Source organism: Odocoileus virginianus, chromosome 17, assembly GCF_023699985.2.
Source record: "Odocoileus virginianus isolate 20LAN1187 ecotype Illinois chromosome 17, Ovbor_1.2, whole genome shotgun sequence".
NCBI lineage: Eukaryota > Metazoa > Chordata > Mammalia > Artiodactyla > Cervidae > Odocoileus > Odocoileus virginianus.
Window position 1 is genome coordinate 14,079,777 of NC_069690.1, and position 71,697 is coordinate 14,151,473.

At 41.4% G+C, this 71,697-nt stretch overlaps 2 protein-coding genes across 5 annotated transcripts; one reads left to right on the forward strand and one right to left on the reverse strand.

Moving 5' to 3' along the window:
• Positions 1-2,457: 2,457 nt before the first annotated feature.
• Positions 2,458-5,646, reverse strand: ZNF830 (zinc finger protein 830). The gene has a single exon (XM_020894715.2). The coding sequence runs from the start codon at positions 5,606-5,608 to the stop codon at positions 4,484-4,486; it is 1,125 nt and encodes a 374-aa protein (XP_020750374.1). The 5' UTR covers positions 5,609-5,646; the 3' UTR covers positions 2,458-4,483.
• Positions 5,647-5,671: 25 nt separating this feature from the next.
• CCT6B (chaperonin containing TCP1 subunit 6B) lies at positions 5,672-40,970 on the forward strand. Of its 4 annotated transcripts, XM_070478691.1 has the most exons (14): positions 5,672-5,925; positions 7,722-7,785; positions 8,342-8,476; positions 11,707-11,880; positions 17,276-17,379; positions 21,526-21,636; positions 21,799-21,958; positions 28,651-28,733; positions 29,257-29,353; positions 29,783-29,930; positions 36,282-36,415; positions 38,172-38,274; positions 40,195-40,267; positions 40,771-40,970. In XM_070478691.1, the coding sequence occupies exons 1-14, from the start codon at positions 5,789-5,791 to the stop codon at positions 40,841-40,843; spliced, it is 1,596 nt and encodes a 531-aa protein (XP_070334792.1). In that variant the 5' UTR covers positions 5,672-5,788; the 3' UTR covers positions 40,844-40,970. The 4 variants fall into 4 exon arrangements, with proteins under 4 accessions (XP_070334792.1, XP_070334795.1, XP_070334796.1 ...); XM_070478694.1 differs by lacking the exon at positions 21,526-21,636; XM_070478695.1 differs by lacking the exon at positions 8,342-8,476.
• Positions 40,971-71,697: the final 30,727 nt, after the last annotated feature.

Genomic DNA, 71,697 nt, shown 5'->3' on the forward strand with positions numbered 1-71,697 from the left:
AGGCCTAAATTATACTTTTTCATGCAGTTTTAATTCCATAGCATCTAATTTTGTTATCTGGTGTGTAAAAAGCAGTCATTACTTATCATTAAATGAGATATATGTGAAAGTATTTTATAAATTGTAAGGCACTGGACAAATAAACATTTGAAGCCTAGTTTGGAGATTGGCATTTTTTTTCTTTCCCTCCAAGTTAGGGGAAATATATTCAGTTGATAAGTGAAATGGGTGAGAGGTGTACAAAGTAGTATTTACAATCATTCTAACACAGGCATACCTCACAGCATTTGCTCACTGTGTCCCTGTGTCACATTTTGATAATTCCCACAATATTTCAAACTTTTCCCATGTTGTATTTGTTCAGTTCAGTTCAGTTACATAGTCATGTCAGACTCTTTGTGACCCCATGAACGCACGCCAGGCCTCCCTGTCCATCACCAACTCCAAGAGTCCACCCAAACCCATGTCCATTGAGTCAGTGATGCCATCCAACCATCACCCTCTGTTGTCCCCTTCTCCTGCCCTCAATCTTTCCCAGCATCAGGGTCTTTTCAAATGAGTCAGCTCTTTGCATTAGGTGGCCAAAGTATTGGAGTTTCAGCTTCAGCATCAGTCTGTCCAATGAACACCCAGGACTGATCTCCTTTAGGATGGACGGGTTGGATCTCCTTGCAGTCCAAGGGACTCTCAAGAGTCTTCTTCAACACCACAGTTCAAAAGCATCAACTCTTCGGCACTCAGCTTTCTTTATAGTCCAACTCTCACATCCATACATGACCATTGTTATGGTCATCTATAATCAGTGATCTTTGAGGTTACTATTGTGGTCACTGAAGGCCAGGTGATGGTTAGCGTATTCTACAAGAATTTTTAAATTAAGATATGTATCAATACTTTTTTTCAAGACATAATGCTATTACACACTTGATAGACTACAATAACTTTTTTATGTATTGGGAAGTCAAAAAATTTGTGTGACTGGATTTATTGTTTATTATGGTGGTCTGGAATGGAACTTGCAACATTTTTGAGGTATGTCTGTAAATGTTGGATGCATTAGTGTGTGTGCCCCCGTGTGCATGCTCAGTCGTGTCCAACTCTTTTGTGATCCCATGGCCTATAGTCTTCCAGGCTCCTCTCTCCATAGGATTTTCCAGGCAGGAATACTGGAGTGGGTTGCCATATCCTCCTCCAGGGAAACTTCCTGACCTAGGGATTGAAGTGTCTCTTGTATCTCTTGCATTGACAGGTGGATTCTTTACCACTGCACCAACTGGGAAGCCCTGGCTGCATTAGGGGAAAAGTGAAAGTGAAGTTGCTCAGTCGTGTCCAGCTCTTTGCAACCCCATGGACTGTAGCCCACCAGGCTCCTCCATCCATGGGATTCTCCAGGCAAGAGTACTGGAGAGGGTTGCCATTTCCATCTCCAGGGGATCTTCCTGACCCAGGGATCGAACCCAGGTCTCCTGCATTGTAGGCAGACGCTTTACCATCTGAGCCACCAGGGAAGTCTTTAGGGGGTAGTTTCTAAAAAGACGTGACAAGAAGACATCTTTGGGACCAATTCTTAGAATTTGGGAACATGGCTGGTATTCACAGTCTAATGCAAAACCTGTTTCACATAGCTCTAAGAGGTATAAAGAAGCTCTCCAAGGCATGGAGGATCAAGGAGGATTCAACAACTCCTGTTGCTGTCTATATCAATCTCAGATTCAACAAGAATTCACTGGCTTTTGATCAAGGACCCATTACTCATGCTCTGAGTTTTGAGAGCTTTTGGGTCCTCCTAAAAACCCAGTGGGGGGCTTATATGCTTGGTACTCCTTAAGCTCTTCTTTAACTGTTACAGTAAAGGACTCAATAACCTTAAGGCTACTCAACTGTTAACTTAGTGAAAGTGCCAACTCCTTAGAGCATGGCATTCAAGGCCCTCCTTGGCTTGTAACCTACCTTTCCAGTTGCCACTCCCACTGTTCTCAGGGATAAACACTGCTCCAGTTAAATTAGGCGGCTCCCTGCCTCCTGAGAATGTTGTAGTTTTCCATTTGGATACCTTTATTTTTTGGCTGTTTGGTGCAACGTGTGGGATTTTAGTTCCCTGACCAGCGATCCAGCCCATGCTCCATGTGAAAACTAATTTCACATTCTTTTTACTTTTTCATGTGGGTTTCTAGAAAATTTAATATATGTATGTGGCTTGCATTTTATATGTATGTGTATATGCTTAGACACTGTTGTGTATGACTTTTAAGACCCCAGGACTGCCGCCCGCCGGGCTCCTCAGTCTGTGGAATTCTCCAGGCAAGAATGCTGGAGTGAGTTGCCATTTCCTACTCCAGATTTACCTGACCCAGGGATCAAACCCATGTATCCTGCACTGCATATGGATTCTTTACTGCTGAGCCACTTATTTTTAATTAAGAATACTTTTTTTTAAAGACTTTTTTTGACGTGGGCCATTTTTAAAGTGTTTATTGAATTTGTTACAAGATTGCTTGTTTTATGTTTTGGTTTATTGTCTGCAAGGCATGTGGGGTCTTAGCTCCCTGAGCAGGGATCAAACATGCACCCCCTGTATTGGAAGGCCAAATCTTAACCTCTGGACCACCAGGGAAGTCCCTTGAATTATAGTTTTAATATACAGTGCTCCTCTACATCATTAGCCTACTCTCTTAGGCCCGTGTAGAAGTGAGCCCACCCTTCAAGCCCCACCTTGTACTTTCTCACATCCTGAAATAATATGATAAATGATAAAAAAAATTCTAAGTCTGGGTTCATATATTTGATGCAGACATACCCTTTACATTATCAAACTGAAGTTACTCAGATCAGCTGGACAGATCAGGAAAGCAAAGCCTTTCTGCCAAAGGCCATAGGACAATTAATATGCTCTGGAAGTGTTAGATAACTTCTTACAGGCACCCATACTAGAAAAACTCCAAACCCCTAATTCCATCTATATTTCTCCTATTGTTCATCACTTCTATTCCCTAAGATGTTAGCTCTTCCTGTGAAATTCTTTCAATTCTGTTACCTTTCTTTCAGTACATACCTAATTAGTCTTAGTTGCTTTGCTTTTAAAGTCTAGTCTCCAAGTAGTTTCCCAGCTTCCTGCCCCCTACCTATGTTCATTCCATTCTATATACTGCAACTAAAATAATCTTCCCTATTTTTTGCAGATATAACTCTTGGCTCAAAAACTTTCTTTTTGCCCAGTGTCTGTAAGAAGAATTCTTTTGTTCAACATTCAAGGCTTTTTTTATACCTTAACCCTGGACCTAAAACCTGGGCTTCAGGGAAATCAGATTGAGCTTATGCAAATCACTTAGAACTCTGCCTGGCTTATATGTAAGTCTTAGCTATTACCTCCTTCCTACAACTGATAGAACCTGTTAATTCTGAACCCTAATTTACCACAATATTTAACAATAAAATCTAAGATTAGGTGGGATATAAATAAAAGATAGTATTTCTTTTATGCGACAGACAGTAAACTTGTGGGATGTGACATTTCAAGAAGAAATAAAGCCTGGGAAAATGTAAATGTGTTCTAGATTTAGCACAGTGGTGCCCAAATTTTAGCCTTATTAGAATAATGGGAAGTTTGCTTTTTTTTGGCCAAGCCTCACAGCTTTCTGGGATCTTAGTTTCCTGACCAGGGTACCAGAGATTGAACCCGTGCCCACTGCAGTGGAAGTGCTGAGCCCTGACCACTGGACCCTCTGGGAATTGTCACAGAAGAACCTGGGAAGCTTTCAAAACTAACATAGGTGTCTGAGCCCCACTCTAGCTTTACTGAATCTCTTCAATGGTAGGGGCACATGAATTTTAGAAAAAGCTTCACACATGATTCACGTACACTTTTTAAAAAACTGCATGAAATTTTCATGTGCACCTACAACCAAGAATCACTAGTTTAATACAGAAACTCTGGATTAAGGAAGTTGGTCATACTTGGCATGTATTTTTCACTATGTTCCCCTGGAACATGGTTTTATAAAAGAGAGAACTAATTAGCACTGAATAACTTATGTGTTCATGAGCAGTGTTCTTAAAAACAAAAACAACAAAATAACCTTGAATTTGATTTAGTGAGTTGGAAAAGAACAAGTCATATATACCACAAATGCCACACTTGGTGTTCATTTAAAAGCTTGTCTGTTAGTCTGGCTTCTATTAATTTACAAATCTCAAACCAGAATTCTTAGGTAAATATATATTTTAAATGTACAACATTTACAGTTTTTACAACCCAAACTTTAACTATATAAATGTATGAAAAAACTGGCATTTAAGTATGTAATACTTCAAAAACACCTCTACCTCAAAAATATTTTACACTAATCTTCCAAAGTGGTCACTTCGAAGGCTCACTGTATCTCAACAATCCAGTTAGGTTACCAAATCTCTAGGCATGGAGTAAACGGTACTGTACTGAGAGCACTTTCTACACAACAGTACAAAATCGTGGGTCTCTGATACCCTATAACAAAGCTCCCTTCACTCTCCAATCCTGAGACAACAAATCCTGTAGTTCCCCCTCGTCATCGCTGTCAACATTCTCCTCTTCCTTTTTTTGCAGTTCTTTTATGGTCAGAACCTCTTTAAGCTTATTTTTTATTTCATCCTGGCGATTCCGCAGCTTTTCCACTCGACGGTAACACTCAATCTGCTCATCGATCTCCCCAATCTGCCGGTCCAACCGTCCCTCCTCATCCTCTTCGGCAACTATGGCTTCGGAAATAGTGTTGACCTGTCTCATAGCTTTTTGAAATTCGTCCCATTCTTTGTCCATCTGGTCCTTTGGGGCATCAACCTTTCGTACCCTCGCGTCTATCTCAGGGTCGTCAAAAAACCCTTCTGGTAATGCTTCCGCAGTGTTTTCTCTCCTTTCCACTACTTTTTCATGTATTTCTGCTTTCTCAATTGACCCGGAATGAGGGATTAAAGGGGCCTTGGGAGGATTTGTATCCGAGAAATTGCTTGGCAGTCTATTACCAGTTGCCTCCCGCGAGGAGGAAAGTGAGTGTTCTTTGCTCTGTGAATTGGACGGCTGCTTACAGGCATCCCCCTTCTTCCCTTCTGCTCCTCCTCCTCCTCCCTTCTCCTCCTCCTCGTCCTCCTCGTCATCATAATCAGGGAGTAAACCGAGTCCCGAAGCCTTACCGACGGTGGTCCTAGTGGACTCCTTTCCGGCTTTGTCAAAGTTGGTGGGCAAAGCGGACGTGGAGGGCTGTACCTGAGGAACCAGGGAGGCCTTCGCTCTTTTGGCATCTTGGCTCTCAGAGTCCGGCGCCCTCCTCTTGGTGGACTGAGGCACTGCGCTGGTGGACGGGCCCTGGGCTGCTTCCTTCGCGCCTTTCAGCTCGGCCACTTTCTCTCGGTGCTGCTTTCCCAGGACGTGAGTCTGCCACAGGAGCTCGCTCTTAACCGGAGTGTTACACAAGGCACAACTCAGCTGCCCCAAGCGGTTGTACTTCGCGAATGGAGATTCTATGCGTTTCCGGTTGGTGCTCAGACGCTGCTTTTCCTTCATCAACCGCCGCAGTTCGTCCTGATTCACCACTCGCTTCCCCGCGGCAGGCCGGGCTGAGGCGGACGACGCCATCTTTGCTACCCGAACGGAGGCGAGCCTGGCTTCCGTCCCGGCGACGCATGATGACGTCACTTCCTGTCCAGACGCGGATTGGTTGAGGCTCCGGGACGTGAGCGGTGGCGCCCAGATTTCTTTCCGTAAAGTACCGTAGGCGATTTTTGCCTGCAGGGTCGCTTCTCCGACATTCTGTTCATGGCTGCGATAAAGGCCATAAACTCCAAGGCTGAGGTGGCACGGGCGCAGGCGGCCTTGGCCGTCAATATATGCGCCGCCCGAGGGCTGCAGGATGTGTTGCGGACCAACTTGGGTCCCAAGGGCACCATGAAAATGTGAGACGGCCGTTGGAGCGGCGGTTAGGGCGTCGGGTTTGTTGGGCATCTAGGCGCCGTGTGAGGCAGAGGTTCCGCCGAGTTTGGAGCGATGTGGACGCATTTGCGGGCCTGCTTTCCCTCTTTTTCATTCCTGCCCTGAGTTCATCTCCTGCCTGGTCGAGGAGGAGAAATGCTCCCCGAGGAAAGGGCTCACGAGTGAAGCGGTGACCATCCCCCTTCCCCCTCCCTTCTTGTTTAGGTTCATATGCAATTAAAAGTTCATTAAGTGTCTCGTATGAAACATAAGCTATATAGCTCTCTTGCCTTTAAAGAGTTTGGGTTTTGTTTGGCAGTGTGCTGTAGTGGAGAGGGCTCGGGCTCTGGAGCCTGGCCGGAGTGGGTTCAAATCCCAAGTTCTCCTTTAGATTTTAAGTCCTTAGGCAAGTTGAACGCTCTATGCATACGGTTCATCATATGTATTTATCCTTTAGCATGTATTTATTTAGGACCATTATTTGCTTTAGAAGAGAGTGGGGATGGGACAGAGACTTCCCTGGCTGTCTACTGGTTGACTCCCGGCTTCCACTGCAGGGGAAGTGGTTAGATCCCCGGTGGGTGAACTAAAAGATCCCGCATGCCGTGTGGTGTGACCAAGAAAAAAAGAGTGAGGGAAAGAGACGAGTGAGGGCAATGATGAAGTGTAAGAGGAGAGATAGTCTCAGAAGAATGAGCAGAGTAATTAGTATTAACAGTAAAAGAGGGCACTGATTATGTCTAGTTGGGATGCTGGGAATACAGAGATGACCAAGATACAGTTTCTGTTCTTAAGGAGTTCTGGTAGAGATGAATGTGCTAATGGGTATATGTATATGTATATACAGCATATATTGTACTGAAGAAAGGGATTATAACTGATGACAGAAGGGAGAAAGGAAAGCTTCTCAAATAATAGAATTGTTCCTCAATCTTGAAAGAGGATTAGAGTTCACCAGAGAAGGGAGTAAAGGCCTTCTATGTAGAATAACTTCAGGACCAAGAAAGCCCAACGGTATAAATACAACAGAAACGAAACCAAACATGATTTATTAAGGGAACCACAATATTTTCCCTCAAGATCTCACTTGGTAGAAGTAGAAAAGAATAGACATTCCCCAAGTTGGGAAAGGTAAACTATGTCATTGTTAAATAGCCTGGATTTTACTTTGAAGGTGATGGAGAATATGAAAATCATGGAATTTTTTGATCAGGGAACTTACTGAATCACATTGTCTTTTAGAAAGATAAATGAGGTGTGGAGGGTAGATTCCAATTCAGAAATATCAGGATGCTAAGTAGTCCAGATTAGAGATGATGATGACATGGAAATGACAGGAGAGGGTAGATTCAAGAGACCTTTACATTGTAGGGTTGACAGAACTTGATCTTATAAACCTGAAAGATGAAGGAAAAAATAGTTCAATGAATGAATGTAACAGTTCACAAAAATAAGAAACCTGCAGAAAATTCACAAATAATGTGGTTTGTAGACTTCCAAGTACTCTTCCAAGTACCAAACCACTGTTCATAACTCATCGACTGCTTCTATCCCTAGACTTGCAAATCCTCCTTTGGAAATGAAATCATCATTGCAGTCCATCTGGGGAGAAGTGATAGTGTGGGTTGCAAATGGTGGTAATTACTGTGGTGTCCCCCATGATATAATGGAAGTTTTCCACACCCAGTTACTTATATTAAAGATAGTGGAGTGGCAAGTACTGGAAGTGTCTTGTTTGGCTCTTGCCATATGAGGTTAATAACCACTGTTTTCTGAACAGGCTTGTTTCTGGGGCAGGAGATGTCAAACTCACCAAAGATGGCAATGTGCTTCTCCATGAGATGGTGAGCTGATGATGCTGACTTAATAAACCTTAATATATCATAACTGAGGACATAGTACAATTTGTGTATCTTTAAACCAAGGCCGTCAGCTAAATACTGCTGTCGTGAGATATGTTTGTTGGATTAAACCTTAGGGGAGAAAAAAAGTCTATTGACTATTTTCAAATCTTACAAATAATGGCTTAGGGATACTTCCAAATTAGTTACATTTTTTAAAGGCACTGCAGTATGTTCTTTGTAATCATGAGGAAAAAAATTGCTTGCAATTTTAGTAAATATATTCATCTTCAAGATTGAAGGATTTAATCTTATTTTGGAAATGTCATTGCATTCTGAAGCAGAGATGCTTTTATAAAATGTTCAGACCTCATTAGTTCTCAGTTTTTAACTTTTGGTTTTGACATTTATTATGTATGATAATACAGAACTTGTGAACTAATAGAATGAAGCTTATTTAATTTCTTAATTTTACTTTTGACCCTTAGATTGTCTTGCTTGTGGTGGACTCTTTCTTTCTCTCATTCTCTCTCTCTTGTAATCTGCTTACTTTTTTCAGCAAATTCAACACCCAACAGCTTCCTTGATAGCAAAAGTAGCAACAGCCCAGGATGACATTACAGGAGATGGTACTACTTCAAATGTTCTAATCATTGCAGAGTTACTAAAACAAGCTGATCTTTACATTTCTGAGGTATTAGAATTTCATAGAATGCACATTCATGTGGCATTTTATTTTGAATAGGAAGTTATTTATGTTTGTTAGTAAAATGGTTTAATTTTAGACTGCAATAATTAATTTTTATCAAGATATTTTTGGACAGTTATAAATGGAAATAGCAATGAACCTTTTTGCCAAAATAATGCCTTTTTATTGAAATTATATACCTAACCTTAACCCTAAAAAATAAAGTATTTGAGATACATAAAAGTTAAAAAAATACCCATGTACCCATGACTAATGGCCTAAGAAAGAAAATATCTCTGATAAAGCTGAAACCAAATTATGGACCTTTTAAAAAAATAACTAGAGGAAAATTATTGAAGTTATCCACAGTGTGACTTTACCTACCTTTCTAATTGTAGTTCTCTTTGTAAACAGTCTACTGTAGCCCGACTCCTTCGTTCACTGGCCTGTGAAATAATTACATACATTTCTACCTCCATGCCTTTGTTCAATTTGTATTGTTTTCTTTGCATTATTTATCTGTCTTTTCTAATTAAGTAGTTGAATTTCTGCTGTTTCAAGGACCATTTTAGCAAAGCATAATCTGGTCAAAGTGCTCAAAGGATCACTTCTTTGTGTTTCATTTAATATTGGGAATTGTCTATTAATTCAGTGCATGCAACTTATCTTAGGATGCTTTTGGCTGTAAGCAGTAGAAACTTGACTAAAAGTCACTTAAACAATAAAAAATTTTCTCCTATAGCAAAAAATAGAGCAATAAAGCAGGCTTCTAGGGCTCATTGATTAAAAATTTACCAAGTCATCAATTGCCCAGGTCCTTTCTGTCTCTTAGCTCTTGCACTTATGATGCTGTTTCATCATGGGCTTATTTTCATCCTGAATGACTGTCAGAAGAGATCAGCCTCCCTGCTTCCTTTACTAATCCTCAGCAGGAGAGGACAAGAGAAAACAATTCAGTCAGTCATGGACTAAAAGTCCTTCTTTTATATGGTTGGGCCAACACTGGTCTTATGTCCATCCTAAACCAATGACAGTTTTTGGTAAATTGACTTAATCTAAAGGTAATCAGGAAGAACTCTCTGCAGGAAATAGGCCTGGGCTGAATCTTTAGGATGAGAAGGAGTGAGCCTGGTGAAAGAGTGGCAGGTGAGGAGAGTGACATTCCAGGCAGAAGGGACAGCATGAGCAGAGGCACAGAGAAGAGACACAGCCGGTGTGTGCACACAGCTGCGAGCAGTTTGGCCTTGGTGGGGTTAAAGTGATGCAGACAGTAGTGAATAGGCACGAGATATTAACCAAGAAGAATATTCATGTTAACATACTAATGAGTTAATTAATGGTCAGATGGGCATTTCAGATATTTAGGGGACAGTTTAAGAGAGTCAAGACTGATGTTTTTCCTAGTAGTCCAGGTGAGAAGTTGTGAGGTCCTAGGCTGAAGAAACGTTTTGAAGATGGTTAGTAACACAGGCTCTGGCATCAGGTTTTGTGGGTTTAAATCCTGACTCTGGCTGTTACTCAGTTCAGTTCAGTTCAGTCGCTCAGTCGTGTCTGACTCTTTGCGACCCCATGAATCGCAGCACGCCAGGCCTCCCTGTCCATCACAAACTCCCGGAGTTTACTCAAACTCATGCCCATCGAGTCAGTGATGCCATCCAGCCATCTCATCCTCTGTCGTCCCCTTCTCCTCCTGCCCCCAATCCCTCCCAGCATCAGGGTCTTTTCCAGTGAGTCAGCTCTTCACGTGAGGTGTCCAAAGTATTGGAGTTTCAGCTTCAGCATCAGTCCTTCCAATGAACATACAGGACTTAATCTCCTTTAGGATGGACTGGTTGGATCTCCTTGCTGTCCAAGGGACTCTCAAGAGTCTTCTCCAGCACCACAGTTCAAAAGCATCAATTTTTCGGCACTCAGCTTTCTTTACAGTCCAACTCTCACACCCAAACGTGACCACTGGAAAAACCTAGGCTGGTGATCTAAGCCTTTAAGCCTAAATTTCCTCATCTGTGAAACAGGAATAATATCAGCACCCACTTCATAGTGTTGAGGGGACTGAAATAATACATGTAAAGTCCTTAGAACAGTGCCTGGTACAAATACTCAATAAATGTCAACTTTTGAAGTTACTGTAGGACTGATGAAATGAATGGAGGATGGGAATAAATTAGAACTAGTTCAGTAAGTTTATGTATTATTTTCCAGAATAAGCAAAAGTGTTGTTTCAAAAATATTTTTGTTATAATGTCAGACCTATAGAAAATTTGCAAGAATACTCCAAAGGGTAACATTTCTCTCTTGTTCATAAATATATGTATATGTACCACATATACCATATATTTATATAGTAATATACATATTTTTTCTAATGGTATAAGAATAAGTTCCAGACATGGTGATCTAAATATTTCAGTGTATCTTTCTTAAAACCATGGAATTCTCATATATAGCCACAATATAGTGATCAAAACAGGACATTAATATAAACACACTTGATACAGTACTATTATCTAATCTGCAGGTTTTGTTCAAATTTCATCACTTACCCAATACTGTCCTTTATAGCAGAAGAAAATTTAGGCTCATGCGTCATATTCAGTTGTCATATCCCTTTAGTTTTCTTTAAGCTGGAATAGTTCCTAAGCCATCTGTTGTGTTTCATGACATTGCTGACATAGCTACTTTTAGAGTATAGGCTGTGTTTTTTTTTTTTTTAAAGAAAGTCCCTCAGTTTGAATTTGTGTATTTCCTCATGATCAGATTCAGTTTATGAACTTTCGGCAGGAATGCCATGGAAGTGCTGTTGAGGTCTTAATGCAGTTTATCAGGAGGCACATAGTGTGTGTGTGTTCCATTCTATGATGTTAACTTTGAACATTTCATGAAGGTGCTGCCTATCTGTCATTTTTCTCCAAACTGTGCTGGTTCTTTTCCTCTGCATTGCAAGGAGTCTGTTGTGCTCATTTGGAAGAGTACTACACAACAATGTATTATAGTTTTCAGAAATAAGAATAACTTTTGTAGTTTTTTGTACTGTCATAAAATGTAAACAGTTTTTCTGTAAGTTTGAGATTGTTTTAAATATGAAGCACTGAAAGAGTACTTTTATAAATTACATACCTACACTATATTTAGTGGCATTGATGTGGGTAATTACTTGTTTTGGACAATCCTATTAATAGGACAGGATCATTACTTTTACTTTGTATAACTTACTTTATAGTTTTATGTTGTATTAGGGCCTGCACCCTAGAATAATAGCTGAAGGCTTTGAAATTGCAAAAATAAAGGCACTTGAAGTTTTGGAACAAGTTAAAATTAAAAAAGAGATGAAAAGAGAAATCCTTTTAGATGTGGCTAGAACATCTCTACAAACTAAGGTTCATCCTCAACTGGCTGATGTGTTAACAGAGGTATGTAGTTAAACTTTTGCAGAATGAGTACAGACTAACACATGGTGACATTTTTCTTATAAGATAATCAACTATTTGTGTGTGCTTGTGTGCATCTGTGTGTGTGTGTGTGTGTGTGTGTGTGTGTATGCACGTGTGTGTTCGTGCTTGCATGTGTGCATGCTCAGTTATGTCCTACTCTTTGGGACACCATGGACTCTTTGCTTCTCTGCCCATGGAGTTTTCCATGCAAGAATGTTGGAGTGGGTTGCCATTTCCTTCTCCAGGGGATCTTCCCAACCCGGGGATGGAATCTGCATCTCTTATGTCTCCTGCATTGGTAGGTAGATTCTTTACCACCGTGCCACCTGGGACGCCCCCAATCAACTATGACATGTGGTTCTTTTGAACATACAATAAAATATAGAAGACAGACATTTATTTATAGGCTTATTTATAGAATAGATTTGATTAGTCAGAACAGTATGTATAATTTTTCAAAAGTGTCATATTAAACCTTTTGTTAAAAAAGTTGGGAGGGGCTTGGCTGCTTGTGGCTCACCCCCTCTGGACACCATTGGAGTTATATACTGGTCTCCTAAAGCTAAAGGTCCATATTTATTATTCAAGCTTGGGGACATGGTTTTGACAGTGTACCTTGTAATTGAGATTACCACTTTAATGAACATGATAGAGTTGATAGATAATATTCAAATCTGGGAAATGTATACTTGTTTACTTATAAAGGTAGAATATATAAATATAATATCAGGACAAGGTTGGGGATTTTGGAAAGGTTTTTTATTATCAGATACCTATAGTTTGATGATGTTGTTAGTGTCCCTCCGCATTACAGTTTTTAAAACTTGAGTGTGTTAGTGTATCAGGAATGAAGAGTTCATAACAAAAAAATTCACAAGACATTGACATATAAATCAGAATTGTATCTTACTAATTTACTTTGAGAAATACAAATACCAAATGGACTGAAACACCTGAGTTCTTTCTAGTCAGTTCTTCCATTCACTTTAGTCGCTTAGTTGTGTCTGACTCTTTGCAAACCCATGCACTGCAGCATGCCAGGCTTCCCTGTCCATCACCAACTCCCAGAGCTTACTCAAACTCATGTGCATCAAGTGAGTGATGCTGTCCAACCATCTCATGCTGTCATCCCCTTCTCCTCCCACCTCCAGTCTTTCCCAGCATCAGGGTCTTTTCCAATGAGGCAGTTCTTCGCATCAGGTCCCCAAAGTATTGGAGTTTCAACTTCACAATCAGTCCTTCCAATGCATATTCAGGACTGATTTCCTTTAGAATGGACTAGTTGGATCTCCTTGCAGTCCCAGGGACTCTCAAGAGTCTTCTCCAACTCCACAGTTCAAAAGCATCAATATTTGGCACTCAGCTTTCCTTTATAGTCCAACTCTCACATCCATACACGACTACTGGAAAAACCATAGCTTTGACTAGACGGACCTTTGTTGGCAAAGTAGTGTCTCTGCTTTTTAATATGCTGTCTAGGTTGGTCATAGCTTTTCTTCCAAGGAGGAGTGTCTTAATTTCATGGCTGTAGTCACCATCCACAGTGATTTTGGAGCCCCCCAAAATAAAGTCTGTCACTGTTTCCCCATCTATTTGCCATGAAGTGATGGGACCAGATGCCATGATCTTAGTTTTCTGAATGTTCAGTTTTAAGCCAACTTTTTCACTCTCCTCATTGACTTTCATCAAGAGGCTCTTTAGTTCTTCTTCACTTTTCTGCCATAAGGGTGGTGTCATCTGCATATCTGAGGTTATTGATATTCCTCCCGGCAGTCTTGATTCCAGCTTGTGCTTCATTCAGCCTGGCATTTCGCATGATGTACTCGGCATGTAAGTTAAATAAGCAGCGTAAGAATATATAGTCCCGTGTACTCCTTTTCTGATTTGGAACCAGTCTATTGTTCCATGTCCAGTTCTAACTTGCTTCTTGACCTGCATAACAGATTTCTCAGGCAACAGATCAGGTGGTCTGGTATTCCCATCTCTTTCAGAATTTTCCAGTTTGTTGTGATCCACACAAAGGCTTTAGCATAGTCCATAAAACAGAAGTAGATGTTTTTCTGGAGCTCTCTTGCTTTTTCTATGGTCCAGGGGGTGTTGGCAATTTGATCTCTGGTTCCTCTGCCCTTTCTAAATCCAGCTTGAACATCTGGAAGTTCATGGTTCACGTACTGTTGAAGCCTGGCTTGGAGAATTTTGACCATTACTTTGCTAGCATGTGAGATGAGTGCAACTGTGTGGTAGTTTGAACATTCTTTGGCATTGCCTTTCTTTGGGATTGGAATGAAAACTGACCTTTTCCAGTCCTGTGGCCACTGCTGAGCTTTCCACTTTCACAGCATCATCTTTCAGGATTTGAAATAGCTCCACTGGAATTCCATCCCCTCCACTAGCTTTGTTGGTAGTGATACTTCGTAGGGCCCACTTGACTTTGCATTCCAGGATGTCTGGCTCTAGGTGAGTGATCACACCATCATCGTTATCTGGGTCATGAAGATCTTTTTTGTATAGTTCTTCTGTGTATTCTTGCCACCTCTTCTTAATATCTTCTGCTTCTGTTAGGTCCATATCATTTCTGTTCTTTATTGTGCCCGTCTTTGCATGAAATGTTCCCTTGGTATCTCTGATTTTCTCTAAGAGATCTCTAGTCTTTCCCATTCTATTGTTTTCCTCTATTTCTTTGCATTGATCACTGAGGAAGGCTTTCTTATCTCTCCTTGCTATTCCTTGGAACTCTGCATTCAAATGGGTATATCTTTCCTTTTCTCTTTTGCCTTTTGCTTCTCTTCATTTCTCAACTATTTGTAAGACCTCCTCAGACAACTATTTTGCCTTATTGCATTTGTTTTTCTTGGGGATGGTCTTTATCACTGCGTCCTGTACAGTGTCACAAACCTCTGTCCATAGTTCTTCAGGCACTCTTGTCTATCAGATCTAATTCCTTGAATCTGTCTGTCACTTCCACTGTGTAATTGTAAGGGATTTGATTTAGGCCATACCTGAATGGTCTAGTGGTTTTCCCTACTTTCTTCAATTTCTGTCTGAATTTGGCAATAAGAAGTTTACCTGAGCAACAGTCAGTTCCCGATCTTGTTTTTCCTGACTGTATAGAGCTTCTTCATCTTTGGCTGCAAAGAATATAATCAATCTGATTTCAGCATTGACCCCTGGTGATGTCCATGTGTAGAGTCTTGTGTTGTTGGAAGAGGGTGTTTGCTATGACCTGTGCGTTCTCTTGGCAAAACCCTGTCAGCCTTTGCCCTGCTTCAGTTTGTACTCCAACGACAAATTTGCCTGTTATTCCAGGTAGTTCTTGACTTCCTACTTTTGCATTCCAGTCACCTATAATGAAAAGGACATCTTTTTTATGGGCTAGTTCTAGAAGGTCTTGTAGGTCTTCATAGAACCATTCAAGTTCATATTCTTCAGCATTACTGGTCAGGGCATAGGCTTGGATTACCGTGATGTTCAGTGGTTTGCCTTGGAAACGAAGAGAGATCATCCTCTTGTTTTTGAGATTGCATCCAAGTACTGCATTTCGGACACTTCTGTTGACTGTGTGGGCTACTCCATTTCTTCTAAGGGTTTCTTGCCCACAGTAGTAGATATAATGGTCATCTAAGTTAAATTCACTCATTCCAGTCCATTTTAGTTCACTGATTCCTAAAATGTCGATGTTCCCTCTTGCCATCTTCTGTTTGACCACTTCCCATTTGCCTTGATTCATGGACCTAACATTCCAGGTTCGTATGCAATATTGTTCTTTACAGCATCAGAGTTTACTTCCATCACCAATCACATCCACAATTGGGTATTACTTTCGCTTTGGCTCTGCCTCTTCATTCTTTCTGGAGTTATTTCTCCACTGATCTCCAGTAGCATATTGGGCACCTGCTGACCTGGGGAGTTCATCTTTCAGTGTCATACCTTTTTGCCTTTTCATACTGTTCATGGTGTTCTCAAGGCAAGAATACTGAAGTGGTTTGCCATTCCCATCTCCAGTGGACCACGTTTTTTCAGAACTCTCCACCATGACCCATCCATCTTGGGTGGCCCTACATGGCATGGTTGATAGTTTCATTGAGTTAGACAAGGCTGTGGTCCATGTGATCAGTTTGATTAGTTTTCTGTGATTGTGGTTTTCATTCTGTCTGCCCTCTGATGGAGATGGATAACAGGCTTATGGAAGCTTCCTGATGGGAGAGACAGGCTGAGCGGGGAAACTAGGACTTGTTTTGATGGACGGGGCCGTGCTCAATAAATGTTTAATCCAGTTTTCTTTTGATGGGCAGGGCTGTGTTCCCTCCCCGTTGCTTACCAATAAGAAAACCGACTGAGGAAATCAAACTAAGAAATTAAAACATTTTCTTGCTGAGCAGAGTCTAAATAAAGACTGCTATATTTTCTGCTTTTAGAGTATATATATCACATGACCCAGAATCTTCCAGCTCTCTAATTAGGACCCCCATTCTCTTTTGGAGCTATAGAAACACTGTATACTCTCACTTTCCAATGGTTTATCATTATTCTCCATTAGTCATCAAACCCTTAAATCATATTCCTTCAGTAAACTTTTCCAAGATAACAGATTTTTTTTCCTTTGTTTGTATTTTAGGATGGTTATGCTACAGCACTTAAATTTCTGTAGTCAGTTATTTTCATATTACTTTTTGAGTTAAGCTATAGGCTGTGTTGTGTTGTGCTTCTCAAATTACATATCCCTGGGGATATTTGCCAGAATAAATTAGACATATCTTTCTGGAGTGTCAATTTTACTTTACAATTTTTAGGGAAAGCATTATTTTCACATTAAAACAAATGGGCAAAACAATGCTATAAATAAACTTTACTCCAGTAAAATGAAAAACAAAAAACAAATGTATATATTGTGGCGTGACATGGAAAAGTTTCATGGGAAGACAGAAGACTTAAAAATTTCATGTTGTTAGAGTGAGCAAATTTGAACTCTTTCCTGAGATTACATTTCCTTCTTTTCCATTAAGGTGTCCTCTGGTGGAAAAGTCTGAGTTGTGTTGGTATAGTAGGCTTGGCAGTTAAAGACACCTCTGATTTTTAGTCCTGACTACTACTGTTAGAGTACCTGTTACACTTTGTTTTAAGACCATAATTCTTAAAGTCTTCTCTGTTAAATGAAGGGTTTGGACCTGATAATCTCTGAAGTTCATGTAGGCTCTAAAGTATCCATTGGCATTGGTTATCATTAGTGACCCTGAGAAAGTGGTATTTTTTTGTCTTGCCCTGTGTTTTGGAGCATGAAACACTTTATCTGCTTAGTCTAGTGATCAATTACTAGGGCCAGTGGTTTCTTTCAGTAGACCAAATAGTTTAACGTTCTAACCCATTTCTCTTTCAGGCTGTGGTGGATTCTGTTTTGGCAATTAGAAGACCGAATTATCCTATTGATCTCTTCATGGTAGAAATCATGGAGATGAAGCATAAATCGGAAACAGATACAAAGTAAGTGACATAAACTTTGACAGTGCATAGAGTCTAGAATACTTGATTATCTGCAGATATTCTGTCGTTAATTTTATTAGTTACTTTTATTCAACATCTTTCTATTTGTTTAGCATATATTAATTGGATACTTAGCTGCAACCATTCACTTGTTTTAAGTGCTAGGAATGAAGAGTAAACAAAACAGTTTCTTTAAGAATCTTACATTTCCAATTGGAAGAGATAGTGAGCACATTATGCTAATAAGTGCTGTAAAGAGGCTAGAGCAGTTGTGTGTGTGAGCATGTGTGTGATTTTAGGATAGTCAAGGAAGAACATTGTGATGAGAAAGTGAATAGCTAAAGCAGTCTTTGAAGAAATTAGGGTGATAGCCATGTGAACATCTGGAAGAAGAGTGCTCTAAACAGAGGGAATAACAGTGGAAAATGTCCCCAGGCAGGTGTGTTTTGAGGTGTTCTAGCATGCCTGGGTCATAGGAAGAGAAAAAAAGGAGAAGATGAGGTCAGAGAGGTAAGACAGTTAACATTGTCTGAGTATGTATGTAGTATGTACTCAGAGTGAATAGCACCTTGTTGATTTTGGACTTAACTCATTTTAAACATTCTATTATACGGAGAAGGCAATGGCAACCCACTCCAGTACTCTTGCCTGGAGAATTCCATGGACGGAGGAGCCTGGTAGGCTACAGTCCATGGGGCCGCTAAGAGTTGGACATGACTGAGCGACTTCACTTTCACTTTTCACTTTCAGGCATTGGAGAAGGCAATGGCAACCCACTCCAGTATTCTTGCCTTGAGAATCCCAGGGACGGGGGAGCCTGGTGGGCTGCTGTCTATGGGATCGCACAGAGTTGGACATGACTGACGTGATTTTGCAGCATCAAGGACAAACTTACTGGGAATTCTCTGGTAGTCCAGTGGTTCCAACTCTGCACTTCTACTGCAGGGGACCTGTATTGGAACCCTGGTGAGGGAACTAAGATCTGCATGGCATGGCCAAAAATAAATAATAAGAACTTTGTCCATTTAAAAAAAGCATTCTATTATGGAATATTCTAAACACATACAAAAGTAGAATAGAATAGTGAATGAACTCCCACATATCTGTCACTCATCTTTATCAATTTTCAATATATGGTTCGTCTTATTTTTACCTTATATGCCCCCTTCTCTTTCTTTCTATACTTCTCTTTCCTTTCTTTTGCCCCAAATCTGGATTATTTTAAAGCCAATTCAGATGTTGTATTTTATCTGTAAATACTTTATTTTTAATATATGTGTGGGTGTCTTTACATATTTATAGAAGCCTGTTTGGTTTGTCCTTTAATCTGCCTTGTCATTTTGTATGGTTTCCTGTTTCCTGCAGATCTTTTCAAACTTACCTTTCATTTCTTTAAACATATAGTTCATGTTTAATATTACAATATTTAAAGTTTTGTCTTTTCTATTTCTGTTGTTTACTGTATTTTGTTGGTCCTCACTCATTGTGCTTTGTTTTCAATGTGTGCCACTGATTGTGTTGCAAAAAGTATTTGTAGAAATAATTCGAGACTTAGGCTGAAGCTGCCTTTGTACAAAGAGGATTTGAATTTGCTGCTGCAAGAAGCCCAGAGACTGCTTTAAACTAAAGCCACAGCTTGAGGTTTTTATTGAATATCCAGTTGTTGCGAATTCTAACTACAAGTCCATAGGAGGGCTTCTGGGTTATACCCTGAGTATGTAGCCTTTGAAGTTCACTTAATGTGAAAAGAGTCTTCTATGATACTCTCTACTTTGGATAAACCTTGAGCTTTTAATTATTTCTCCCTCTCATTATAAGATCGAAGTTCAGATATGCTTGAATTGTGAGATGACTTTAGGGTGAGTGCCTGCAGTTTTCTAGTTACCCTCTGGAGTTTCTATTTTGTTTTCAGTTTTGAAAAGAAAACTTTTGTGGCTCTGTACTGTTTTGTGACTCTTCAGTGTTTTTAAGGGTTGTTGTTGTTTTTAGTCCAGCATTTTTAGTTGCTTTTGGTAGTAAAATTGGTCCAAATTACCTTATGATTGCTGAGGGCAAGAAGTTCTTGGTTTATATTTCAGAAGAATCTCAGTGGTTGTTCTGTGGCAAGGACACTGTGGAGCAGGGGGTGTAGTGCAAAGGCAGAAGCAGGAGATCTGTTAGGAATCTGTTGTAATACAGGTGAGAGATGAAAAAAGGTTTGGATCAGGGTACACTTAGAAAGAAGGAGCCCCAGGATTTGTTGATGGTTCCACTCAGAATGTGACAGAAGCAGAGGATTCAAGGATGTTTTTTGGGTTTTGAATGAGCAGCTGGAAAATCAGAGATGCCATTTCTTGGGAAGGAGCAGGTGTGAGGCAATAAGTCAAGAGCTTAGTTTGGGGACTGTTATGTTTTAGGTGCCTATTAGATGTCCATTTGGAGCTGCTGAGTAGGGATTTGAAGGGAGGTGTCAGGAATTCAGGATAGAAGTCTGGACTGGAAATATATATTTGGGAGTCATTGGTGTATGGATGACGTAAAGCTCTGACAGTTAATTAGATCATCTGGAAAGTGATAAAGATAGAGAAAAGAGGAAGTTTAAAGATTGAGCCCTGAAAACTGCAGTTTTTAGAAACTTAGAAGATGAGGAGGACTGAACAAGGGAGACTGAAAAAGGGTGGTCAGTGAGAAAGGAGGAAAGCCAAGAAAGAGCAGCATTCCAGGAGCTAAGAGAGAAAGTGTTTCAAGGAGAGAGTAACCTGCTGTTGACAGTTTGAGCAAGTTACAAACGAATTGGCCATTAGATTTGGAGAATGGTTAAGGGGTGAGTGTGAGAGTCAGATTGAAGGTGGGCTCAAGAGAGAATGGTTAGGAAAGAAGTGAGGATGCAAATACCGACAACTCAGAGGAGTTAGCTCTAATGGGGAGCAGAGAAGTGGGACGGTAGCTCGAATGGAACGTGGGAATGGGGCCAAAGGGGAATAATTTTTTGTTTTAAAGATGAGAACTACTATGGCAAGTGTGTATCCTGATGAGGATGCTCGTGGAGGCAGGAACAGTTGATGGGGGGGAGGAGGGGACAGTTGCAGGAAATGGAATTCAGTCCACTGGAGGGGGGTCGCCTTAGAGAGGAGGGAGCGTGGGCAGTTCATTTCTGTTCATAGGAGCTTGAGGTTCGAGTGCTGGTGGAGGTCCTGGTGGGACAGAGTGTTTATTTTCTCAAGCAAAGTCATTTACTGAGGGTGAGGAGCAGTGGAAGAGTGAAGGAGACTTGAAGAGTGAAGAATATTGAACATGAAGTTTGTTTCTTTCTTCCTAAATAAAATGTCTTCACATTCAGTTAAGAGTTGGAGTAATCCAGTTAGAAGAAAATTTTGTAAACTTCCCTATAATTATGTTCAACTGTTTAAAAAATCACTTCTTTACATTAATGTATAACAAATATTGGTTATAAAAGATTCATAAGTAGAAATGTATTTCCTAGTTGGGTGTAAATGAATTTTTGAAAGTTATAGAAATATTTTCTCTTGAAAGGTCATTTAGAAAACAGGAAAAAAAAACCCTGCTGCCCCCTGCCAATTATCTCTGTTCCTACCACCCAGGCATAATCCTACTCTTAGTTTTCTTCTGTTTTTCCTTTTCAATGCCAAGGAGCTTATTAAGAATAGTGATAATCACACTTTATAGGTAATTTGTCATTCTCTGCTTATAAATATAGCTACCCCTGTAAATATTTTTCCATGTTATTACATGGTTTTCATGACTAGCCCATAGTCAAGTCATTGTCTGCTGAACAATGTCCTATTGTTGGACATTTAGGTTAACAGTTTTTAGTTGTTCCATATAATTAGTTTGAACAAATGTGCCTTAGAAACTCATTGTGTGTCTCCCTTTCATTACTTGATCAGCTGTGTCACATGTTTGAGCCACACAATTTAAAGAATAATTCGGGATTGACTTTTCATTGTCACTTCACAGTCACACTGTGTTAAAATAGGTTCTCTTTTCTAATTTTATTAATTATGTGTTGGGTTTAAAGTTGGTATAAGGCAATAGTGTGTAACAATTGCTCTGGCAGTTCTGTTACCACTTTAAGAGTATAATTTTAATTTTATACTAAATTTAGAGTGTATATTCAAAATAGGAAACAGTGCATATTTTTACTAGGTTGATCAAAGGGTTAGTTCTGGATCATGGTGCCCGTCATCCAGATATGAAGAAACGAGTAGATGATGCATTTATCCTTACCTGTAATGTATCGCTAGAATATGAAAAAACGTAAGTGTCCCAGTTACTCTTTGTATGCTTGGAAATTGTTTTTTTTTCTAAAACTGTTTTTTCACTCCTATTTTTACCTACCAAATGTTTACTATAAGCCCTTTCTACCTTCCTGTTTTTCCCTGCCTTAACTTTACTAGCTTGTCTTTCTTAATCTTCTAGTGAGGTGAGCTCTGGTTTCTTTTATAAGACTGCAGAAGAGAAAGAGAAATTGGTAAAAGCTGAAAGAAAATTTATTGAAGACAGAGTACAAAAAATAATAGACTTGAAAGACAAAGTCTGTGCTCAGTCCAATAAAGGATTTGTTGTCATTAATCAAAAGGTGAGAAAAAAGTTTAGGTTTTTAACTGTTGTAAATGTTCTTCAGTGTTTTGCCAAGTGTGGTTTGTGGACCCCATGTTAGGGCATATCTGTGAGGTCAAAACTATTTTCATAATAGTAATAATAATGCCTTTTACATTGTGTTGATGTCTGTGATGATGATGCAAAGCAGCGACAGGTAAAACCGCTGGCACCTTAGAACAAATCATGGCAATAGCACCAAACCGTACTAGTCATCATCGCCACATCACCCCACATATAAAAAGGGCAGTTTCATTTAAGAATGTTTTGATGAAAGGGGAAAACTTAATAATTTTATCAAATTTTGATCCTTGAAATTGCATCTTTTTATTTTTTAATTGAAGTATAGTTGGTTTACAATATTGTGTTAATTCGAGGTGTACAGCATAATGGGCTTCCCTGATAGCTCAGATGGTAAAGAACTGACCTGATTTTTGCAGATTGTACCCCATTATAGTTTATTGTAAGATAATAGGTATATCCCTGTGCTATATAGTATATCCTTGTTGATATATATAAAAGATAGATAGCTTATGTATTTTTTAAAAACTTAAAAGAGTTATTTTTGTTGGCTGTGTGGGTCTTCGTTGGGCTTTTTTCAGTTGCAGTGCACAGGCTTCCCACTCTGGGCACCGGCCCAGCAGTGGTGGCACACAGGCTTAGGTGCTCTGTGGCATATGGGAGTTAGCCATGGCATATGGCATCTTCCTGGATCAGAGATGGACCTCATGTCTCCTGCACTGGCAGGCAGATTCTTTACTGCTGGGCCACTGGGGAAGCCCTTATCTGTCTTATGTGTGGTAGCTTGTATGTGTCCATCCCACACCCTAACTTGTTTCTCCCTGCTTTCCCTTTTCCGTTTGGTAACTGCAGGTTTGTTTTCTATATCTGTGAATCTGTTTCTGTTTTGCACGTACATTCATTTGTATTACTTATTAGGTTCCACATATAAGTGATATCATATAGTGTTTGTCTTTCTCTTAACTTATTTCACTGAATGTAATATTCTTTTGGTCCATCCATGTTGCTACAGATGGCAGTATTTCATTCTTTTTTATGGCTCAGTAATATTTCATTGCATATATATACCACAATTTTATCCATTCATCTGTTGATGGGAATTTGGGTTGCTACCATGTCTTGGCTATTGTAAATAGTGCTGCTGTGAACATTTGGGTACATGTATTTTTTTGAATTAGTGTTTTCTGGAAATATACCCAGAAGTGGATGTATCCTTTTATAATTCTGTGTCACAAAATTTGAAGGATGGATAAAATACTTCTGCTATGTATCAAAATAAAGGTCTTGAAGCTTTTGTGTAATTGAGTTGCAAGCTAACATAGCTACTTTTTTTCATGGAATGCCATTTTTACTTGAAAGACTGACTAACAGGATGGTTATTTAGACATGGGTATTTGGTAGGTTTTTCTCAAAAATGACTGAAACAGTCTTGCCACTTCAAGGAAATAGACAGTATGTATTGGCATTAATAAATTTGAGCTCTCAAACAAAAGTTAGAATTTTGGAAAACTTGTATCTGTCACTTTGAGCTTGACAGCTTTCCAATACTTGAAAGATTCTTCTGATAATATTAGTGATGACATTAGCAAATGCGATATTTTTGATGTTGTATAACCATGAAAATTCTTAAAGAGCTTGGAACACCAGATCACCTTACCTGTCTCCTGAGAAACCTGTATGTGATTCAAGAAGTGACAGTTAGAACCTTACATGGAACAACAGACTGGTTCAAATTTGGGAAAGGAGTATGACATGGCTGTCTAATATCACCCTATTTATTTAACTTATATGCAGAGAACATCATGCAGAATGCCAGGCTGGATGAATCACCAGCTGGACTCAAGATTGTCAGGAGAAATATCAACAACCTCAGATATGCAGATGATATCTCTTTAATTGCAGAAAGTGAAGAGGACCTAAAGACCCTCTTGACGAGGGTGCAAGAGGAGAGTGAAAGAGCTGGCTTAAAACTCAACATTCAAAAAACTAAGATCATGGCATCTGGTCCCATCACTTCATGGCAAATAGATGGGGAAACAATGGAAGCAGTGAGAAACTTTATTTTCTTGGACTCCAAAATCACTGTGGACGGTGATTGCAGCCATGAAATTAAAAGATGCTTGCTCTTTGAAAGGAAAGCTCTGAAAACCTAGAAAGCATATTGAAAAGTAGAGACATCACCTTGCTAAAAAAGGTCCATGTAGTCAAAGCTATGGTTTTTCCAGTAGTCATGTATGGATGTGAGAGTTGGACCATGAAGAAGGCTGAGCTCTGAAAAATTGATGCCTTTGAACTGTGGTGCTAGAGAAGACCCTTGAGAGGCTTCTAGTGACTGACCTGAACTGAATGATTTTGTTTTCAAGGGATTAATAAATATTTCAAAATGTCAATTTAAACTTTAGTCAGTTAAGTCAAGTCGCTCAGTCGTATCCGACTCTTTGCGACCCCATGGACTGCAGCACAATAGGCTTCTCAGTCCATCACCAGCTCCTGAAGCTTACTCAAACTCATGTCCATCAAGTGAGTGATGCCATCCAACGATCTCATCCTCTGTCGTCCCCTTCTCCTCCCACCTTCAATCTTTCCCAGCATCAGGGACTTTTCAAATGAGTCAGTTCTTCTCATCAGGTGGCCAAAATATTGGAGTTTCAGCTTTAACATCAGTCCTTCCAATGAACACTCAGAACTACTCTCCTTTAGGATTGACTGGTTGGATCTCCTTGCAGTCCCAGGGACTCTCAAGAGACTTCTCCAACACCACAGTTCAAAAGCATCAATTCTTTGGCGCTCAGCTTTCCTTATGGTCCAACTCTCACATCCATACGTGACTACTGGAAAAACCATAGCTTTGACTAGACGGACCTTTGTTGGCAAAGTAACGTCTCTGCTTTTTAACATGCAGTCTAGGTTGGTCATAGCTTTTCTTCCAAGGAGCAGCGTCTTTTTATTTCATGGCTGCAGTCACCATCCACAGTGATTTTGGAGTCCAAAAAAATAAAGTCTCACTGTTTCCATTGTTTCCCCATCTATTTACCATGAAGTGATGGGACTGGATGTCATGATCTTAGTTTTCTGAATGTTGAGTTTTAAGCCAACTTTTTCACTATCCTCTTTGACTTTCATCAAGAGGCTCTTTAGTTCTTCTTCACTTTTCTGCCATAAGGGTGGTGTCATCTGCATATCTGAGGTTATTGATATTCCTCCCGGCAGTCTTGATTCCAGCTTGTGCTTCATTCAGCCCGGCATTTTGCATGATGTACTCTGCATATAAGTTAAATAAGCAGGGTGACAATATATAGCTTTGATGTATTCCTTTCCTGATTTGGAACCAGTCTGTTGTTCCATGTCCAGTTCTAACTGTTGCTTCTTGACCTGCATACAGATTTCTCAGGAGGCAGGTCAGGTAGTCTGGTATTCCTATCTCTTGAAGAATTTTCCAGTTTGTTGTGATCCACACAAAGGCTTTGGCATAGTCAATAAAGCAAAAGTAGATGTTTTTCTGGAGCTCTCTTGCTTTTTCCATGGTCCAGGGGGTGTTGGCAATTTGATCTCTGGTTCCTCTGCCCTTTCTAAATCCAGCTTGAACATCTGGAAGTTCATGGTTCACGTACTGTTGAAGCCTGGCTTGGAGAATTTTGACCATTACTTTGCTCGAATGTGAGATGAATGCAACTGTGTGGTAGTTTGAACATTCTTTGGCATTGCCTTTCTTTGGGATTGGAATGAAAACTGACCTTTTCCAGTCCTGTGGACACTGCTGAGCTTTCCAGATTTGCTGGCATGTTGAGTGCACCACTTTCACAGCATCATCTTTCAGGATTTGAAATAGCTCAACTGGAATTCCATCCCCTCCACTAGCTTTGTTGGTAGTGATGCTTCCTAGGGCCCACTTGACTTTGCATTCCAGGATGTCTGGCTCTAGGTGAGTGATCACACCATCGTCGTTATCTGGGTCATGAAGATCTTTTTTGTATAGTTCTTCTGTGTATTCTTGCCGCCTCTTCTTAATATCTTCTGCTTCCGTTAGGTCCATACCATTTGTATCCTTTATTGAGCCCATCTTGCATGAAATGTTCCCTTGGTATCTCTAATTTTCTTTAAGAGGTCTCTAGTCTTTCCCATTCTGTTGTTTTCCTCTATTTCTTTGCATTCATCACTGAGGAAGGCTTTCTTATCTCTCCTTGCTATTCCTTGGAACTCTGCATTCAAGTGGGTATATCTTTCCTTTTCTCCTTTGCTTTTCGCTTCTCTTCTTTTCTCAGCTATTTGTAAGACCTCCTCAGACAACCATTTTGCCTTATTGCATTTGTTTTTCTTGGGGATGGTCTTGATCACTGCGTCCTGTACAGTGTCACAAACCTCTGTCCATAGTTCTTCAGGCACTCTTGTCTATCAGATCTAATTCCTTGAATCTGTCTGTCACTTCCACTGTGTAATTGTAAGGGATTTGATTTAGGCCATACCTGAATGGTCTAGTGGTTTTCCCTACTTTCTTCAATTTAAGTCTGAATGTGGCGATAAGGAATTCATGATCTGAGCCACAGTCAGTTCCCGGTCTTGTTTTGCTGACTGTACAAAGCTTCTCCATCTTTGGCTGCAAAGAATATAATCAATCTGATTTCAGCATTGACCCTCTGGTGATGTCCATGTGTAGAGTCTTGTGTTGTTGGAAGAGGGTGTTTGCTATGACCTGTGCGTTCTCTTGGCAAAACCCTGTCAGCCTTTGCCCTGCTTCAGTTTGTACTCCAAGGGCAAATTTGCCTGTTATTCGAGGTAGCTCTTGACTTCCTACTTTTGCATTCCAGTCACCTATAATGAAAAGGACATCTTTTTTGGGTGTTAGTTCTAGAAGGTCTTGTAGGTCTTCACAGAACCATTCAGATTCATATTCTTCAGCATTACTGGTCGGGGCATAGACTTGGATTACCGTGATATTCAGTGGTTTGCCTTGGAAACAAAGAGAGATCATCCTGTTGTTTTTGAGATTGCATCCAAGTACTGCATTTCAGACTCTTCTGTTGACTATGAGGGCTACTCCATTTTTTCTAAGGAATTCTTGCCCACAGTAGTAGATATCATGGTCATCTGAGTTATATTCACTCATTTCAGTTCATTTTAGTTCATTGATTCCTAAAATGTCGATGTTCCCTCTTGCCATCTCCTGTTTGATCACTTCTAATTTGCCTTGATTCATGGACCTAACATTCCAGGTTCCTATGCAACATTGCTCTTTATAGCATTGGACTTTACTTCCATCAGCAGTCACATCCACAGCTGGGTGTTGTTTTTGCTTTGGCTCTGTCATTTCATTCTTTCTGGAGTTATTTCTCCACTGATCTTCAGTAGCATGTTGGACACCTACTGACTCAGAGAGTTCATCTTTCAGTGTCTTATCTTTTTGCCTTTTCATACTGTTCATGTTCTGAAAGCAAGAATACTGAAGTGGTTTGCCATTCCCTTCTCCAGTGGACCACGTTTTGTCAGAACTCTCCACCATGACCCATCTGTCTTGGATTGCCCTACACAGCATGGCTCATATCATTGAGTTAGACAAGGCTGTGGTCCATGTGATCAGTTTGATTAGTTTTCTGTGATTGTGGTTTTCATTCTGTTTGCCCTCTGATGGAGAAGGATGGACGCTTCTGATGCGAGAGACTGACTAAAGGGGAAACTGGATCTTGTTCTAATGGGTGGGGCCATGCTCAGTAAATCTTTCATCCAATTTCTGGTTTTGGGCAGGGCCGTGTTCCCTCCTTGAGGCCAAATTATGGTCGAGGTAATAAAGCTAATGGTAATGAAGGTAAATCTCCTTCAAAAGATCTGGTGGAGGCTCTGCTGCGCTCCCCGCCCCCGACCCTGCTGTAGACCCCCACCAGCCCATCCTCTGCTGGAGCCTCCTGGACACTTAGGGGCGAGTCTGAGTTAGTCTCCTGTGGGGCCACTGCTCCTTTGTCCTGGGTCCTGGTGCGCACACGGTTTTGTGTGTGCCCTACTAGAGTCTCTATCCCCAGTCCTGTGTAAGTTCTGGCTGCTCTCTGCTGGGGTTAATGGTGATCTCTTCCAAGAGGGCTTATGCCATACCCAGGTCTGCTGCCCCCAGAGCCCCTGCCCCTGCGTCAGGCCACTGCTGACCTGTACCCCCGCAGGAAACATTCAGACACTCAAAGGCAGGCTCAGTCTCTGCACCAGGGGTCTCCTGGTGCACACAGAGGTTTTGTTTGAGCCCTCAGAGCGTCTCTGGTGGGTATGGGGTTTGATTCTAAATGTGATTTCGCCCCTCCTACCATCTTGCTGGGGCTTCTCCTTTGCCCTTGGACGTGGGATATCTTCTTTTGGTGGGATCCCACATTCTACTGTTGATGGTTGTTCAGCAGCGAGTTGTAATTTTGGAGTTCTTGCAGGAGAAGATGAGTGCATGTCCTTCTTCTCCGCCATCTTTCTTTTTTCCTTTTTTTTCCCATATTATAATTTTAACTTACAATATGATAAGTATTATAGATACAGATCACATAAACAAAAGCTCTTTGGGTTCTTAGTAATTTTTAAGATTGTGAAGCAGTGTTGAGACCAAAAAGTTTGAGATCTATTGGCTTAAAACATGCTTATAAAAAAAAAAACATGCTTATAACTTTTATGCTAATTTGATTATAGGGAATTGATCCATTTTCCTTAGACGCTCTTGCAAAACATGGCATTTTAGCTCTTCGTAGAGCAAAAAGAAGAAACATGGAAAGGTAAGCTTGCTGATAATTATGTATCTTAAGTTTTTTTATAGATTAAATTGAAATTATCCTGTGTGTATTCCTTTTAGCTTTTATGTCAGTGTTGTTGAACAAAAAGTAGCATTCAGTTCAGTTCAGTCGCTCAGTCATGTCTGGCTCTTTGTGACCCCATGGACTGCAGCACGCCAGGCATCCCTGTCCATCACCAACTCCTGGAGTTTACCCAAACTCATGTCCACTGAGTTGGTGATGCCATCCAACCATCAGGTAGTAGCATACATATTTCAAAATTTTTTCTTAGCTTCAGTAAATAATGGAACTGTTAAAAAAAATAATGGAAGTGTTAAAAATCAAGATTGTTAATACATCTCAACTTTTTCTCATCAGAACCTCAGAAGGTTTTCATCTTAAAACAGATTTGAAAAGAATATAATGACAATGCAGGCTTCTGTGTTAGATTATATTTTTCACCTTGAACAAATTAGTCTGTATATTTTTCATAACCAAAGCTATGGTGTCATATATGTAATTTCAGACTCTCTCTTGCTTGTGGTGGAGTGGCTGTGAATTCTGTTGAAGACCTCAGTGTAGACTGCTTGGGATATGCTGGTCTTGTATATGAGCACACATTAGTGAGTATTTCTGCGGGCAGTGGTTATAATGTGAATAGCAGACTTTCAAATATAACTTAACTGCTTTAACACATATTTGGTTAATGCTGTGTGATGTGCTCAGTTGCTTGAGTTGTGTCCGATGCTTTGTGACCCTGTGGACCTCAGCCCGCCAGGCTCCAATGTCCATGGGATTTTCCAGGAATCCTGGAGTGGGTTGCCATGCCTTCCTCCAGGGGATCTTCCCAGCCCAGGGATTGGACCCATGTTTCCTGTGGCTCTTGCATCGCAGGCAGATTCTTTACCTGCTGAGCCATCAGGGAAGCCCACATTTAGTTATACTTGATAAGAAAAATTTGTATAAAATTTGGGTTCTGATAGTATCCACTGGGCCTTGATTTCATAATGGCTTTGCGTATTAAAGTTGTATCTCCTTGTATTACCCTTTAGGGTGAGGAAAAATACACTTTTATTGAGGACTGCATTAACCCTCGCTCTGTCACCTTGTTGGTTAAGGGACCAAATAAGCATACTCTCACACAAATCAAGGATGCTGTAAGGGATGGACTTCGTGCCATCAAAAATGCCATTGAAGATGGTAAGCTCTCTTTTGTGATAGACATGAACCTCACATATTTTTAAAGTAGTAATTTTTCTATTACAGGATGCATAGTATTTTAAAAGATATGAATGATTACTATTCTCTTATTTCACTTAGGACTGTTTACAGTGAAGTTTTCTCCTTCGGGATAGTCTTTCCTATAGTTTATTTAACTAAAACAATTTTTTGGACTGTGCTGGGTCTTTGTCTAGTTGCAGCGAGCAGGGGCTGCTCTTCACTGCGTTGCACAGGGCTTCTCATTGTGTTGGCCTCTCCTGTTGTGGAACACAGGCTGTAGGCGCACAGGTTCAGTACTTGTGGCACATGGGCCCTAGAGCTTGCAGGCTTGTAGTTGTGGCTCCGCAGTTCTGGCTCCCAGGCTGTAGAGTGTGGACTCAGTAGTGGCGTACGGCCTTAGTTGCTTCGTAGCATGTGGAATCTTTCCGGGCCAGCCTTGGAACCCATGTCCCCTGCATTGGCAGGCAGATTCTTATCCACTGGACCACCGGGGACATACTGAAATATTCTGAATAGCTTGCTGCCTTTTTAATTAACTTCTATTTATTAAATGAAAAAACTGATTTAATATTATAGTATCATTTTTTATTTTTAGAAATTTATTTTTAAAACAGTGAAAATGCTTTTACAGCTTAGGACCCGTTCCATTTCCTCAGTGCAGTATAATTTTAAGAAAGATTAGGAAAGAATATTTATTGACAATTTATTACCAGCTTCCTTCTAAAAGGAGTTAGGGTTAGATAATTCAGTAACACACTGTGTAAGTGAGAATAGTAAACACATCATGAAAAAATGCTCAACATCACTATTCATTAGGGAAATGAAAATCAGGACCACCAAGAGATACTCTTTCATGGTGATTAGGATGGCAATAATCAAAAACCTGGATAATAATGAACATTGATGAAAATGTGGAGAAATTGGAACCCTCATACGTTGCTGGTGGGAACTGTTGGAAAATAGGCAGTTCCTCAAAGATTAAATGTAGAGTTACTCTATGACCAGCACATCAGCTCTTAACGTGTGTACAAGTGAGGTAAAAACGTATGTCCACACCAAAAATACACATGAATGTTCATAGTAGCCAGCCAGTGGAGACAGTCCAAATATCCATGAGCTGATGAATAGATATATAAAATGTGGTATGTCTGTACAATGGAGTATTATAAAGGAATAAATACTGATATATGCTACAATATTGATGACCTTGAAAACATTCTATAATGTAAAAGAATCTAGGCACAAAAGTCTATGTGTTATATGATTCCAGAAAAGGCAAAGCCATAAGAAGTTGATTAGTAGTTGTGATTGTCAGGGGCTGGGGGAAGGGGAAATTGGGAATGATTGCTAGTGGGTACAGGGTATTTTTAGGAAAATATTTTGGGATTAGAATGGTGATGGTTGCACAGTCATGTGAATATAGAAAACTACACACTTTTTTTGGCTGCATAGCATAGAATTTGGGATTCCTTAACCAGGGATCGAGCCCATGCCACCTGTGGTGGAAGTGTAGAGTCTTAGCCACTGCACCAGTGTAAAAATTTTATGAATTTTATTGTGTGTGAGTTGTATCTCAAAAAATAGAGTAACTCTATAAACAATACATCAGATTTGTCTGATAAGCAAAAACATAAATGTGAAATAATGGTAAAACAGAAGCTGAGATGGAAAATTAGAACCAATGAAAAGAGAATATGGATATAGCAAACATAATAGTCACTGTAATATTTAATCTGCCAGAACATAGAGATACAATCAACTATATAGGTTTCATTATTGAAAAGGAGAAATCACAGCAGTTCCTAAATTAAAAAAATGTGGGAGTTGGTATGAGCGCCTACTTCTTATAGTCACTTTTGATGAAAGCTAGTAGTATTTTTTCAAGAAGATAAACATATGATTCAGCATGAAGGCTTTGGTAGTTCAACCTGGTTCTTAGGATTTAGAATACCAAAAAAATGGAATATTTTTAAAAATCACTTCAACCTCTTAGTTTTTTAAGAAATAATTTATCTAGGTAATTGACATATTATGAACTACACATGTTTAAAGTATACAGCCATGAAACAGTCCCCTCAGTCAAGATAATGAATATACTTATCACCCCGAAAAGTTACCTCATTGCCCCTTGGTAATCCTTCCTTCCTCCTCTCCCTGTGTCACCCTGCCTGTAGGCAACCTCCTGGGTACAACAGGAAGTCAGCTTTCTGTTGCTATAGATTCGTTTGCATTTTTTAGACTCTTGTATGAATGGAATAATACACTGTGTATTTTTTTTTTGCTTGGCTTCTTTTACTCAACGTAATTGTTATAAATTAATTAGTATTATTATATTGATCAGAGTTCATTCATTTTATTGCTAGATAGTATTCCATTATGTGAATATACTACAGTTTATTTCATCAGATTCACCTATTGATGAACATTTGGTTGTTTACAGTTCTTGGCTATAGCAAATAAAGTTGTTGTGAACCTTTGTATACAAGTCTTTGTATGGACGTATGCTTTCATTTGCCTTGGGTAAATGGCTAGGAAAGCAGTACTATGTTTAACTTTTTAGAAATTGCTCAACTGTTTTGTCACAGACTGTTTTACATTCCTGTTAGTTGTTCTGTATCCTTACCAGTAGTACTGGGTATGGTCAGTCATGTTAACTTTAGCCATTCTACAATTTAAAAAACCAAGCTGTAATTTTAATTTGCAATTTCTTAATGATCATTGATGTTAAGCATCTTTTCATGTGCTTACTTGCTATCCATATCTTTGGTGAAGTTTCTGTTCAAATCTTTTGCCCTTTTAAAAATTGGGTTGTTTGTTTTCTTGTTGTTGAGCTTGAGAGTTCTTTATGTATTCTGAATACAAATACCTTTTCAGATGTATGATCTGTAAATATTTTCTGCTACTCTGTAGTTTGTTCTGTTATTCTCTTAACAGTGTATTTCAAAGAAGAATTCTTAATTTTGATGAAGTACAATTTATCAGTTTTTCTTTCATGGATTATGCTTTTGGGTGATATCTAAAAAATCTTTACCTACCCAAGGTCGCAAAATTTTTCTTTTAGAACTGCTGGTCCTAGGTTTGTGCAGTCTCTACCACCATCTATCACAGAACATCTTTCATCTTGCAAAACTGAAACTCTGTACCCGTGAAGCAATAACTTTCCATTCTCTTCTCTCTCAAGCCCCTAGAGACCACCATTCTACATTCTATCTTTATGAATGTGACTGTTCTATGTACTTCATATGAATGGAATCATACAGTATTTGTCCTTTTGTCAATGGCTGTTTTGCTGAGTATAATGTCTTCAGGGTTCATCCATGTTATATTAAATTTCCTATTATGATTATAATATAATTTAATATATATAATAATATAATATAAGTTTCCTGTTATAATTATATTCAAAATTTCCTTCCTTTTAAGGCTGAATAATATTCCATTAAAGATATATACCACATTTTATTTATCCATTCTTTGTTTTTTTCTTGGCCACAGCTTGTGACTTGAGGGATCTTAGTTCCCCAACAGGGATTGAACCTGTGACTGAAGTCCTAACCACTGGACTGCCAGGGAATTCCCTATCCCCTCATCTGCACTGGCAGGCAGACTCTTCCCTGAGCCCACCAGGGAAGCCCTGGAGTTTTCTTCATGGGAAGATTTTAAGCACAAATTCAATGTCTTTTATAGATACAGGACTATTCAGGTTGTCTGTTTTTCTTGAGTGAGCTTTAGTACTTTGTGTCTTTCAAGAAATTTGTCCACTTCATCTAAGTTAAGATCATACTGCCATGAACTAAGTCTGATTTGCTGCCTATTTTTGGTAGATAAAGTTAGGTTATAACATAGATGCCCCCATTTGTTTATGTATTGTCTGTGACATTGTGCTATCCTAGCAGAATCAAATAGTTGCATAAGAGATGGCATGGCCTACAGAGCCTAAAATATTCATTACCTGGCCTTTTGCAGAGAGTTTGGTAACCCCTGGTCTTTGTTTTCAAATTTACTGACATAAACTTGTTTGTAATATTACTTTATTATGCCTTTAATAACTGTAGAATCCATAGTGACAGATTTCTACACTGTTCTCATTTCATTTCATGGATCATTTTTATTTCATTGATTTCCACTTTGATCTTTACTGTTTTCCTTTTCTGCTTACATTAGTTTTCATTTGTTCTTCATTGGTTTGAGACCTTTGTGCTTTTCTAATATGGGTGTTTAGTGATGTAAATTTCTCTTCAGTTACTGCGTTAGTGGCATCCCACACATATTGGTACGTTGTGTTTTTACAGGAGAATGGGATCTGGGAAGTTTTCAAAGCTACTGGTAATGTTCTGTTTCTTAAACTGAGTGGTAGGTACATGGGTACATTTATTTGTACATTTATTCTTTATATATTATACATGTAAATACTCTTTTGTGTTTATTCAGTATTTAACAAGGAGCTTTTAGAAAGTGTGAATGGGAGGTGAGTCTGTAATTACCTTGTGGGTAGACAATTCTCTTGAGCAGTTATGTTGTACAATGAAGCAGAGAAAGGGGGTTGTAATTAAAGAATGATGTAGGATAAAAGGAGAGAGTCTCTTTGTGTTGTTTGTTTTTTATTTTTTATTTTTTTTTGTGTTGTTTATTTTAAACATGGATGATTCCAAAGCAAGTTTACTAATTCAGAGAAGAGTAAATAAACTTTATAAAACCATACTAGCAGGTGTAAGAGTTATATCCTCAAGTGAAAATTGATGTGTTTAACCAGAGCTTTTGCCTTAGAATAATAACACATAATTTTTTTCTTAAACAGTTTGAGTCTGCTTATACAAGGAAGCAAATACTTCCTTGAGTTCTGAGAATTTCATACCAAAAACTATGACCAGTTTATGTTGGCCTAGCATTTTTTTCAAATCAAATGCTGTTATTAGTGGTCTGCAACCATAAATTTTAGGTAACTACATTTTAAGTGCAGTCATAAAGGAGAAGGATGAAGGTATGTCTGCTCTTATAAACAATGAAATAAGCTGTTTGTAGCCAGCTGTTACCTGTTCAGTTCAGTCCAGTCACTCAATCATGTCCGACTCTTTGCAACCCCATGGACTGCAGCACGCCAGGCCTCACTGTCCATCACCCGCTCCCGAAGTTTACTCAGACTCATATCCATTGAATTGGTGATGCCATCTAACCATCTCATCCTCTGTCGTCCCCTTCTCCTCCTGCCTTCAATCTTTCCCAGCATCAGGGTCTTTTCAAATGAGTCACTTCTTCGAATCTGGTGGCCAAAGTAGTGGAGCTTCATTCAGCTTCAGCATCAGTCCTTCCAATGAATATTCAGGACTGACTTCCTTTAGGATTGACTGGTTGAATCTCCTTGCAGTCCAGGGGACTCTCAAGAGTCTTCTCCAACACCACAGTTCAAAAGCATCAAGTCTTTGGTGCTCAGTTTTCTTTATAGTCCAATTCTCACATCCATATTTGGCTACTGGGAAAACCATAGCTTTGACTAGACAGAGGTTTGTTCGCAAAGTAATGTCTCTGCTTTTTAATATGCTGTCTAGGTTGGTCATAAATTTTCTTCCAAGGAGCAAGCGTCTTTTAATTTCATGGCTGCAGTCACCATCTGCAGTGATTTTGCAGCCCCCTGAAATAAAGTCTGTCACTGTTTCCACTGTTCTCCCATCTATTTGCCATGAAGTGATGGGACCAGATGCCATGATCTTAGTTTTTTGAATGTTGAGTTTTAAGTCAACTTTTTCACTCTCCTCTTTCACTTTCATCAAGAAGCTCTTTAGTTCTTCATCACTTTCTGCCATAAGAGTGGTGTCATCTGCCTATCTGAGGTTACTGACATTTCTCCTGGCAGTTTTGATTCTAGCTTGTTCTTCATCCACCCTGGCATTTCTCATGATGTACTCTGCATATAAGTTAAATAAGCAGGGTGACGATATACAGCCTTGACGTACTCCTTTTCCTATTTGGAACCAGTCTGTTGTTCCATGTCCAGTTCTAGCTGTTGCTTCCTGACCTGCATACAGGTTTCTCAGGAGGCAGGTAAGGTGGTCTGGTATTCCCATCTCTTGAAGAATTTTCCACAGTTTGTTGTGATCCACACAGTCAAAGACTTTGGCATAGCACATCTGTACTGTGCTTAATTATTTAATGATATATAATTTTAGGATCTTTCATAAGACATCTGAGTAATCACTGAACTGTGTGACTTATTTCTCTCTGTATTTAAATACACTTTAGATGCAGGCAAGATAATAGAACATGAATGTCTAGTTGCATTTTCCTGTTTCTTCTGTATGGTATGTCTTGCCAATCATTTTTCCCCCCCAATAGGTTGTGTTGTTCCAGGAGCAGGTGCTGTTGAAGTGGCAATAGCTGAAGCTCTAGTTACATACAAGCACACGATACAAGGAAGAGCTCGTCTTGGAGTCCAAGCTTTTGCTGATGCTTTACTCATTATCCCTAAGGTACAACTGTCCTAGTGGCCAAAGAACAATTGGTTGGACGTAAGATGTGTAATTAAATTGCCCATATTAGGTATCACAGTAGTATAGAAAGATAGGTGTTTACTTGTATTTCCCCACATAGTTTTAGCTGAAGCAGGGAAGTTTTTAGTATAATAGCTCTGAATGCTTGTAGGAGTTTCATGAAATGGCTAAATTACTACTTTGCTTCCATCTCTGAGCTCCAAAATTTGAAGTTAACTCCAAAAATTTCTTTCAAAAATACTTCATGATTAATCATAATAAAGAAGTTTAGAATGTAAAATTTAATTAGATTTTGAGTAGATCTTTATTTTGTTGGTGGTATCCAAAGTACGAGCACTTTAAATTATGGGAAGTGAGAACTTTTGGCTGTTTAGCACTTCCAAATACAGTACTAGAAAAGGAGAGAAACCAGTTTTGTTTTTTTTTTTCCTCCTTTGTGTCAACAGAAGGACAGAGAACTACCATTTTTTTCCCCTTTGCCTTAATTTGTTTGTGAACCACTTGGAAACACAGAAAACTATTTCAAATATGCTATTACCATGATTTAAAACATTACTAAAATACTAGCAAAATCTCTTTGATAATTGCTTTAAAATTATTCATAATTTGTTGCATTTTTGTGAATTAGATATCCATTGTTTTCTTTCTCTGAAGAGGCAAAGTCTGTAATAGTTGCAGCACGTTGATAAATTTGAGTATACATTGAGTGGTACCTTTTTAGTCACGTGCTGTTGGTTTAGGACCACTTGGAAATGAACTTGGCTTGGAGTGCAGGTATCTCCATCTCTGCTGCTACAAGTCGTGACTCCTCATGTGAACAAAGGGCACAGATACGCTACAAATAAGCAGATTTCCTTTAGCAAATGCTCAGGAAAACCCAGAAAATGTGTGGCTAGAAGGACCAAGCAAACGACAATACCTTTCTACTTCTTTCCATTAAAAAAAAAATCTTTTGCAAGGAGTTGTTATGGGGATGGACCTCTTCAAGGGCCCTTGTCTAATACTGGGAAATGAATTGTCCGAGGAGACACATGTACTGACAAAGCAAACGACTGTATTGGGAAGGAGTGATCAAGCAGAAAGCAGAGTATGGGAACCCAGGAGAACTGCTCTTCCTCTTGACTCAGTCTTGGGTTTCTGGTGCTGGGGTTAGTTCCCAGGTTGTCTGTGGCCAGTCGTCTTGCTTGTGCTCCTGTTTGGTCCAGCCCAGGGCCCTCTCCTGGTGGGCGTGCACATCTCTCAGTCAAGATGGATTCTAACGCGAGAGTTTCTGGGAGGTTGTCAGGACATAGAGTGGGCTGGTGTGTCATCCCTCTTTCTGGCCCCTCCCAGAGTCTCCTGATTGGTCTTGGAGGTACCTTGTCAGGTCCCTCTTCTCTGTCAGGACCTCCTGTTGTGAGACAGCTTATGCAAGTGGTTATTTTTATGCCTGGCCAGGGTGGGTGGTTTTAGTCCTTAACAGAGGGAAATTAATTTAGCAGGATGGGGTTGGGGAAACTGTCTTCAGAGTTTAGTGTGATGTACATAGGGGAAATGTTGAAGTGAATATAATAATTGCTAGGTACACAAAATAATTAAGTTTAGATTAAGAGTGAAATTCTTCAAAAGGTGATGATTACTACATTATGGGTGTGTTTTCACAAGACTGGAAAGCAGTGCCTCATTTTTTATCTGATATTCTCATACATATGAAGACATTCTATACATATATTTATTATTATTTTTATTCATACAGGTTCTTGCTCAGAATTCTGGTTATGACCTGCAGGAAACACTAGTAAAAGTTCAGGCTGAGCATTCAGATTCAAAACAACCAGTCGGCATAGATCTGAATACAGGTAAGACAGTGAAGAAAACTTAGCTGCTTAATAGAAAAAAGGTTATACTACAGTGACCCAAAATTTATAGTAAGGGGGGATGTGGAGGTTTGGATGACTTTTGTATATTTTTTTAAAATTATATTTATTTATTTATTTTTGGCCATACTGGCTCTTCATTGCTGTGAGGGCTCCCCCCCCCAGTTGTGAAGAGCAGGGGCTGCTCACTTTTGGTGGTGCTTGGTCTTCTCATTGTAGTGGCTTCTCTTGGCCCTAGGGTTTTCAGTTTTTATCAGTTGCAACACATGGGCTCAGTAGTTGCGGCTTCCAGGCTTGAGAGCACAAACTCGATAGTTAATGGCTCAGGAGCTTAGCTGCTCTCTGGCATGTGGGTTCTTCCTGGATCAGGTACTGAACCCATGTCTCCTGCATTGGCAGGCAGATTCTTTACCACTGAGCCACCAGGGAAGCACTGACTTTTATATTTAAAGATTGGGTGCCTTTAGTTTACTTTTGAACTTCTTAAAAGCAGATATTCACTCATTTAAGCAATAGTTATTGAGTGCTTGTTATTTGAGTAGGGATTCACACAGAACAACATAGACAAAAGTCCCTGCCCTTGTGAGCTTATGTTGCAGCAGGAAAAGATAGGCAGTAAATGATAAGCTTAATAAGTAAGTACCTTTAACATTTTTAAAGGCAGTAAATTATATGACAAAAATAAAGGAATAGTATAAGGATGATTGTGAATGTTGGAACAGGAGCATGGGGAGGGTGTTTTAATTTAAAGAGAGTGATCAGAGTAGGCCTCAGTGAGAATGCCTATTGAACAAAATCAAAGAAAATTAGGAAATTAGCTACATGGGAACTAGGGGAAGGATGTCCTAGGCCGAGGGAATAGTTGGTGGGAAAGCCAGTGTCTGGTGTTTTTTGAAGAGGAGATGGGAGATAGGAGAGGTGATAGAAGGTCAGATCACAAGAGGATATGTGGACCAGTGTGGGGAGTTTGACTTTCTGTGGTGGAACAGTGAGCAATTTTGAGCAGAGGTGTGACGTGGTCTGAATGTATTTAAAAGGATCACTTTTGCTATTCTGTGGTGAGGAGTCAACTGAACAACTGAAAGGAATTGCCATTGGCATTGGCTGCTTTGAAGAAGACTGTGTAGAGCAAGTTGTGGCTAGAGGTCAGCATTGAGTTCTGACAAGGTTAAGTTTGGAGTATCTGTTGACTTTAAAATAGACAGTTGGATGTACAAGTTTAAAGCTCAGGAAGGTGGCTCAGATTGGAGATGAAAACTTGGGAGTCGTCAGTGTGTGTGTGTGTGTGTGTGTGTGTGTGTATTTAACATTAAATCTTTTGTTTAATTTGGCTGTGTTGGGTCTTAGTAGCATTATGTGAGATCTTTCATTGCAGCACTCAGTCTTAGTTGCTCCATGGAATGTGGGATCTTAGTTCTCCGACCAGGGATCAGATCCCTGTCACCTGCAAGGCAGATTCCTAACCACTGGACCACCAGGGAAGTCCCAGAGTATATGTGTTTTACATCCAGTAGATTGAATGAGATAACCTAGGGAGTGAGTATAAAGAGAGAAGAAAAGAATCTGAGCCTTTGTGCACTCCAACATTAAGAGCTCAGGAGGAAGAGGAAGAACCAGCAAAACAGACAGTAAAGGAGCCGCTAGTGCAGAGGAGAAAAACCAGGCAAGTGCGGTATCCTGGAAGACAGGTGAAGGAAGAGCAGTGAGGAGGCTGTGGTCAGCTGTGCTAAATGCTGCTGATGGACGAGGCCTGAGACCCGACCTTTGGGTTTGACACCAGGGAGGCCATTGGTGACCTTGACAATAGTAGTTTTGGTGGTATATGAGATATTGTTAGAATACATAGTCAATGGTAACAGAATATGTCAAGATTGTAGTATTGAAATTGTTTTTGCTTTGCAGGTGAGCCAATGATAGCAGCAGATGCAGGAGTGTGGGATAATTATTGTGTAAAAAAACAACTTCTTCACTCTTGGTAAGTTTGTATTAATAAGAGAAAGACTTTTAGGGACATAATTGTTAACATTAAGATTTTTCTATTATTTTTTCCATGCTACAGTGGAAAATGGTGAAGTATATAAAAAGTCATGGTATCCAGTTATTAAAACTAGCTTCTGTCATTTTCCAGTCCCTTTTACATTTTAGTTCTAACTGTGTAAGTTATAGGAAATGTTAATCTTACTGTTTATTTGAGAGGGAAAGGAAGGAAGTTTACTGAAATAGTACCACATGCATAGTGGGAAAAAAATCAAATGATGTGCTAAAAATGAGCTCAGTTTTGCTGGAATATAAAATTAGGCTTCCACTTTATCAGCAAAGGAGATGGAATTATAATACAAGAGGTTTTATTTATAATGCCTTTGTCTTATCTCACACCAACATCTTTGCAGAGCAAAGTGCCGTTAGTAGCTGGAGATTTCTGGGGGGAAAGAAGAGTGGGTTGGTGAGTGTTACTCACCCTGTCATCTTTTCCCTCAGCACTGTGATCGCCACCAACATTCTCCTGGTTGATGAAATTATGCGAGCTGGTATGTCTTCTCTGAAAGGGTGACTGAGTTCAAAATCAACTCTTCTAGAAGCTGAGACTCAGCACATCTTACATCCAATTCCCATTATGGAGCCTGAGCCATTCTCAATTTTGGCACAATAAATGCAGTTTATATTTGTTGGTCTTAGAAGTCTCAAAAGTATTTCATCAAGGTATAAAGAACATAAGAAATATTTTCACAGGAAAGAAATATTGATGAAAATAGTTTTCCCTTTGAAGTTCTAACTCCCTACCCTTTATTGTATATATGATATTTTGATATAACAAGAAAAACATATTTGGTCTTTATCCCTGGTTCCTGGCACAAGATCTGCTAAAACCTTTGTAATTTCCTGAATAATGGGGGGTGATAGGAACATTTTTTATTATAATATTTAGTCTTGGTCCCTGGTTCCTAAGATCTTCTAAGACCCTTGAAATCTCTGGAGTTCATAAGGGTGCTTTTTGCATGCTAATGAGGTGAGTCTTGATGGGCCCCTAGATGGCTTCAGGCTGGGGCTGGTTACCAGCGGAACCAACCTTGTGATCAGAGGGTTAGGACTTTAAGCCTCCCTATCCTGGGAGGGAAGGGAAAAGGGCTAGAGATTGAGTTACTAATCAATTATACCTACATGATGAAGCTTCTGTAGACTAATCCCTGAACTGTGGGGTTTGGAGAGCCTCATAAAGAGCTTTTGGAGAGGTTGGTGAATATATCCATGTGCTGGGAGGGTGGTGCACGCCAACTCCATGAAGACCAAGCTCCTGTAGTCAGGACGCTTATGGACCTTGCCATATATACCTCTGCATCTGGCTGTTTATATTCTTTATAATATCCTTTGTAATAAACTGGTAAGTGTAAGTAAGTGTTTCCCTGAGTTTTGTGAGCGGCCATAGCAAATTATCAACCCTGAGATGGAGGGGATTATGGGAACGGAAGTTGGACAGGAGTGTGAGTAACATGTGGACCCACTGCTTGTTGCTTGGTGTCTGAGCTAGGGGGTGATATTGTGGAACTGAGCCCTTAGCCTTGGAGTCTGTGCCAAGTCTTGGTAGTTAGTGTCAGAATTGAATTGTAGGGCACTCAGTTGTGTCTGGAGAGCTAGAGAATTAGTTGGTGTGAGGAAACCCCCACACATTTGGTTTCAAATGTTGTGAGTAGAGGAAACAATTTTCCTTTAATATGCTATTGCAGTTTCCATAAAATATAATCTATTCTGATTCTTGCACCTTTTGGGCAACTTTTAATGAAGAAAATATGGAGCACAGGTTTTAGAGCACTCAAGTCAATTTCCAGTTTGTCAGAGGGTCTCAGGTAAAAATGTGTTGTTCTCTCAAAATTCCTCCAGTAACTTCCTGCTGCCACTCTTTCCTCTAATAAATATGACATCACTTTATGAGTATAGCTTTGCTTTACTAATCCCTGACAGTTCATTCTAAGTATGGTTTATTAGATTTTACCTTGCTCTTTGGTGTGTATGACCAGCAACTTACACACACACTGTTCTATTAATAGCTCTGGTAGCTCTCTCACTGGATGATTAGAAAGAACAAGTCTCATCTGGAAAGGTTGGGATTGTTGGCACCAACGCTGGGAAATTTTTTTTTTTTGGCTTTGAATATAGCTATTCTGTATCAGTATTACTGCAATCTCTTTCTTATTCAAAATACTAGAATTACTATATTATAGTTTTTATTATTTTAGTTAATGTCTATCCATGGATGCAAGTTGATGAGATTAAAATATGGCAGATGCATTAATGGAACATTGGCCTATTAGTGCATTTAGGGCAAAGTTCATTTAACCATTTGATGCCTTACTTAAAAGTGTGTGGTCTTATAGTCTGTTTTTCTCCCCCACTTAATGTGTTGTCAGTATCTTTCCAAGTTAATAGCTACACTTTTGAAATTTATGCGTTCATTCATCCATTCACTTCGTTTTAGCTGTTTCTGAGTATTCCAGTGTATACTATACTATACTGTATTTATATACTATACTATAATGTCTATACTATACTGTATGTCTATACTATAATGTATTTATACATCGATGTCTATACTATACTGTATTTATGTCTATACTATACTATACTGTCTATACTATATGTCTATACTATAATGTATTTATATATCTATACTATACTGTATTTATACTATATGTAAATACTATATATTATATATATAAAAATACTATATATAAAACTATATATAATATATATAAATATAAATAAATACTATATATACTATATAATATACTATATATTATATAATATATAAATAAATATATAAATAAATATAATTATAATATATATAAATATAATTAAAATATATAAGTGTATATATAAATATATTTATATATTTTATATAAATATAAATATATTTATATATAATATATAATAAATATATATTATATATAAATATATATAATATATAAAGTATATAAATATACTATATAAATATATTATATAAATTATATATTATACTATATAAATATAGTATATAAATATATTACTCATATAAATATGCTATATATATTATGTATATATAAATATAAATAAATACTATATATACTGTATATAGCATTTATACTAAATACTATAACGTATTTATACATCAATGGACCTTTTGATTATTTCTAATTTTACATCAGGGCTTCCCTGGTGGCTCAGTGGTAAAGAATCCTGCTTGCAATGAAGGAGACAAAGGTTCGATCCCTGAATCCTAAAGATTCCCTGGAGGAGGAGATGGCAACCACCTCCAGTATTCTTGTCTGGCAAACCCCATGGACTGAGGGACCTGGCGGTCTAGAGTCCATGGGGTTGCAAAAGATCTGGACACGACTTAGTGACTAAACAACAGCAGCAATTTTATATCATTTAAACATCATAGCATTGAATTTTTGTGTACATGTCTCCTTGGACACACATGTGAGAGTGCTTCTAGAGATTATACCTAGAAATGGAGCTGGAGTTTAGAGCTCTTCATCTTTATATTTACTAAGTGGTTATACCAGTTTACATTCTCCCCTCTTTAGTTCCATATCTCTACAACCTTGCCAAGTCTTGTTATTTTTAAACCTCAAATTTTTGACAATCTGAAGAATATAAAATTATATCCCCTCGTAACAGCAATTGCCTTGATTACTAGTGAAATTGAACATATTTTCATGAATATTTTGACCATTTTCAGTTCTATAACGTTATCTATTCATATTGTTGCCCATTTTATTTTTTTGGATTTGTTTTTCTGGTATTTGATTATCTGTCTATCTGTATTTCACAATATTTTCTCCCAGATTTAAACTTCTTCACTTTTGAAAAGTATACAAAAGAATTTGGTATACATGCTTTTATATATACTGAAATTTGTCATTTTTTCTTTTTAGTTTATATTTTTTGTGCTTCTACAAAAAATTCTTTACTGCTTCAATAATGTTTTCTTACATTTCATCAGTTTTTAAAGTTTAATCACATTTAGGCTTTTGATTCATCTGGAATTTATTTTTGTATTCTATTGTATATGTTATGGATCCATTTCTTCCCCGCCCCCCCCCCCCCATATTGTTAACCAAGTGTTCTTATACCTGCTGATTTGTGACTATATACCAGTATCCTTTGCATTCCATTTGACTGAATTATCTTTACTTGGATCTTTGTTTCTCATTTAAATATTTTGTTCCATTGGTCTAGTAGTTGTTATTACGTCAATACCATGTTGTTTTAATTCTTAAAACTTTATAAAAAGTCTTGATGTGTGGTAGGGTGAGTTTATCAGTCCCTTCTTTATTTTCTGCAAAATTGTTTTGGCTATTCCTAGATCTGTTTTCCCTCTTTTAGGATCAGCCTGTTATATATTGTATGTTTTCATTAGAATTTTAGAATTTCAATAACTTTATAGTTTATATCAGGTAGAAATATATGTATTCTTCCCACTCATAAATATTTTATATCACTTTGTATCTTACTAGTTCATTTTTTTTTAATTTTAGTAAATGTTTTAAAATGAAGCTCTAAGTGTTTCCTATAAAGATGCATTACATCCAAAAAAATGCATTACATCTTTGGCTAAATTTATTCCTATGTATTTTTACAAGCTATTGTAACTACCACCTTTTATAAAAATTGTATTTTTAATTGTACATTGCTGTACTATGGGCCTTCTGTGGGCTTTAATATATTGGCTTTTGTATTTCATAACCTTGCTGAACTGTCTTATTGGTGCAATAGTTTGTAGTTTATTTTGGATTATCTGGGTTGATCATAACAGGTTAGTTCTTTTTTCTTTTCCGCTTCTTGTATTATCTCTACTCTTTTCCTGTTTTATTGAGCTGCCTAAGACCTTTGTAGAATATTGAATAGAGGCAATGATGGCAATTACGTATATTCTATTCTTGCATTCAAAGGGGATGTTTCTAGCATTTTACTGTTTTTTGTTCGTTTTGTTTTTGCTGTGAAATCTTGGCAGGTAGTCAGCTGTGTAAAGTTAAGACTATTCCTTTATATTTCTGTTTTGATAAGAGGTTTTTTAAAAATGTTGTGATTGTTGAGTTTTATCAAATGATTTTCTTCATGTTTTGAGCTGTTTTCTTCAATAAGTTTTCTTTCTTTTTTTTTTGATAGATAAGTGATTTATTAGAATAGGACACTTGTGAGGCTTACAAGCGGGCAGGTGAGAAATGCCACACCCCAAGAACTCACTGGGCTATAGTTTTATAATCAAAGGAAAAGTGGGGAGGGGGAGAAGAACTTCTTTGTCTTTCTTGAGTAGATGTCATGCTTCCATCATCAGTTCCTTCTCCAGGTTGAGCAGGGGAGTTTTCTTGTTCTTACATTGTCTAACTGGGTCCACAAATCACTGCTTTTCATGTGTGCAGAGAACATGTCCTAGGGATGATGAACTTACTGACCTCACAGGGGAGATGTGGGTCTCACGCCACCATTGTTTATGTTTTGGGGCATGTCCCGTGCTTCTGTTGCATGGTTCTGTTGCTAAGCAAGGCTGCTTGTTTAATAAGTCTCCTAATGTTAAACTCTTCTTGTATTCCTGAGATAAATCCTTTTTGATTGTGATGTTTGATCATGTTTGTTGAGTCTAAGATGCAGATTTTTTACATTTTTAACATTTCTGTAATTAGAATATGTTTTACAGTCAGTGGCATCTTCTAATTCCTCTTGCTTGAACTTGGTTACCAATTCAGTTCAGTTGGTCAGTTGTGTCCGACTCTTTGCGACCTCATGGACTGCAGCACTCTTGGCTTCTCTGTCCATCACTGACTCCGGGAGCTTGCTCAAACTCACGTCCATCGAGTTGGTCATACTTTGAGTAGTTTTAGTTAACAACCATTTGAGGAAGGAATAGGAGTCTTAGTTGTTGCCTGAAAACTTTCTGTTGTTAACTTCTGGTAAAGAAAATTTCAGCAGCAAAACTTTCTGAATATGCATCAGGGGCTTAGAAGAAAATGCAGAAACTATTTTATGAAATATTACATACCACCCGCTCTTGATGGCAAGAATAAATATGAAAGCTTTTGAGTTGAAAAGTGATTTAGAAGAGCTGGACTCCAATATGAAGATCTTAGCGTTATTTATTTTGCTTATATTTTCCTCATTATGAATGTATAAGAGTGATAGATAATAAAAGTAAGTGTAAATAAGTCTAAAAAGCTCTTTCAGTGAGTATAAAATAAAATCTGGGTGATAAGAAAGCATTATGTTATGGTTGAAGTGACAGGATTTTTCTTTCTTAGTATAAAAGTAATGGTATATCTTAGAATCAGTGACATTTCTGATGTGGTGAAATATAGTATTAACGTTTTATATATTGCTGTTCTTGATGCTAATATTTATTTAGGTTTTTGTATGTATTCATAAGCAAGATTGGTCTATAATTTTACTTGCTCACTATCCTTGTCCAATTTTGGTATCAGTGACATACTAGCCTCATAAAATGAAATGGAGAATTCTTCTTCTTTTTCTTTTCTTTGAAACAGTCTGAGTCAGTAAGATGGAGGGTTAGCTCTTTCTTGACAGCTTGGTCTTCGCCCAGTAGTTTTTTAAATGGGAGGGATAGATTTTTGACTCCTGATAAAATTTTCTTCATTGCTTTAGGTCTTGAGTTTTCTATTTCCTTTTGAGTCTGTTTTCATAATTTGTATTTTAAAAGAAATCTTCTGTAAAATGATGCTTTTACCCTTTGTGTATTACTCTAGAGATGATGTCTCGTTTTGGTATGGTGGGGCTGGTCGGTTGGGGTTGAGAGAGGATAAGATTTTTCTAGTGTCAGTTTACTTTCTTTATTTTTAATAAAATATTAATTGAAGTATAGTTGATTTTTAAAAATTGTTTATTTTAATTGAAGTACTTTGTTTTGAGAAGAATGTCTCTAAAAACAGCCTATAGCTAGATTTTTATTATTTTAATCAGTTGTCTGACATTTCTTTTAACTGGCAAGTTTAGTTAATATTTTATGATTACTGACGTACTGAATTTACTTCTACCATACAATTTTAATACTTTCTGTTTGTCCTTTTTAATGCTTTTTCTCCTTTACTACCTTCTATTGGATTGACCAGATTTTTAAATTTAGTTTATTAATCCTTCTTTTCCCTCTGCTAGTTTGGAAATGATATATCTTATTTATTACTTTAAAAATTTTAACTTGTTAACTTAATATAGTTAATAACTCTCTGCTCCCCCGAACAATACAAAATCTTTAAAACATTTTAAATATAGTCTTCCCCTCTTGTTTACCATGTGTTCTTATTCAGTATTTTAGTTCCATTTTGTCTTTTATTTATTTATTTTTTGTTGTTGTTTTTTTTCATTTTGTCTTTTAAATCCCCTGTATTAGTCATAATAATAATTAGTATTGTTTTATACAACAATAAAGCAGTTTCTGTTTATATTTTCCATTTGCTTTCATTTCTTTGTTTACCATTCTTCCTTGCAACTGTACCTTCCAGCTGGGTTCACTTTCTTTCTGATGTATATCCTAGTCTTTGTGCAAATCTGCTAGTAATACTCTCAGTTTTTCTTCCCTGTAAAGGTCTTAATTGCCCTCAGCTATTGAGTAGTAATTTATTTGTGTATTTGACTTCGTGGGTCTTAGTTGAGGCATGCAGGGCTTCTCTCTAGCTGTGATCTGCAGGCTTCTCCTTGCGGTGTCTTCTCTTGTTGCAGGGCACACGTTCTAGGCTCACAGGCCTCAGTAGCTGCAGCACAAGGGCTCAGTAGTTGTCACCCGAGGACTTTAGAGCTTGGGCTCAGTACTTGCTCCAGGGTGTGTGGAATCTTCCCAGACCAGAGATCAAACCTGTGTCCCCTGTATTGGCGGGCAGATTCTCATCCACTGTCCCATGAGGGAAGTCCAGCTCTACCTTTTGGTTATTGTGAATAATGCTTATATAAACACGTGTATGTAAGTATCTGTGTCCTTATTTTCATCTTTTTGATGTATACCTAGAAGTGAAAATTTTAGATCATTTGATAATCTGTGTTTAATTTTTTGAGGAACTACCATATATTTTCCTTTTTTTCCAAAATTATTAATTGAAGTAGAGTTGATTTTTTAAAAAAACAGTCTACAACAGTTTTAATTTTTCTACATCCTCCCCAACACTTACCACTTTTTGTTTGATTTTAAAAAATAATAACCATCCTAATGAGTATGAAGACTTCCCAGGTGGCACTAGTGGTAAAGACTCTGCCTGTGAATGCAGGAGGTAAAAGAGATGCGGGTTCGATCCCTGAGTTGAGAAGATCGGTTGGAGGAGGAAAATGGCAACCCACTCCAGTATTCTTGCTTGAAAAATTCCATAGGCAAGAGGAGCCTGGTGGGCTGTAGTCCATGGACTCTTAAAGAGTCAAACATGACCGAGCGACTGAGCACACACGATGAGTATGACGTGGTCTCTCATAATAAGCCATGTAGCTTTAAATATGCTGCATTTTATATGGCATTTTTCTGTGTCTGTGAATTGAGGGTGAGGTGGAGGGTTGTCCACATTGGCTAAATCTGCTTTGTGTTACAACTGCCAGGCCTAGCTATTTTTAATGCAGATTGTTTAACTAATTTTCTCTTTTGGAGAGTAGCCAACTTTTGAGTACATAAAAAATTCATAACACTTCCATTAAAAATAAAAAAGACTTTATCCTAAGTTTATTTCATAAATCTCTGACTTTCACTTAAAGAATCATGAGCCAAGAACTGTTATCCCCCTGCCTGCCATTCTCCCACTAACAGTTTGTTTCTTACCTATATATTTTTTTACTGTCCCTTCCATGACAATAACTGTTTCTTTGAGATCACTTTATTGGTGCCATCACTGTTGCTTTATGTTTTGATCCTGTCTGATAGTCATACATTACTGCCCTCCCACAATACCACTGTCATCCCAAGGTTTTGGCTCTTGAACATAATTCAGCTTAATATCGTCAAGTATTAAGGCCTTGTAACAATCCATTCACTCTTCCTTTACAGCTGCCCGTATAATTGTCAACGAGATCTAGGGGAACAAGGGTATAATCATTAGGGACATCCCCAGTGATTCTGTAAATAGCCGTGCTTACCTTATTCTATTCTAGATTGAGGTCTTTAAGCTTACCAACCTGGAAACCAAGTGTCTCATGAATTAGATGTAATCTTCAATCATACTTTGCCTGGTCAGATGTTTAAGCTGTATAGGAAAGGGACCGAGATGGGAAACTGGAAGATCAGTGTTGTGTTTAGAAAATCACTGATTTAGTGCTTTAGTGAAAAACAAACATATGCTCCTAAGCTATTTATACAGGTTGCCTTGCAACATGAACTTGATTGGATTCTTAACTATGCTGCTCTTTAGTTATTTCATGAATATTAGCCTTTCTTTAAAAAGGAGACTCTGGAACCTGAATTGGAGCCTTTACTGTGGGGCGTTTTGTTAGAGGACAGAGAGGGAAGGGAAGTAGCAGGGTGCTGGTATTTTCCTAGAGCCCACAGATGGTCAGAATTGTTTTCTCATGACCTGACTCGCCACCTTCTCCATGCTCAGCAGAGTCCTTGACAGTACAGAACTGAGCTGATGACAAATCACAATGAACAATGACTGCAGTCTCCTTCCTTCTGGGACTTTCTCAACATTTCTCAGTTGCTAAGTCCAAGAGTCAGCTGGCATAGCCCTGTGTCTACTCATTGCCTGGGCCAGGATGGAGCCAAGTGTCTTGTTGGACAAATAGCCTGTGGGCCTGAATCTGGCTCCTCTCCATACCTTGGAGATAAATCTTGATGTGAGGTTGAGGAACAGGTTTGGGCCATATGCTTGCCTGGCAGGTGCTTTACAAAAGCTCAGGATACATAAAGTAAGGCTTTAAAAGCAGTGAGCTTCAGAGGATCTTTCCCATTCTCCCTTCTATCTCCCTGGAGCTGCGTACAAGAGCTGGTTTGCTGTGCTGTGTTTGTTAGTGACAGTGCTGTTGACCTCTGGGAGGCACTGTTTATTGTGTTGTTATTCTATCCACTGTGGAATGTCTCACATTCTTGGCGCCTGGACACTCACGGCTGGTATACCCCCATTCCTTGTGACAGCCAAGAATGCCTGTGCATTTCCAGAGGTCCTCTGGAAGATGGTCCCAGTGAGGAAGCTTGAACTGTCTGTGATCCATTCACTCGTGTATCGTTGCTTGTATGCCTTGTCTTCACTAAGCTGCAGCCTCAGTTAGTGCTCTTTCTACCTCACCCCCAGTCCCAGTCAGAGGATGTGATGGGCTATCCTCTGGGGACACTGTTAGAAACCCCCAGGCCATAGTGTTGTCTTTGTGAAGTGGGGTTGTGCTGGCAGTTAAGTATGCTGGCTTGGGAGACAAAGTGCATGGGATCGATCTTACTCCATCTCTGCTACCTATCTGCTGTGTGATCTGGGGCCAGTTACCCAACCTCAGTTTTTCCATTTTTAAAAGGGGGATAATATTGTTCCTATCTTACAGGACTGTTGTGGGGATAAGTTTGTGCAAATTGCTTCACAGACTGTTTGATTCATACTTTGTGCTTAACAACTGCTTAGCCATTCTTTTTTTTTTTATGATCATCAGTGATATGCATCAGAGAAGGGTTAGGGGTACAGTTTGTGACACACACAGAGTAAAATTGACTAGTGCGGGATAATCCTGCAAGTGCCTGGCTGTAGCCAGTAGAACTCAGTAAGTGGTCAGCATCGCTTTGTCTGTAGGACCAGGATCACGCTGCCTGGAGGCAGGTCAGATGCCTGACCACGTGCCAAAGCAGGTGCCAAATGAGTGTTTACTCTCCTGTTTCCCCTTGGGCACACCTGAATCTCTACCCCAGACTCTGACTGATGAAACTTGGGCAGCTCTGGGCAAGGGGGTAGGAAACTAATGTTGCTGAAAGACCACAGGCCTGTAATTCCATTTTTCCCTACAGTGCTGGGAAGTATTTCTCCCCAAACACTGTACAACATGAACTGAGAGGCCTTTTTCTGTCAATCCAGATGGAATGTTCCAGAGACACAGGCTTGTACTTTCCACTTTGATGTGGGTATGCTAAAGGAGTGTGAATTCATGGCACCAAGAACGTTATGATACTCAACCCTTCTGGCCTCCTGTGGCTAAAATCCCAACATGAGCGTTGAATTCTTTTGTATTAAGCATTATCTGCTTTCTGGGTTTTTGTTACAAACACGAATGTGTAGACATGAGTTAGCATGGCAGGCCTGACGCCTGTCCTTTGAAAGCCCTCCACGGTAGGTCCTTGGTTGGCATCTGGTACCTTGGATTTGAGGAGCATCCCACTGCCCTAACTGATAAGAGAGGCTCACTGTGCCTTAACTGTCAGCAAGATGGCTTCACACTTGCCTTCCTCCGGGAATCTGGAGTTCGGGTACGTGTCAGGCACCAGGCGCCCATATGACCAGACTCTAATAAAAACCCTGGATACCAGGTCCCTAATGAGCTTTCCTGGTTGGCAACATTTCACAGATGTTGTCACTGTTTCTTGCTGGGAGAATTAAGAGTGTTCCGTCTGACTTGACTGAGAGGGTCCTTGAAACTTGCACTTGGCTTCCTCTGGACTTGATCCCATACGCCTTTTCCTTTGCTGATGTTGCTTTGTGTCCTGTTTCTGTAATAAATTATAGCTGTGAGTATGACTGTGCTGAGCCCTTTGAATTTTTCTAGTGAATTGTTGAACCTGGGTGAGGGCGGTCTTGGGGATCTCCAACACAGCAATATTCCTGATATCTAAGAAAACTGCAGAAGAATATCTGAGCAAAAGTCCTCAATAAAATATTAGCAAGCCAAATCCAACATCACATAAAAAAGATTATACACTATGACCAACTGGGGTTTATCCCAGGCATGAAAGGTTGTTTTGATATCCTCAAATCAATGAATATAATAATACATATTAGTAGGATAAGGACAAAACCCATAGTCAACTCAACATGCACACAAAAAACCATTTACAAAATACATGGTACAGTTGAGTAAAATCAGAGTGGAAGGGAAGTTCCTTAACCTAATGAAAGGCACATGTTAAAAAACCCACAGGAAACAACGTAGTTAATGGTGAAAGCCTGAACGCTTCCCACCTAAGATCAGGAACACAGCTAAGCAAGGATGTCCACTCTCACTTCACTGATTCATCATATCACTAAGGTTTAGCTAGTGCATGTAGACGAGAAAAGGAAATAAAAGGCATCCAGATTGCAAAGGAAGAAGTAGAACTATGTTTATTCACAGACACCATTATCTGGCATCTAGAAAATTCTAAGGAATTAATATACACAAGTTGTAACTTAAAGCACAGTGTCAAGTCTGCACAAGAATGAGTTTAGGGGACTTCTTCCCAGTAGTCCTGAAAAGGCCTGGCAACTTGGGTCTTGGAGGCGGACGAGATGTTACATGTGAGGTACGAAATCCGTCCGCTGTCCGGTACAGAGTTAATTGATCTACTAGAGTGCGTAAATGGGGAGGAGGGCAGCCTGCTCTGATGGGCATCCTTAAGACCAGAGCAGGGGATGTAGGGGTTGTTGGCTGCTTAGAACTCTCCTGTGGACTTGCTTGGTGGTCCAGTGGTTAAGAATTCACCTGTTCAATGCAGGTGACATGGGTTCGATCCCTGGTTCAGGAAGATTCCATATGCCACAGAGCAACTAAGACTGTGTACCACACCTGTCAAGCCCATGCTCTGCAACAAAAGAAGCCCCTGCAATGAGAAGCCCGTGCACCACACCTGGAGAGTGGCCCCCACTCTCCACAACTAGAGAAAAGCCTGTGTACAGCAGAGAAGAACCAGCACAACCAAATAAATAATTTAAAAAAACCTCTCTACTGTATTGCTTGTGCCTTCTCGTGAATTGGAGTGAACAGGCTCTTACCAAAGGTATGGGAGAACTGTGACATTTGGAACCATGCAAATTCAAGTTTGAAAGCTGCTGCTTTCCCTTGCTTAGCTGTGGGATTTGGAGCAAACTGCCAGCCTCAGCTCCCATGTGGGATGATGGTAATGACTACTGTATCTGTTAAGACATGCACTTGACTTCCAGCAACTGAAATAAGTAACTTTAGCCATGTAGAAGTTTATGTCTTGAAAACAGGGAGCTCAGGGCTTGAATAGTGGTTCCTTAGTATCCTCTAAGGAATGTTCATTGGTAGGTGTTCATTGGTAGGACTTGTTCTTTGGTAGGATTCTAAGGGTGTTCATTGGTAGGACTGATGTTGAAGCTGAAACTCCAATACTTTGGCCACCTGATGCGAAGAGCTGACTCATTTGAAAAGACCCTGATGCTGGGAAAGATTGAGGGCAGGAGGAGATGGGGATGACAGAGGATGAGATGGTTGGATGGCATCACCGATTCAATGGACATGGGTTTGGGTGGACTCCAGGAGTTGGTGATGGACAGGGAGGCCTGGCATGCTGCGGTTCATGGGGTCGCAAAGAGTCGGACACAACTGAGCGACTGAACTGAACTAAGTATCCTCTGGGATCCAGGCCCCTAATCTTTTTGACTCCACGATTGTGTGCATGTGATTTCCATTTTTAAGGTTGCCTTTATGATCTGTGATGTCTGTCGGGACTTGAACCATCATAACCAGTTCGGAGCAGGAAACAGAAGAGAAAGGAGAAAGCGTGCAAAGAGCCCACCTCATGAGTCTGTCATTATTTTGTGGAGCCTTTCCAGAAGTCCCCCCAGCGATTTCCTCTGTAGTTTGTTAGACACAGCTTAGTCTTATGGCTACACCTAGTTGGAATAAAACTTTGAAATGTCATGTTTAGTTAGGCACGTGGGCACTCTAGATAAGACCAGGGTTCTCATGATGAGAGGTAGGGAAGCATGAATGACTCTGATAGGCAAAGCAGTCCCAGCCACATCTTCCCCTGCTGAGCTGATGGAGGGCTCAGTGGTGTCACCCCTGAAAGTACCAAGCACAGAGATGAGCTCATGAGTGTTCTTTCCTTCCCTCCCCCTGGCTCTAGAGTGCTTTAGCCAGGAGTAAGATGAATGTCCTTTATTCATAGAGAGGGGCTGAACATGGAGTGTAGGAGACAGGCTCACTAACTAAGGGATCCTCCCAAAGGCATTGTCTTTCCCACGTCTGAATACTTGGTCCAGTGCCTGTCACTTTATAGTGTTGGTAAGTGCTTTTTGGATGAATGAAAGCGTGGGATTTGGAGTCAGGCAAACCTTGTATTTGAATTTTGGCTTTACCACTTCCTAGTTAAGCTTACTTAACCTCTTGAGTCTTAGTGTCCTTATCTATAAATTGGGGAGGATGACAGTACCTACTTCATAGTCATTTTGGGTCAAATATGAAAGCACTTTGTTAAATTCCCAAGCACTGAATAGGTAGCCTCACCATTGACTTTTATGGGGAGGAAGTAGTATGAGAGGCAGAATTTGTCCCCTGAGGTTCCCTCCTCCTGGCTCAGCCTGCTTCTCTTCACGCCATCTTTGTTCTGTTTCTGCAGAGCTAATGAGGGTGGACTCTGAAGCCAGCTTGCCTGGGTTGAGTCTCGGCTCTCTCACTCGACAGGCTGACTCTAAGTGAACTGCTCTGTGCCTCAGTTTCCTCATCTATAAAATGGGAATCATAAAATAGCACCTAATGGGATTGTTTGGAAGGCTAAAAGACTGAAGTTTTAGGAAAAGAGTGCCTGGCACATGGTGTTAGCTGAGGCTATTATTATTTGGCATTCTCTTTCTCTCAGCCTACTTTGTCTACTTTTTTTTTTAAATGTTTTTTATTTTTTCCCTTCCCCATTGAAATTCACATCCCCTGTCTCTCATGAATGATGAAGCACTTCTTCGTCAGTCCTTGCAGCCGTCCAGTTAGCTCTCCCTCACCATTCTGCTTCTCTTTGGTGATGCCCCAGTGGATGACAAATAGTTTGCCACCTCCTTGTCCCCGCAGAATCTCAAGCAGCTGCAGAGCATGAGCTTGGGAGTGGGAGGGCATTGCTGTGGCCGGCCTGGGAGGAAGACTCCTGCCAAGGAGGGGCTCCTGTATCCCCTGCCCCCACCCATCATCACAGTAACCTCAGAGGCCATACATCACACAGCCCCACCCACCCCTCCTGCTGCCTCTCTCACCCTCCCCAGCCCCTCCACTTCGTCCCAGCCACACGGGCCTCCTTCCTGCTCCTCCTGTCTTGTTTCCGTCTTGGGGACCTGGCTTTTTCTCAGCCTAGAATACTCCTCCCCCAGACCCTTGCGTGGCTGCTCCCTCATTTAATTTAATTACACTTCCTTTTTTAAAGAAGTACCATGCCTTGGACTTCTCTGGTGGCTCAGTGGTCAAGAATCCACCTGCCAATGCAGAAGACACCCTCTTCCCTGGTCTGGGAAGCTCCCACATGCCGCAGAGCAACTAAGCCCCTGCGGCACAGCTCTAGAGCCTGGAAGCCACAGCTACTGAACCCACCCGCTGCAGCTACTAAAGCCTCCACGCCCTGGAGCCTGTGCCCTGAAACAAGAGAAGCCACAGCAATGAGAAGTCCGCACGCTGCAAAGGAGAGCAGCCCCCGCTTGCCACAGCTAGAGAAAAGCTTGAGCGGCAACAAAGACCCAGCGCAGCCAAAAAAAAAACATTTAAAAAAATCGTTAAAAAGAAGTACCTTGCCTCCCGCCATGCCCTGTATTGCCTGCTTTCTTTTACTTCAGACTACTCATCCCCTCCTGAGATTTAAATAAAATGCCGATCTGTCCATTGTTCACCTCCCTTGCACTGGAATGGAAGAAGCTTTGTCCCCAGCTGAATATTCAGTGCTTTAGAACAGTCCTTGGCCCAGGGTAGGGGCTCCAGCAGTCTTTGTTAATCTAGTGATGGCTAGTTAGTGCTGACCTCGGCACACTTTATGTGGCTGTTTTCCCATTTGCAGAGCCCAAGATGCACTGGGGTGCATTAGGGGGTGGCGAGTTATCACCTGGTGGGCTTCTGTAGCAAGGCTTGGGGTGCTGTTTTAGGACCCTGTGTTGGCTGACACCCCTCATTTCTCCGCTTCTGGCCCCAGATGGTCTTTTCTCGTAATTAAAGGTAGTTACGGTCAGTTTGCAAAGCAACTTCATATACCATGTCTCCTCTTCATTTTCCACAACGATCATACTTCGGGAGGCAGAGTCCACCTTATGGTAAGGTCGACTTTTATATCAGAGTTGACTGTGGGTAAGACTGGCTGCTGTGTGATGCTTGGAGGAAGTGGGGCCTCGGCCTTGGTGACCAGGCCACCTTTTGGCAGGAGAGATTCAGTAGGTATTCAAGGCCTGGGGGTGGAATAGTTTGGACTTTATGATTCTTCCAAGCCTGTAGGTTTATGATTCTCCAATCCTTATCTCCCCCATGAGAATATTAAGGCTCAGAGACATTAAAAGACTTGCTCAAGATGTAGATCTGGGGAAAAGGGGCGTTCAGATGAGAGGGACATAAAATATCCTGAAGCAAGGTGTGCAGAGGCCCTTCATGTCCTTCTAGTTTGTCCAGAGCTGCTTGCCCTTCCATGGGCCTTCCTTTCCTGTGTGCTGGTGTAAGGTGCAAGGCTTTTTCATCCCCAGGGCTGGCCTGATGCTGCATGCTGGGCTGGCCGTGGACAGACTGGACTAAGGGCAGGGTTCCCGTCTCCAACCTGGACAGCATTCCCTGGTTCAGAGCCTGCCTGGGCCAGCTCTGCTCCACCCCTCCACAGCCTCTACATTTTGCGGCAGGCTATTAAGGGTCCCCATCTGCCCATCTCTCATTAATTAAAAATGCTACAAACCATCTGTTGGAAAGGAAGCCTCTGAGAGGGGCGGCCTGCCCCAGGCATCATTCTCTCACACCTCTCAACTTTAATTGAAAACTTATTTTTAGAATCAAACCCAGGCCCATAAACCCTTCTTGCTGCTGGTGGCAGTGATGATGGGGGTGGTGGGGGCATGGAGAGCCCTTAGGTTCCAGAGGCTCTGGAGTCAGGGACTCTGGTGTCGGGCAAAATTTAGGCCAGTCTTTCAGAGAGGATGAAGACACAGAGGCTGTGGTACACAGGGGGAGAGAGGAGCAAAAGCTGAAAGCCAGAGGGACAAGGGCAGAGATGCAGTGGAAGCCCAGTTTAGAGGAATACCTACCCCTTGGGCATGCCAACAGCTCGGAGGCCCAAGTTGTCTCCTAACTACCCCAACTGGGTGTGGGCCAGGTCCACTTCCCCAAGTCAGTCACATCCCCTTGCTGGGATATGGAGTCGGGATGGGTCCTTGATTCCTGCGATGGGGTGGTTTAGAGATGGGGATACACTGGAGAATCCAGTCCCCCAACTCGAGACCACCCACAGGGAGTGGGGCAGAGCCCCATTCTTCATCCTTGCTCTGACTCCGTTTCCTTCTACCCTGGGTCCATTTCCTGCTTGTCCCTGCCCTGCATGTCTCCCTGGGAATATTTTAAAAGCTTTGTGGTCACAAATATCAACCATGTGATTTGTGTGAACATTGGGCCATGCAGTTATTAGTTGTCCTGGGGACTGAATTCAACTCATGAGATGGGGACAGGGGTGGTAGAGATTTCAGCCAAGGCCTGGCCTGCTGGGAACTCTGCCTCCTGACTGGATTTCTTGGAAATGGGCAGGGCTGCTCCCTGGCAACTGAATAATCCTTCCCCAACCCCATACAAAAGGCCCTTGGGTTCACAGGTGGCATTCTTTTCAACTACTCCCCTTGCAAGACAGAACAGGAATTATCATCTGCATTTCCCGCATATCCTAGAGAAGAAGACTCTAGAAATAGCAAGTGACTTGTCCAAGGTCATGTAACAGTTACAGCCAGAGCTGGTTCCAGAAACCAGGTCCCTGGCAACAAGGCCACTTCTCTTTTTGCCCCATCTCATTGCCTCTTCTGGTCCTCTCCCTCCTCTGGGTCTTGGGGCAGAGGGCGTGCTGGAGCCGGGGCCAGTGTAGTCTGAACCTGAGGCCAAACTGATGCAGCCTATGGTGAGCACAGCTTAGCTTTGATTTTTCTGAGGGTAACTGTGCCAGCCCAAAGCAGCTAACTCCTGTCTGTGTCCCGAGTGCCGACTGCAGAGCCTCATGTGGTTCTAGTCATGTGTACTGAGTGAAGAGGTGAGGGAATGAATGGATGAGGAAAAGCAGGAGGGAAGGAAGTTCGTCCTCCCCAAGAACCAAGCCGTTCTGACAGCTTCTGAGACTCAGAAATCAGAGCCTTTCAAGCTGGGAGAAACTGTTGGTGAGCCTAGATGAGCTCAACCTGCTCATTTTAAAGAAGAGGCTCAGATACAAAGTGGCAGGCTGGAGGCCACAGGTCCACCACAGCAGAGCCAGCCCTGGAACCCAGGTCTCCTGAGGCCCACTCTTTCCCCTTGCCCTGGGCAGGGATCAAGGACAGGAGGATCTCAGCCGCTTAGTATGGGCTTCATGTCAAGTCACACCAGCCTCTCTCCACCTCATCTCCCCAAATCAATTTGCAAAACTTCCATTAATGCTATCAGGAAATCTGCAAGCTGTTTCCAGCCAGGGCACCGCCGTAACTGCTGGCATAACAGCTACCTGGGGGGAGACAGACATTAACGGCATAATTAAAGATTAGCATGGCCTTGAGCAGTTCAACAAAATTTACTTTTCTCTGCAGCCAGTGGCTGGCGGAACTTTGACGGTGGAAGAGCCTAGCAGCCACTAAAGGGCTGGGCCAGGTGGCTTTGCATCCCTCCTATTAACACTGCTTGGCCACAGGAGGTGGGGTTCTCTGGGGAAGGGGACAGTGGGGCAGCAACTTGTTTTGCCAGGTGGAGCGAGGCTGATCCAAAGTTTTCATAGTACTGGAGAGCCAGGCTTCTCTAACGGTGGGCAGCTACATCCCCAGGACAGCCTGTGAATGAGAAAGGTTTGCCGGGGAGGGGCGGGGAGGGGGGGCTGGGGGGGGAGGTGCTGAGACACTGAATTTCTAACAAGCTCTCAGGTGATGCCCAGGTGGCTGGTTCTTGGAACACACAGTGAGAAGCAGAGCTGTAGAGATAAGTCCAGAGCTGAGGACAGAAGCTGTGACTCAAGACACTAATGAACGTGGGATGGAGAGGCCAGCTACCAGGCTGTTTAATGGTGTTTCAGAGCCAGCCCTGAGACAGGTTTCTTTTCTTACCCAGGAACTTGTGGCACAGGGATTAAGACAAATGGCTCTGAAATTTCAACTGCCCCAGTTCAGAATCCTGGCTCCCACATTCTCTGCCCGGAGATGGAGATAATGATAGTACCTACTTTATAGCACTGTCGTAAGGACTAAATGAGATCATTCATTTAAAGCATTAGCTCTGAGCATGTAGGAAGCACTCTATGTCAGTGTGAGAGTTCTTTCAATCCTCAAAGACAGTTTGTATGCACAGAAAAAAATATCCAGAAGATATTTGGTGTTTTTTAAAATTTATTTTTTATTGGAGGATAATTGCTTTACAGTATTCTGTTGGTCTCTGCTGTTCTTTGGGTTTTAAAAGGATTATTTAATTTATTAAATTTATAAATTTCATAAAAATCTAGTTCTTCCTTAAGTTTTAAGATTTAGCTTATAAATTTTCTTTTCCTAAGGGGCTTTAGGATGATGTTTGTTTCATTTACCAACCTATTCAAACACCTTCAAATATGTAAAATGCTATTTGAGAAATTTAACTAGTATGCTTTATTATCTGACTTGTAAACCTTCCCAAGTAATTTTAAGTAATTCTTATAAATCCAAGAGAATATGAAATTATCTTAAATGTTCCAAGACTGTATATGAGTTTGATGATTTGTTTTGAACTTAAAATCACATATCTAACTCAAATTTTACAATTTAGATTGGCATCAAAGGCTGGCTTGCTACTCAAATAAGCCAAATTCTCCAACATTACAAATACTGAAGATACCAATATGCACAGACTCTTCACTTCAGCATCTAAAAACATTCATCCTGTGGGGTTGAGTCTTTCAAACTTTTCTGTATTTGAGAATGAAAGATCTTACATTAAGCAGATAATTATGCTTTTGCAAGTAGTTTTGGGGGTCACCTTCTCAGATGGTTGAGGTTATATAATAGAATTATTGGCCAAAATGCTGACTGGATTCTTATCAGTGGATTGATGGACCCTACTAAGATCCAGTCTAAATGTTCTGTCAGGAAGTCCACGAATTAAAAACGGAGGTGGTTGGGCCTTCCCTGATAGTCCAGTGCCTGAGACTCGTCGCTCCCAATGCAGGTGACCTGGGTTTGATCCCTGGTCAGGGAACTAGATCCCACATACCACAACAAAAATTGAAGTTCCTGTGTATCCCAACTAAGACCCAGCACAGCCAAATGAATCATTAAAAAAAAGAGAGAGTGAGAAGGAGGTGGTCATGCACTCCATGCCCCAGGCATGCCCCAGGCAGGCTTTGAGTCCCTTCACTATTCACTTCTTCAGTCCACTGCCGAAGTGGGCAACCCCTTTCTGGGCTACCTCCACAAGTAATCAGACTTTGCAATCTGTTGACTTTTGAGATATTGAAATCTCCTCCTATCTCCAGGCTCCGGAAACACTTGACCTTGAGGAGATTCTGCAGTTCTGTTTTTATGATTTCTGTTTCTTAGGGTCGTACTTCCCTTGATGTTAAAATGGCATCCCTTGGAGTTCTGGTTCTCTCTCATGGTCTGGTTTAACTTTGTGGTGACAACTGCCAGAATCATGCTCTGATAAATCAGTGTTAGCGCTAAATTATTATCATTGGCACTAATCGTCCTGAAAATGAGGATGAGGGCCTCTCTGCAGAGCCCTGGGACATTTAAGAGAAAGCTGCAGGGTGACCCTCAGGCTGCTTGGGTCCTGATGACCTCTGTTTGCTTCCTTTTCTGGACATTTCTGGTGAAAAAGAGTGAGTGACTCAGGAGTCGGGTCAGAGACCTCGGGCAAATAGCGTCACTTCTCTGGGACTCAGTTTCCTCCTCTGCACAGAGGGCGTTGTAGCATTTCCTTTGATGGTGAGGTCAGGGGAGCCAGTGAGACGGACAGCTTATCACCCGGTCCATTGTAAGTGCTGCAGAAAGTCATGTTTGTTCCTTGTCCTTCAGCCCATTTTCAAAATAGCAACTGATGCTATGTGTATATATATATGTATATATATATGGAGAGAGAGAGAGAATGAGCCATAATTACAAGGCAACAGCAAGTCCAAGCCAAGACAAGACATCTTTCTATAAAACACGAACCACACCCACTGTCACACTGACGGCCGGGATGAGACTGGCACGCTGGGGGCAGGGGCTCTCTCAGCCCAGACCTAGTGTGTGTGGATTGGCCTGGGGACGTAGCTGACCAGTCTTGGGGAGCCTGTGGCTATTTGTCCACATCCCTCCTTAACTCCACCTGGACCCCATTCTATTCTGGCTGCCTCCCTGGCAGTATCCTCCTGGGAAGCAAACTGGCATCGCTAGGGTTATAGAAGCAGCACTGATCTTAGAGTCATAGGAACCTGAGCTGGAATTTCAGTTCTGCTACTGACTGACTATGGAGATCCAGGCAAGCCATTTCTCCTCTGTTTTTTCCTCTCCAGAATGGGTGTGATAGAATAATCCCTGCTTCATAGGGATGGAGTGAGGTTAAATGAGACGATGAGTGCAATAGCACTTTGTTAGCCGTAAAGCCCAGTACACGTTTTACCATTGCAGTATTAGAATGCCATTACATTTAAAACATTTTTATTAAATATCTTTATTTATCTGCTGCATCATGTCTTAGTTGCGAAATCTTATGCTGTGGGGAATGGACTCTAATTGTGGCATGATGGCTCAGAAGTTGTGGGATCTTAGTTCCTTGACGAGGGATCAAATCTGCATCCTCTGCGTTGGCAGGTGGATTCTTAACCACTCGACCACCAGGGAAGTCCCAAGAATTCCATTACTAAAGTGGCATTTTCCCTCCCCAGGCCACCTGCCTGGTGAATTTCTAAGAGGCTGCTCAAATGCCTCATTCACTGCAAAGCCTCCCATAGCCAGAGTGAAGCCTTCCCATGTCCTTGCTCCCTCAAAGCCAACTTTCCCCTATCAGAGTTCATGGAATTCTGTATTTTATTGGGTTGCCTAAAAGATTTGGGTGTTTGGGTGTTTCCATAACATCTTATGAAAAAGCTGAACAAACTTTTTAGCCAGCCCAGTAGTTGGTGGCTTATAGATCAGTGTCTTCCCTTACACGGTGAATCCTGGACCACGTGTCTCTCTTTCCTGTCTGTCCAACACACACCGGGGCCTGCCTCAGTGGGTTCCAGTGGCGTGGAAGAATGATGACCGCAGTAGTGCGAGCTGCATCCTGAACCCCTGAGATTTTCCTTTTGAGCCTTTCCCGCCTGCTCTGTCTTTCCCTGGACTCTACCTTCCCCTCCCCGTCTTCTCCCTCCCTCCTCATTATGTGCATAGAACCAGATGTGTAGCTCCTTTTCCTGCCTGAAGAATTAAATGCAGTGATGAGAAATGTGTTTTCTTATTGTTTTAGGAAGCCAAGCAGGGTGGGGGTGAGGGAGGAAGAAATTGAATCAGAGGCAACAATTTATCTTGTGCAGAAGGGACTACGAAGATTCCGGGAAGCCGTGCTCTTAGAGAGCACCATCCCCCGTGCTGACCCCTCCTTTATTGGGAAGGTAATTAGCAGGACAGCTGGCAGCCACGTGTGTGTGTGTGTGTGTGTGTGTGTGTGTGTGAAGGAATGGGGCTCCATGGCCTCAAATGGAATTCTGGTTCTGCTCAGGGACCTCTTGCCATTGTAGGAGCATTTGGAGGACTTCATTTCACCCTGCCTGCCAGCACACCATTTTCCTGGGCTTCTTCGGTGTTGAGGTGCTATGGAGAGATGCAGTAAGAAGGAGCGAGGGTGAGCTGGTTCTGCTGTTGCTGGGTGTGCCACCTTGAGATGTTTCTCTTTCTGAAGATAGAGATGAGGACTGAAATGGGTGTCTCACATAGGCTGGGTGGGCCTGATGACCTGGTCCATGCCTCCTAAGCTCCAAACCCATTTTTCCCCCCTTGGCCTTGCAGCAAGGCATATGGGATGTTAGCTCCCCAACCAGGGATCAAACTCACACCCCTCTACAGTGAAAGCATGAAGTCCAACCCCTGGATGACCAAGGAAGATTTCCAATCCCATTTTTGTTCTTGTGCTCAGAGAGGTCCTGCCTTTGGGGCTGATTCACAGTGACATATATAGACAAAGCAGATGCACATGAGCCAGGCTGCTACTCTGTGGTTTAGGCAGAGAAATACAATGAAATGCCTACCTGGGCAAGGCTGGTGCAATAAAGACCCAGGCCCAAATGTGGGCTCTGTCACTTCTCTGCTGTGTGAATTTCCCCAAGTGACAGCCTCAGTTTCCTTTTCCATAAAATAGGAAGAGTAAGTAAACCTTGAAAGTGAAAGTGAAGTCGCTCAGTCATGTCTGACTCTTTGTGACCGTGTGGACTGTAGCCTACCAGGCTCCTCCGTCCATGGGATTCTCCAGGCAAGAATATTGGAGTAGGTTGCCATTTCCTTCTCCAGGGGATCTTCCCGACCCAGGGATCGAACCGGGGTCTCCCACATTGTAAGCAGACACTTTAACCTCTGAGCACCAAAGAATTGATGCTTTTGAACTGTGGTGTCGGAGAAGATTCTTGAGAGTGCGTTGGAGAGCAAGGAGTAAATCCTAAAGGAAATCAACTCTGAATACTCATTGGAAGGACTGATGCTGAAGCTGAAACTCCAATACTTTGGCCACCTGATGGCAAAGAGCTGGCTCATTGGAAAAGACCCTGAGGCTGGGAAAGACTCAGAGAGCAGGCAGAGAAGGGGTGACGGAGGATGAGATGGTAGGATGGCATCACTGACTCAGTGGACATGAGTTTGAGCAAGCTCTGGGAGATGGTGAAGGACAGGGAAGCCTGGTGTGCTGCAGTCTATGGGGCTGCAAAGAGTCAGACATGATTTAGTGACTGAACAAGAGCAACAATAAACCTACCGGATGGAGTGGTATGAGGAATATTGAACTATTGTATGTTAAGTGCTTAGCTCTGTGTGGCCTTTAGAAAACACACAAGATGTTAGCTGTTAGGGGGACTTCCCTGGTGGTCCTGTGGCTAAGACTCCGCACTCCTAATCCAGGGGACCTGGGTTTGATCCCTGGTCAGGGGACTAGATTCCACATGCCACAACTAAAAATTCTGTATGCTGCAGTGCAGATGGAGGACCCTGTGTGCTGCAGCTAAGACCTGGTGCACCAAATAAATAAACAAATAAAGAAATACATATAAATAAATAAATGTATAAAAAATGTTAGCTGTTACTGTCATTATTAGTTGGCTTCAATTAAGCAGGGCTTTCATCCATCACTGGGGTAGACTTTCTAAGAAAAAAGGAATGGTTCGGTTTGCTTAGCCAAAATGCTTTCTACCAGGATGAGAGCAGGGATGGTCATTGTCAAGATTTGCTTCTGGGAAAGCCATTTTTCCTGTTTATATTGCTGATCAGGCTTCTGTAATTGTTGCTGTTATTTTAGTCGCTAAGTTGTGTCCCACTCTTTGCGACCCCATGAACTGTGTAGCCCACCAGGCTTCGCTGTCCATGGGATTTCCCAGGCAAGAAAACTGGAGTAGGTTGCCCTTTCCTTTTCCAGGAGATCTTCCTGACCCAGGGATCGAACCCGAGTCTCCTGCATTGACTGGCAGATTCCTTACCACTGAGCCACCTGGGAAGCTCCTATAGTAATACAAAGACGGTTTCTACTTACTCAGCTAGAGTTGCAATCTCACTTTGCCTTCCCAAGATTCCTCCTTCAAGGAAGATAATGAGTGATTCTCAAACCCCTCACTCCTACCATGAGAGCCAGTCTCTAGGTTGGGTTCCACTAGTAACAACATTCATTATAATAATGATATGAATGGTAATATTTGCTGAGGACTTACTACACCCAGGGTGACTCTTTGAGGGGCTTTTTGTACATATTTGACAACAATCTCTGAGGCAGTTTCCATTATTATCCCCATTCTACAGATGAGGAAACTGAGGCCCAGAGAGGTTAAGTAATTTTGCCCATGGTCCCACATTTGGTTAATTATTCCCACTGGTGTGGATTTATTATACAATGATACCCTTGTACATAAGTCATTCTGTACACACAGAATGAAATCTGTAGGATGAATTTCTAGAAGTGGAAGTGCTGAATCAAATTTTGCCATATTGTCTTCCATATACGTTGTGTCAATTCACACCAGCAAAGTGTGAGACTTCCTATTTCTCCAAAAGACTTAACAAACTTTAAAATGAAAAAAAATTTTTTCTAGCTTTATTGAAGTACAATTGACAGTTTTTAAAAAATGACAGATGAAAAGCCATGGACATCCTGCTCCAGGTTTTGTGTGTTTCCTTGTTAATGAGGTTGAGTATCTTATCATATGTCTGAGAGCTATTTTTGTCCTTTTCTGTGAATTGTCTTATCATATTCTTTACCCATTTTTAAAAACTAGACCTTTGGCATTTTCTCATTCATTTCCAGTTCTTTAAGAAATTAGGACTTTTCTCCCACCCAAGTACTAACCAGGCTGGACCCTGCTTAGCTTCCAAGATCAGATGAGATCAGGAGTATTCAGGGTGGTATGGCCATAGACAGGCCTTTTCTGAAATATGTTTTAAAGTGTATTTTTCTTGATCTTATCTTTGTTGTTTAATTTTGTTTTTAATTTTTTTTCATGTGAAAATAAGCCATTTTATGTAGTTGAATTCATTCATCTTTTCTTTTTGGCTTTTCAGTCTTGTGTCCTACTTATAATGGTGTTTTGCCCACTTGAAGATTCTTTGTTTTAGCACATTTATGGTTTCATTGTTTATGTTTAAATCTGAGATCCATCTGGAATTTATTTTGGTGTGTGGAGTGAGGTAAAGATCTAAGTTAAAAAAATTCTCCCAGATGGCTTGTTCCTCAAATAGAAAAAAACCAGAAGTCCTTCATATTTGAACTCAAACCCAAATAAATCAGAGGCTGTGATTTGCTTACATCTGTTTGAGCTGGCCCCAAACCAATCCAAGGTTGTGATTTGTTTCGATTCTCACAGATCATGGGATACACAAAAATTCTGGGTCTTTCTTTTTTTTAATACTTAATTCGGCTGCCTCGGTCTTGGTTGCGGCTCCCGGGGTCTCTGTGTCCTGCAGATCTTTTGTTGTGGTGCTCAGGCTCTCTGGCTGTGGCTCTCAGATTCTGCAGTTGCGGCGCATGAGCTTAGTTGCCCCACAGCATGTGGGATCTTAGTTCCCCAACCAGAGATCGAACCCACGTCCCCTGCATTACGAGGTGGATTTTTGACCACTGACCCACCAGGAAGTCCCAATCCTGGATCTTCCTGACCATCGAGAGGCTGTAGTAATGTAACTTGTACCCCAGGTGATCTCCCGGGACCGGGTGAAGGCTCAGGCACCTGCTACAGGAATTGCCCTGGGGGCAGGCAAATGATGACCCGAATAAAACGTCCCTAGAACCTAACATGGTTAACACTTACTGAGTGCTGAGGGTCAGGCAATGTTTTAGGTGCGTTACAGGTATTCACTCATTTAATCCTGGTAACACTGCTAGGAACTAGTAGTATTATTTCCATGTTACAGACCTAAGTTTGGAGAGAAGTGAGTTTCCTGGAGTCCCCCTGCAGAGGGGCATCCCTAACTAAGTCTCTGCTGCCTCTCTTACTAGTAGTATTATTTCCATGTTACAGACCTAAGTTTGGAGAGAAGTGAGTTTCCTGGAGTCCCCCTGCAGAGGGGCATCCCTAACTAAGTCTCTGCTGCCTCTCTTCCCATGTGAGCAATGGCAGCCCCCAAGAGACTGAGACCAGGGCTCCCCAACGCAGTGCGGTGGGTGAGCCATGGAGACCCTGATTCTCCTGCAGGTGCGCATTGGAACCTCCTGGGGCCTCGGAAGAGTTAACACGTGAAAAAGCAAATTCAGCCTTATGATCTTTGGAAATGAATCTCTTCTTTGGAAAACAGAATTTTGTTTTGGAAAGCCAGCAAACCCCCAAAGCCTTTATTGTTTTTCATAGCACTGATCACAGAAAGGGAATGAGATTTTAATGTTACTTCAACAAGGGCATACATTTTAAAAAGTATTTTAAGAAACACTGGACCAAACTATTTTGCAGAAAAGAAAAATTAAGATTGAAAGAGGCACCCAAGGTCACGGGATGTGGTTGGGAAGAATGTTAGCTTTGAAGTCAGGGAGGTGAGAGGTTCAGTGGCATATATACAGTGAAATATTATTACTCAGCCATAAAAAGAAATGAAATTGGGTCATTTGTAGAGATGTGGATGGACCTAGGGGCTGTCGTAAGAAGTGAAGTAAGTCAGAAAGAGAAAAACAAATACATATTAACACATATATGTGGAATCTAGAAAAATGGTATAGATGATCTTATTTGCACAGCGGAAGTAGAGACACAAATGTAGAGATCAAACATATGGATACCAAAAAGGAATGTGGGGAGGGATGAGTTAGGAGACTGGGATTAACAGGTACACCCTGTTGATACTATGCGTAAAATAGACAACTAGAGGGAACCTACTGTATACACAGGGAACCCTGCTCAGTGCTCTACGGTGAGCTAAACGGGAAGGAAATCCAAAAAAGAAGGGAGGTATGTAAACATACAGCTGATTCATTTTGTTGTGCAGCAGAAACTAACAATATTGTAAAGCAACTATATGCCAATAAAAATTAATTAAAAAATGTCCCACTAACCGCATGGCTTTGGGCCAGCCCCATGGCACCTCTTAGGAGAGCTCTGGGCCAGCCCCATGGCACCTCTTAGGAGAGCTCTCACCTGTCAAAAGGGAAGAAAGTTCACTCGGCTCTCAGGGTGGAGGGAAGCGAGGACTAATTGAGATTTTGTAATTCCAGTGGGTGGTCCAGCTCTCCATGCATGCTGGGCTCTGTTAAGTTGTTGCTGTTTACTGGAGGCAGAGCTTTAACAAACAAGCCCATCTCAGGCTCATTGTCGGGTGCTCTGTGTGACCTTGGCTGAACAGGTGTGGCGGAGCGAACCTTGGGGGACCCATCCCGTCCCGTGGTTCTCTCCTCTGCCCTCTGCCCTAGCTCTGACCCTTCCTCTCTGCAGCCCGCTTACCCCTAGAGTGACCAGGGTGACCTCCCTTGCAGGGGTGGAGGGAGAGGGGGGCGCTGGGCCTATGAGAAGCTGGTCAGTGGGGGTGGGGAGCCTGCCTTGGAACTGGTCAGGAGCTGCAGCTGTTGGTTGGAAGTACAGACTGCAGCAAATTTGTCATCTCTGGAGAGACATTGTGTTTGGCAATTTCAATGTTTTTCGCGCTTTGATGCTCCCGACTGTTTAAGGGGAGGGGAGAAGGTGTGGAGAGAATCTAACTGGGCTTCCGGTGAGAGGGGGATAGAGGCTGAAAAGTGAGCAGGAGAAACAACCCAGGGGCTGTGGTAGCCATGAATTTTTTTTTTTAATGTTTATTTTTATTTATTTGGCCGTACTGGGTCTTAGTGGCCAGAAGATCTTTGGAAGATCCAGCCCAAACGTGGGATCTTCAGTCTTTAGTTGTGGCATGCGAATTCTCACTGGCAGCATGTGGGATTTAGTTCCCTGACCAGGGATCGAACCCGGGCCCCCTGCATTCGGAGGTCGGTGTCTTAGCCACTGGACCACCAGGGCAGTCCCCAGCCATGACGGTTTTAAAAAGGCTCTTTGCTGATCCTGGTGGCAGGGTGGGTGGGTCTGGGCTCTGGGGCTGAAGTTTGTTGTGTGGGTCATCGTCCAGTCTGGTCATGGCTGGGGGGAAGCCTGGGCTCACCGCCGCCTGTCACTGTCCCTTGGTGGTTCTTGTCCAAGGTGGGGGCTTGGGCCGATGATGTAATAGATAATGCATCTGGCTGGACAGGCTTTAAGTCCAGTGGTTAACGTTCAATTGGTAGATAAGAATAGTTAACAAACAAACAAAAAAATTAGTTAACAAAGTGCTTTGATAATAGCACTTACTCTGTACCGGGTCCTACTCTAAGGCCTTAGATCTGTTAACTCATTAATTCTCACAGCAGCTCTGTGTTATTGCTCAGTCGCTAAGTCGCGTCTGACTCTGTGACCCATGGGCTATAGCCTGCCAGGCTTCTCTGTCCATGGGATTTCCCAGGCAGGAATATTGGAGTGGGCTGTCATTTCCTTGTCCACAGCAACTCTATGAGGAGGGTACTATTATTTTCTTAAAAAATGAGTGGCTGTGCTGGGTCTTCATAGCTGTGCCTGCTTTTCTCTGGTTGTGCTGAGCAGGCTGTATTCCCTATTTGTGGTGGCTTCTCCTGTTGCAGAGCATGGGCTCCAGGGAGCGCGGGCTTCCGTAGCTGGGACACACGGGCTCCAGAGCACAGGTTCAGCAGTTGCAACGCACAGACTTATTTGCTCCATGGCATGAGGGATCTTTCCAGATCAGGGATTGAACCCATGTCTCCTGCATTGGCAGGCGGATTCTTAGCCACCGAGCCGCTGTGGAAGTCCCCAAGAAGAGTACTATTATTTCCTTCATGTTATAGATGGGAAACCTGAGACCCAGAGAGGTTAAGTGACTGGCCCAGGGTCACGCAGAAAATTGGTGGCAGGAGCTCATCATGTCTCTTGACTCTTGTCCTGAATTTATTGCCGACTGTTACCTGTGAGGTCAGTCCAGCCCAGAGCCTCCAAGACCAGGTGTGGGGGAAGGCAACCAGAGTGTTCTAAATCAAGAATTGTTTGGGTCCACCTGGTTTACCCTGGGGGTTTCCTGGAGCAGGAAAGATTTCTGAAGCAGTTAGAATGATCTGAGAGGTTTACCCAGGTTGGTGCGGTGGGCAGCCCTGTGTAGGCAACAGCTGGGCAGCTGGAGTGGGATTATTAAGCAAAGGGGACTTGGGTAGCTTAGCAATGTGGGAGGTTTGTTTGAGGAAGAAGGGAAGAGACATTGGTGAGCACAGCATTAGCACCTGGGTTCCTTCATTCGTTCATGCATGCATGCATGCATGCATCCATCCATCCATTCATGCGTGCGTCCATCCATTCAACGTTTCTGAAGCTTCTGCATAGCAGGCCCTGTGCTGGGGATATAACAATGAACAAGACCTAGTCCTGGCCCTGGAGTTGATTGTAGCCTTTGTAAGACAAGCTTGTAATAAAGTCAATTATAGTGTTGTGTGATAAGACTGTTGATAGGTGGAGATATCAGGGGACGCGGGAGCTCAGAGGAGGGGTGTCTAGCCCAGGCTGGGGGGTGGAGGGATGGTTAGAGAAAGCTTCCCAGGAGAGTTGACTTCTGAGCTGAGGTCTGATAAAAAGTACCAGTTCCTCCAGTTGGCACAGTAGAATCCCTAGGCAAGGTTAAAAAAAATCCTGATGCCCAGGCCCTGCTCAGACCTATGGAGTCAGAATCTCCCTGGTGATTCTGATGTGCAGCCAACAGCGAGATCTGTGAATTACAGGAAGAAAGGAGGAGCTGATGGGCAAGGGGGTAACAGGGTGAGGCAGGGATGGCATGAAGGTGGGGGGAGGGAGGCGTGTTCAGCGGGCTGCGAAGCAGTGGACAGAGGGTGGATTCAGGGAGGGTGTGAGGCTGCAGATGGGGGGAGCAGGCACCCACCCCACACCCAGGTCCTGGGCAGGGAGCCTCCATGCCTCCAGCCCACCCCATGCCCTGCACCCATCCTGAGGGGGCCAGCTGCCTGGGTGAGGGGCAGACACTCAGCTAATACTTCTGCTTCCATCTCCGCCTCTCCATAGAGCCAGCAGCCATCCTGTCCACTGTGTGCAGAGCCTACCTCTCGGAATGGTGCTGCATCAGTAATAAAGAGCCCCGGCCTCTCAGAGACAGCTCAGGACTGCTGGGAGGACAGGAGGTCTCCTGGGGTGGATGTTTATTGCCTGTTAGAGACCCTGGGACCTGGGGAATCCCTTGGAGGGGCCCAGTGATTCACCATGGTGGCCCAGAACTCAGCGCTGGTGGGAAGTGGATACCACCATCCCTGGAGAGGAGAGGAGGGCATTTAGCCCTGAAATTCCAGGGCCTTGAGGTCAGACAGATCTGAGTTCTGACCCCAGGGCTGCTGCCCATGTGCTCTTTGACCAAAGGGCAAGGGACCTCTCTCCTTGAGGCCTTGGTGGCTCTGCTGGTGAAGCGAGGTTCCAAGTCCCAACCTCGAAGGGGTTTGTGGATAGAGACCGTGTGTGTGTGAGAACTGTTTGGCACACAGTATAAGCTCAGCAAATTCTTCCTCTTCTTTCCCCTGTTCCACTCCAGCTTTCCCCAAAATACTGATCCCAGACATTAAATAGCTCTGGGTTTTCACAGCTGTACCTTCTGAAGCAAGAGCTCAGGTGGCCCTGGGTCCTCTCCTTTTTCCTTTCTCAGGGTGGGGCTAGGG

Bases quoted from the DNA above. Each gene is read 5' to 3' on its own strand.
- ZNF830 (XM_020894715.2), bottom strand. From the start codon at position 5,608: ATGGCGTCGTCCGCCTCAGCCCGGCCTGCCGCGGGGAAGCGAGTGGTG.
- CCT6B (XM_070478691.1), top strand. From the start codon at position 5,789: ATGGCTGCGATAAAGGCCATAAACTCCAAGGCTGAGGTGGCACGGGCG. The intron at 21,637-21,798 runs GTAAGTGTCCCA...TTAATCTTCTAG, and splicing joins TCGCTAGAATATGAAAAAAC to TGAGGTGAGCTCTGGTTTCT. The intron at 29,931-36,281 runs GTAAGCTCTCTT...CCCCCCCAATAG, and splicing joins CAAAAATGCCATTGAAGATG to GTTGTGTTGTTCCAGGAGCA.